The sequence below is a fragment of the Fundulus heteroclitus genome, chromosome 12 (genome assembly GCF_011125445.2).
Source record: "Fundulus heteroclitus isolate FHET01 chromosome 12, MU-UCD_Fhet_4.1, whole genome shotgun sequence".
NCBI classification, from domain to species: domain Eukaryota; kingdom Metazoa; phylum Chordata; class Actinopteri; order Cyprinodontiformes; family Fundulidae; genus Fundulus; species Fundulus heteroclitus.
In genome coordinates, this window is record NC_046372.1 from 23,857,276 (window position 1) to 23,925,986 (window position 68,711).

Genomic DNA, 68,711 nt, shown 5'->3' on the forward strand with positions numbered 1-68,711 from the left:
AAATCACCACCACCAAACTGATTAAACAGACGCCTTTTCTTTAGGCAACATTTCACTCAGTGAGCATGCTCAGCTCTGTTACCATGGAGACTAGTTATAATAACCCAGGTAAAGTGGAGTTGCAGGAAACCATGGACACCCACAACCTGAGTTCAGGTTCTCCTGGAGGACTGTGACCCCAGCTTTCTCATAATCTTTGATCAACTTCTGGTTGGACAACAGAGTGATGGCCTGGATGGGTTTGTGGCCAGGATCCTCCTTCTTGTACCACAGATACACTTTGTTGCCCCGATTCCCCTCGTTGAGATTTACAGGGGGGGTCAGTTGAAGGAAGCCCTCCTTTTGGTATCTCTCACAATCTTTGTCACTGGTGGAGACATGCAGGGTCACATAGCACCCGTCCTCCTTGATGGTGGGAAGGTACCAGAGGAAGACTGGCTTCCCTGAAGCGCCTCTGTTGGTGCTCTCATCTACTCGGATGTACCCATTTTCGAAATAATCTTGATCATTGTCAGAGTCATCAGTGACTTTCATCTCCTGGATGTAGGTCTTCTTCTCTCTCTTCACCCACAGGAAGGCCCAGGATCCTCCAGTGCCTCGGTTCAGATTGCAGGACATCCTCTCCCAGCCAAGGCCAAACTTTCTGGCTTCATCATCACGAGACACCTCAATCTTTGTGATGGGAACATGACTCTCTGTGGTACCTTTGAAATACCACAGGAGGACATCGTCTCCACATGTTCCAGTGTTGAGGTTTTTTTTAACCTTTTCGAACCCACTAGCATTCAGGCCCTCTGCCATGCTATCAGTGAAGGAGAACTGGATCCTGGTAATTGGACCACTGCTGCCCTCTTTGTACCAGAGATAAACCTCAGGGCTTCCATTCATGTTCAGATTGACATAGATCTGTTTGAAGCCCTGTGTTCTGAGATAAGTCGCTTCTGCATCGTTCAGAGATACGTCAAGCTCAGTGATGTATGTGGCCATGTTGGGTCTCTGCAGTAAAGAAAGCAGGACGCTTCATTAATGAACACGCAGTGAATAAACATCAGCTCACACATCTGGTTGCATTAGACTGAGACACAGAGTCATAAAACTGGCAGCTGATCAAAATGTGCTCAGATGGTCTCTACAGGCTGTCTGGAGCAGAAGAAGAAGAGATGGAGACTTACGTGTCTGCAGACTGTGATCGGCTGGTTGAAGTCTTCTGGGTGGATGAAGGCTGCTGTACCTGAGCTCCTCACCTGCTCTTTATATACCTGCTGGGAGCAGAGGCATGATGGGAAGGCTCCGCCTCTTAGGAGAGAATTTCTTCAGAAACAACTGATTAAGATGAGAAATAATTACCTGATCCACCCACCTACTGACAATACAGCTCTTCTCAAGAAACATAAGTGAATTTCTGACCCACCCAGGAACTAAAGTAATTTTTTGTTGTATATTTTTTACCTAAATAGATGTGAACCACAAATGGCAATTAAACCGTTTGGGGACAATATTCATATTCATGATCAATATATCCTAGATCAATATGAATATTGATCTGAAGACTAACAGACTCAGAAGAGTCTGTTAATAATTTAAAGGGAAATGTTTCATGTTGATCATCTTGTTAAACACCAGAGTTGGAATATTTCACCAAGTTTCTTTAAAGTCAATATATATTGTTGCCTCAGGAGGTGTAGGTTATGTAAGTCATTTAAACAGTGAAATGTTTCAAGCTGTTATTTCTAGTAGTTTATAGTTTACTGATCATGAAAACCAATTATTTAGTGTTTCAGAAATTCAAATATCACATAAAATCTTTAGAAATAAGATATTTTGAGCAGAAATGTCTCTAAAATGTCCTGCCAGATGTCTGCATTGACTGTAGAGAAAAGCCAGTGGATCAGAACCAGCAGAGGACATGGCAGCCCAAACCATCACTGATTGTGGAAACTTCACTCTGGCCTTCAAGCAAGGTGCATTCTGGGCCTCTCTACTCTCGTTAATACGTTTTCCCCTCTCCAATCAACATCTTAGTCAGTGTACGTTGTTCTTCTGAACAATGACTAGAAGGAGCCCATGCATAGCTGATAGTTTTGACAACATTTCTCCTGTATAAAATGGAATTCCATCAATAACTCAAATTTTCCCTACTTTGATCCCAAACTGAGGTATAATGATTCTGATCTAATCTAATCTAGCCTAATCTTATTCTAATCTATTCTAATCTGATTGGCTGTATTTTTTAATGATCTGTGTATAGTTGAACAAAATCATGATATTCGTTGATATAATCCTGTATTTTATTTGCATTTAAGTAAAGCACTTGTCCTTTTTCTTTCTTTCTAGTAATGAAAATTCAACATATGCCTCTGGAATTATCCCCGGTGGAATTGTGGCCAATGGGACTGTCTGACTTGTGTTTTTCTGTACACAAGTCAGACAGCTGCATACCTGACAACATTTCTTTCCTTGTATTCAATCAGATTAAAACCACCAAGTACATAAAACAGTTATTATGAACAACAACAGTTATGTTTAAAGCAATAAATTTCACATTCGGATTGAAATGTACTCGGATTAAAGAACAAATAAAGAATTAGAATTTACCAGTTATGTGGGGACACAATCAACTTTTCATGCTGTGTGTTTATATACACCTGGTTTTATTCAGAATAGAACCACTCTGACATGCACAGTTATCAATCCCTAAAAAACACAGAAAAAGAAGAAGTACTTCCATCTTTTCTGAGCAACCAAAATAGCAAACAGAGCAGTAGTGTTCAAGTTTGTCTTCCCAGTACCCAGGTTAGACTTGCACCAGGTTCTAATCATGGTTGAAATGTTACTGAATAAATAATAATTTTAAGATCTTTTTATGTTTCAAACAGAAAGGTTGTTTTGGGAGCACAGGCAATTTTGCTTCCCGACATACTTCCGTCACTCAACGCAGATATACTTAATTTTGACGTTAGAGGCACGACTTTCTAAAAAATCTAACAATTGGACAAATTCTAAGATGTTTTCCTAAAATGACGTCACTAAGAGCCTCTTTGAGGTGGGTGGATCAGGATGACAGATCAATGAGATTGTTCCTTGGAAGCCCATTAAACGGCTTCAGAGATCAAGATAAAATACAATAAATGGTGAAAGACCTTGTAACAAACAAAGAACATGCTGATTTCCACTTGTGGAGTTCAAAGGTTTTCTGCAGGGTTTACTTCTGGCCACAGAGATCTCCATGGAAGGAGGTTGATTTAGTGACTTCTGAACCATTTCTGGGGCTTGGATACTCATCCTGACCCAATAACCACACAATGCTTTAATGATAATAATAATAATAATAATAATAATAATAATAATAATAATAATACCAGAAATAATAATAATGGGTAGCACTGTTGCCTTGCAGCAAGAAGGTCCTACCCTTAATTTAAAAATTAAATTAATGTTTAATTTTTTAATGATTCTCCAGAAGAGCAACATGGCAGTAGGTGGGTGGAGCAGGTTAATATTTTTTATCTTAATCAGTTGCTTCTGGAGAAATTCTCTCTTAAGAGTTGCCGCTTTCCCATCATGCCTGAGCTCCCAGTACGTAAGGCAAATTTATTTGTATAGCACATATCAGCACCGAGACGATGCAAAGTGCTTTACATGATTAAAATATAGGAAAATAAAAAAGAAGGAAAGCAAGTAAGATTAAAATGTAGAAACAAAATGTGCTTCCCAAACTTTTTGCATCGCGTACCCCTTGGAGCATTTCATCTCCTTCCGCGTACCCCCCCCCCCCCCCCCCCCCCCCCACAAAAAAAAAAGAAACATTCAAAATGGGGATCAGAGTTTTATTAACTTGACTGCAGATACTAAATACATCTGCATTATAAAAGGGCATAGGTGGAGAAAGTACTCATACAATGTACTTAAGTAAAAGTACAAATACACAGACAAATATTTACTCAAGTAAAAGTCAAAGTACCACATTATTATTTCACTTAAGTAAAAGTAAGAAAGTACAAGCTTTTAAAACTACTTAAGTATTAAAAGTAAAAGTACTTGCCAACCATAATACCTAACGGCTTATATATTGTCATTAAGTGTACCTATCGTATTTAGTTTTAATAAATCAGTAATGTACCATTTTAATGAGCAATGCTGCAGATAAAGTATGTTTTTATTGTGTTTACCCCCTGTGACAGTTTAGATTTAGATATTTTATTCTATGCATCAGAATTCCAGGGATGACCTGCAGGGTTACATGTATAGTGGGGAGAACAAGTATTTGATACACTGTTGATTTTCCAGGTTTTCCCACTTGCAAAGCTTGAAGAAGACTGTAATTTTTATCATAGGTACTCTTCAACTGTGAGTGGTGGAATCTAAAACAAAAATCCAGAAAAATACAATGTATGATTTTTAAATAATTAATTTCCATTTTTTGTGTGAAATAAGTATTTGATCATCTATCAACCAGTAAGAATTTTGGCTCTCACAGACATGTTAGTTCTTCTTTAAGAAGCCCTCCTGTTCTCCACTCATTACCTGTATTTACTGCACCTGTTTGAACTCGTTACCTGTATAAAAGACACCTGTCCACACACTCAATCAATCAGACTCCAGCATCTCCACAATGCCCAAGACCAGAGAGCTGTGTAAGGACATCAGGGATAAAATTGTGGACCTGCACAAGGCTGGGATGGGCTACAGGACAATAGGCAAGCAGCTTGGTGAGAAGGCAACAACAGTTGGTGCAATTATTCGAAAATGGAAGAAATACAAAATAACAGAAAATCTCCCTCGGTCTGGGGCGCCATGCAGGATCTCACCTCGTGGAGCATCATTGATCTTGAGGAAGGTGAGGAATGAGCCCAGAAATACACGGCAGGACCTGGTCATTGACCTGAAAAGAGCTGGGACCACAGTCTCAAAGAAAACAATCAGTAACACTCTACGCCGTCAAGGATTAAAATCCTGCAGTGCACTCAAGGTGCCCTTCCTCAAGCCAACGCATGTCAAAGCCTGTCTGATGTTTGCAAATGACCATCTGAATGATCAAGAGGAGGAATGGGAGAAGGTCATGTGAGACAAAAATAAAACTTTTTGGTTTAAACTCCACTCGTCATGTTTGGAGGAAGAATAATGATCAGTACAACCACAAGAACACCATCCCAACCGTGAAGCATGGCGGTGGAAACATCATTCTTTGGGGATGCTTTTCTGCAAAGGGGACAGGACGACTGCACCATATTGTGGGAAGGATGGATGGGGCTATGTATTGTGAAATTTTGGCCAACAACCTCCTTCCCTCAGTAACCACACCCCCTCCACCGCCCCCTGATGACGGCACTCCACTCCCTCTGCGCCAGCAGAAACCCTGCGGCTCCTCCTGTCCTTCTCCAGGGACGTCACAGCTCTCCTCTAACCAATTTTATCAATGTCAAGCCCGAGCCCTACTCGAGCTCGTGCTATTCATTGAATTTAAGGTTGCTGCTTCGCGTACGAGGCCACTATTGTACGGCATTTGATTTTTCTTTTTTTCTGCATTTTTATTTTTTTTCCAAAATCTTTTCCCGTACCCCCTGTCATGACGCGAACAATAGTTTGGGAATAACATGGAAGAATAAAAACTAAAAGCAAACATCAAAAACAGTTGGACTACAAAGTCCATGTAATGATGTTTCAGTAAATCAGTTCAATTATAACAGTCGAAGGCGAAAGGTATATAAAGAGCAGGTGAGGAGCTCAGGTACAGCAGCCTCCATCCACCCAGAAGACTTCAAACAGCCGATCACAGTCTGCAGACACATAAGTCTCCATCTCTTCTTCTTCTGCTCCAGACAGCCTGTAGAGACCATCTTAATTTAAAAATTAAATTAATGTTAAATTTTTTAATGATTCTCCAGAAGAGCTACATGGCAGTAGGTGGGTGTAGCAGGTTAATATTTGTTATCCTTATCAGTTGCTTCTAGAGAAATTCTCTCTTAAGAGGTGCCGCTTTCCCATCATGCCTGAGCTCCCAGCAGGTAAGGCAAATGTATTTGTATAGCTGTTATAAGAATTATTATTCTGAAGTCACTATGGCCTCACACCACTCGGACGTGGGAGGCCTGGAGACCTGATGTCTGTGTATAAGATCCACTGTTTGCTGAGTGCAAGGCTGAATGCTGCATAGAATGATTATTGTCTATGATAGACTGTCTTTGTTATGTCTCTAGCCAAGGCCACGGTGCAGTATTAGGGGAAGCCGGAAAAGCGAGACAGACAGAGACAGGGCAGACGCAGACTGCAGCGGAACCGTGGGGTGCGATTACTTTCCATCTATGTGATCTCTGCTCTGTTTCTCAATAAAAGTGCTGGAACTATATCACCGCCGTCTCCTCATTTAGTAAAGATGGGAACTCAGTTACTATTGTTCAGAATTCCATCCACAACTTCCATAACAATAGCACCTTTCAGTACAGAGACGATGCAAAGTGCATTACATTAGTTAAACCAAAATGTAAAAAAAGAAACAAAATAGAACATGGGGGAATAAAAACTAAAAGCAAACATCAAAAACAGTTGGACTACAAAGTTGAACTAATGATGTTTCAGTAAATCCGTTCAATTATAACAGTCGAAGGCGAAAGGTATATAAAGACCAGGTGAGGAGCTCAGGTACAGCAGCCTTCATCCACCCAGAAGACTTCAACCAGCCGATCACAGTCTGCAGACACGTAAGTCTCCACCTCTTCTTCTTCTGCTCCAGACAGCCTGTAGAGACCACCTGAGCACATTTTGATCAGCTGCCAGTTTTATGACTCTGTGTCTCAATATAATGCAACCAGATCTGTGACCTGATGTTTATTCACTGCGTGTTCATTAATGAAGCGTCCTGCTTTCTTTACTGCAGAGATCCAACATGACCACATACATCACTGAGCTTGATGTATCTCTCACCGATAATCAGGAGCATCATTTCAAAGAAGACAGCTTAAAAAAGCTTGACGTCAATCTGAACATGAATGGAAGCACTGGGGTTAACCTCTGGTACAGAGAGGACAGCAGAGAAATACCAATGACCAGGATCCAGTTCTCCTTCACTGATAGCATGAAAGAGGACCTGAATGCTAGTGGGTTCACTAAGGTTGACAAAAACCTCAACACTGGAACATCTGGATACAGAGTCTTCAGAGTCATGTTCCCATCACAACGATTGAGGTGACCCATGATGATTAAGCCAGAAAGTTTGGCCTTGGCTGGGAGAGGATGTCCTGCAATCTGAACCGACGCACTGGAGAATCCTGGGCCTTCCTGTGGGTGAAGAGAGAGAAGAAGACCTACATCCAGGAGATGAAAGTCACCAATGACTATGACAAGGATGAAGAGTATTTCAAAAATGGGTACATCAGAATAGATGAGAGCACCAACAGAAGCACCTCAGGGAAGCCAGTCTTCCTCTGGTACCTTCCCACAACCAAGGGGGAGGGGTGCTATGTGTCCCTGAGAGTCTTCACCAATGAGGAAGAGCACAAGAGATACCTAAATCAGGGCTTCCTTCCAGTGATCCCCCCTGTAAATCTCAACAAGGGGAATCAGGCAACAAAGTGAATCTGTGGTTCAAGCAGGAGGACCTTTTTATGAAGAGTTTTCATGTTGTCCCTGTCCATGCGTGGGTTCTCTACAGGTATTCTAGCTTCCACAGTCAAAAACATGAACGTTAATTAGTCTCTAAATTGCCCTTGGTTGTGCCTCTGTGGTTGTTTGTCTTGTATGTCTCTGTGTTGCCCTGTGATAGACTGGTGATCTGTTCTGGTTGTACCCGTGAATATTGGGAAAAGTTAGCTACCATGTTCCAAAGAAAATGGAAAAAAAGCATCGCCCTGGCAATTATTCATAGAAAAATAACAACAAAGGCAGCATACAACTTTTACGTTGATTATCCATTTTTGCCCCTGAGACGACCAACACGGAGACGACAGTCAGTTAAAGATCTTTCACTGACTGGAACCGGGGCCAGGTAACTGGGAAGATTCTGGTCACCGACTGGAAAATAGGGAACAGGGAGTGAGCACCGACAGCAGGTCAGGAGGTGGTAAAGTGGAGCAGAGGCTGACCTACGGATAGGTGGCAGACTGAACTCCAGAGCAGGGTAGGAGCAGGCAGCGGCTGTGTCTGGCTGGCGTTCAGGGTAGATGGCCGACGGCTCGTTGGTAGTGAGCACAGGATGGCGGACAGGCGTCGGCTCGACAGGAGATGAAGCGGTGGTAGAGGCAAAGAGGCAAAGGTGAACTAAAATCAATAAGAGGTAAAAACAGTAGCTTTACAACATCAATAGTTACTGAGAAAACAGGATGTGCTATAAAGCAATGAGTTTTGTCTCCACCACCTCCAGAATCCACACCCAGTCCCATCATCCCTCACTGTGGATTCTGCCATGGAAAACACAACTTAGCTGGCTGTCTGCGTTTTAAAACAGAGTCACATGATGGTAAAGTTGAATTTTTCAGAAGTCACAGATATTGCTTTGGTTGCCTACTAAAAGGTCATTTAGGCAAAAATTGTAAGAGGAGACTAATGTGTCAAGTTTGTCGAATGAAACAAAATTGAGGCAGACATGGAACTCCTCGTTGGAACTGATGTTCCTCGAGCATTAGAGCCATGGAAAATAATAAACAGTCCTGACAATGGACCGTATGCAGTGGAATCGGTACTTGGATTGGTGGTAACTGGTCCACTTGGTGTTGATAGTACCAACAGAATATGCTGGGCCTATTGCCGTGTCCAGTAACACAATTTCTGTTACTGAATCAAAGGATATGCTCATCAGACAATATAACCAGGATTTCTCAGAGAACATGTATGAGGAGAAAATGAGATCTCTGTTGAGTATAAGTGTTTTATGGAGATTGCTACTGGCTCATTGTATATTAAAGATGGACACTACCACGTACCACTTCCTTTCAGAAATAAAGACAAAGTTATGCCTGAGAACCGTTTGTTTGTTAAAGCAGAGAAGTGCGAATTCCACCAGGATTCAGTTTCCTTTCTGGGACTCATCTTAGAGGGAGGACAAGTAAGATCCAACCCCGAAAACATTAAAGCAGTGGTAGAATGACCAACCCCTGATTCCTAGGCTTTGCTAACGTTCATAGACGCTTTAATAAAAACTACAGCCAGATCGCATCCCCTCTGCATGCTTTGACCTCCACCATGGTTCCCTTTGTCTAGAGTTCTGAGGCCGAACCCTCATTTGCCAAACTTAAGTCCAGGTTTTCACAGGCCCCCATACTTATTCACCCCGACCCAGCTAAACAATTCACGCTGGAGATAGATGCATCAGATACTGGTGTCGGTGCAGTATTATCTCAAATATTTGATTCCGATAACAAATTACATCCTTGTGTTTAGCTTTAGAGGAGTGGCAACACTGGTTAGAGAGGTCCGAGCAGCCCATAATAATCTGGACAGACCACAAGAACCTCGCCTATCTTCAATCTGCCCGATGTGTAAATCCCCGTCAAGCCCGCTGGTCTCCGTTCTTCTCCAGATTCAATATCTCCATAACCTATCGCCCTGGCTCCAGAAACATCAAGCCTGATGCTCTCTCTCGACAGTTCGCACCACAGGAACAGGAACGGGAATCCTCGCCAGCCAGCCATCTGGTCGCCCTCCAGTCACTCAGCCACCTGCCACCATCAGCGAGTTACGGTTACAGTGTCCCCGCGTCACTTACTCCTCCCGGATAGGTCTTCCCGACTAAATGGTAAGCGGTACAGCTTCTGGTATTTTCCCCTGGTTCGATCCTCAGTAATTCAATCTTCATTCTTCCCCACAGTCGATCCAGCACTGACGTTCAGACATCAACTGTTCTACACGCCGTGTGTTTCTCCGTTGTCTGAGCCTTTAATAAACATCTTAAAATTGTTTATGCCTCCGTCTGTATCTGCATGTGGGCCAAACACTTAAAAACCATGACAATAACTATAAAATGGTTAACCTCCTGAGACCCAAGCTTTTATTTGGAGTTATTTTTTTTTATTTCCAAGTTACACGGGATTAGTAGGACCTAATAGGTTTGAAAACTAAACTCTGTCATGATACAACAAATAGTTTTTGAAAAAAATGACGTCCTCATATGAGGACAATTAAATTATCTTTGCATTAATTTTTTTTATTTGCAATTTGGGATTAGAAGATCTCAATTACTATACACACAAAATTTCAGCTTTCTACAATCAGTAGTTTTTTTTTTAAAAAAAAAAGCTATGTGGCCAAATGAGGACATTGGATCTATATTCCCAAATGACACAATAAAGACACGATTGGGTGAAACATAAAAAAACAGTTGGGGCATAAAACAAAGAACTAATAAAAAGGGAGTATTTCAGGCAACTACGATGGCTATCCAACTGTATAGCAAAGTAACAGAAAACCTCTGCAAAAAAGCAATCTGCATATCTAAAACACCCCTACTGGTCATCGGTGAAACTTTCAAAGGTGCAAACAGATGTGTACCTCAGGCCCTGAACATGGTTCTGCAGCAAGCAATCTGTCCTTCCTGAACTGGTCTTTGTGAAAAAATGCTGCAAATCAGTTGTGTTCACTCTGCAAGCAGAGGAACACAACTGCCTTTAGTGCACTGCAAACATGATTTTCTGGGGCAGCCCTGCCCTCTGCAATGCATCGGACTTTTCAGGTTAGCCATCTCTGGGAGATGAGCAGCAGAACATGAGCAAACAGGTATATGTGGGATCAGAGTGACCCAAGATCCTTTCCTTGACTGTGCAGAATGTGCATTCTCTCACTGTGCACCTGCAACACGAGCATCTTTGTTCAGGACATCGTGCTTTTTGAGGAATACCTGAGCTACCAAAATGTGTAAAATGCAAAAATGATAGCCTTTCTTGGGGTGCCATTTTCCTAATAATCTTGGCATTACGGCAGCCATATGTTAACAAGAGCAAGATCAGCGAAGTACATCATCATGCGAATTGTCCACTTCTTGGTGCGACACACTTTCAGGTTGCTCTTCAGGTTGAAGAACCAATTACGTGACATTGCATGACTGATGGCAAGAATTCGCAAAGCATTTGACCAGAGCATCTTTGTTTGAGGATAATGTACACAAGATATCAAAATCAATGCACCAAAAAAGTCATAGATCTCATAAACATAAATATTGAGAGATCTCACAGTCTTAGCCAGTTACAGTGCATTTGTGCAGTCAGCAAGTAGTTTCATCAGCTCCAAGTCTATGTACTGCTCCACACAATCCTGTGGCTGCCAATCTGCTCGCTCATCTTTCAGTTTATCATCTGTACCCTGAAACTGAGCTAAGTTAGGAGTGAAAGGAGCAGACTTCCAGTGATCACCACGTTCAGCATTTCGAGGTTCCCTGGGTTCGGATTCTGATTCAGTGTCTTTGTTTACGCTTGCGTTTATGTACTTCTGTATGTGGTAGTTCACGCCTTTTCCCACTGTCAATATCATCACTGCTGAAGTGATTAGCTTCTGTTGAATCAGGCAGTAAATAATCATCAGAATCCTTTTCAGGAAAATTAGGTGGATTCAGAATCATCCAACGGTTGTTCTAAATCAGGGGTGTCAAACATACGGCCCGCGGGCCGGAACAATTTAGTCCGGCCCGGTGGCTAAATGCATTATCATTATAAAAATAAAAAAAAATCTTTTTTTTTCTTTTCTTTGCAGTGTCTTGTCTGGCAATGTGGCAATAAGAATTGTTGTCTTAATGCCAAAAAAGCTCATCAGATTTGACTTTCACAAGTGGAGTAGTACTGCTTTTGCCATAGTGCTCCGCTTGATTTATGAATGTGAATAGTTTTATTATGATTCATGCGGGGAATACCTGAAATCATATGGACACTACAATAGGAAAGTAGGAGAGGAAAGGAAGAACAAGAAGAAAAAAAAGGTGAAAGAAAGAGGAGATAAAAGGAAAAGAATGATAAAACAATTATTGAAAAAAACATATACTTCGTTTAATTGAAAATCTGCAGTTCCTATATTGTCCACGAGGGGCGCTGTGTTTTAATCAGCAGATGGTAGCACTGAGCTTCAGATGTGGAAAATTGATTTTAAATCGTTTCTTAATTTTTATCTGTTTGATGTATTTTGTCATGCAGGACAGTGTTTTTAAGTTGTAAAAAATGTGAACAAATGTTTTTCAACATTGTACAATCACTGGGATCAGTTCTTATTACCTGACTCCGCCAGATAGATTTGCTCCGCATATCCATCTGGAAACCTTCCGTTGAAGTAACTTTGGGAAGGGGCAAAAATACTGGTTAGCTGATTGGCCTATGTTGGTGATAGACGGGCCAAATGAACCAATCAGATTCGTTGTCGCTCGTAACAGAGCGACGACGAAAACACAACCACAAGCCAAGCTACTCTTGCTGCTGCAGGTAAAGGCTCGTTAGCTCAGCAAATAAATACTCTGTAATTCCGATAAAACTTGCTCGATAGCCACGCTAACGCTAGTTTCATCGGCTGAAACCGCCATGTTCTTTAGACTGAACTGACGCGCTTCCCGTTGCGTCACACCTCAACCCGCCTCAAAACCAACGCTGATTGGACGTTCGTTTGGTGAACGGCTCCAAATTTTCTTTAACGGAGAGTAGCCAGACTGATCTGCGAGTGAAACCTTGAAAGCTCGCGAGATCAGGATGGTCTCACGAGGCTACAGTTCTTATGCATAATGCACTTAAGTAAATGTTTAACTGAGTAAAAGTATTGTCGAAATTGCACATACTTTTCTTAAAAATGCTGAGGTTATTCATAATATATTGTGTAAAAGTGAAACTCATTTAATATAAAAATCAACAACAAGTCCACTTTTATTAATTCTATTTAATCTTGCAATGAGTTTACTCGTGTGGCCCTCTTGAGATAAGATTAAGCTGTATGCGGGTCTATATAAGTAATATGTTCATCCACAAATGGATAATTTGCTTCTCCATCTGATAAATCTTTAACATGAGAGTTGTCTACAATTGCCATTAGCAGTTTTTGACAATGTAAGTTTCCCTGTAATCAACCCTAAATTCAGATCAAAATCCATACCACAATTAGGTGGCTAATGTAACTTGCAAGATAATTATTTGGTTGAAAGATTTACTACTCGCAATAACTATTTACACTTGGGAATCATTATAAATATTTCCAGATTAATTCAATCAAAATATGTGACTAAATATAACTTCCTATAACCATTTATACTTGTAAACTCTTCTAAATATTTCCAGGTTTGTCCAGCTACATGGCACAATCAATGACGAAATATAGCCCTGATGTCCTCAGGTGTGTACTTCATCTTTACCAATGTTGTGCTTTGTTTCAGTTGAAAAAAAAAAAAAAGTCAAATTTGCATGCCTTATGAATCTAAAGACGTAATTGTGCATAGAAACACTGGTTTCAAACATGACATATAATTTAGATTATGTCCTTGGCCATTTTTCTTATGAGAGTTGTTGTAGACGATTTTTACTGGGTTCCCCGCCATCTTGCTTTCATTCAAATGAGTGTAATATTGTCATCTTACCACTAGAGGAAGCTGGTAGTGTCTACTATTGAGGCCAGTGGGTTAAAGTTGAAAAAACGTAAGTATCTGGGGTAGAGAGGTGTTATGGGAGTGCTGGGTGGAATTCTAAACAACAGTAACTGAGTTCCCATCTTTACTAAATGAGGAGACGGCGGTGATATAGTTCCAGCACTTTTATTGAGAAACAGAGCAGAGATCACATAGATGGAAAGTAATCGCACCCCACGGTTCCGCTGCAGTCTGTGTCTGCCCTGTCTCTGCCTGCCTCGCTTTTCGGGCTTCCCCTAATACTGCACCGTGGCCTTGGTTTGAGACATAACAAAGACAGTCTATCATAGACAATAATCTTTCTACGCAGCATTCAGCCTTGCACTCGGCAAACAGTGGAACTTATACACAGACATTAGGTCTCCAGGCCTCCTATGTCCGAGTGGTGTGCAGCCATAGTGACTTCACAATAATAATTCTTATAACATTCCTCTCTTTTTTTGATGATGGCGTCGTCAGCATCAAGACAAAACAAGATGACCCATCATATGAAAATATGAACAAAACACAGAGGAACCATTTCTGTAAACTCGTAAAGTGGGACCCAAAGGGTTCCCGTGTTGGAACCGGGCAGTGCTGGAACTTTTAGTACAGATCAACATGAATGCTTCATAGAGCTTTAACACACAACATCAAAGGTTTAGCTTTCATCTACAATTTAGGGTTCATCTAATTAGGTAAGGCCCTTTTTAGGTACCTATGCGCACATTATTTTAATCTTACATTAGACTAGGTAAACTAAACCTGTTCAGTAACTGCGGTCGAATCCGTCTACTCTACCCCAGCCTGAATACCGTCCTACTCCTTTTTCCACTCACCCCTACGATGGACAATAATCCACCACTCCAAACTTACAACACCAGGAGCAAAGGCAGGAGAGGTTCAGTGCGGGCAGGGGAACTCCAGAAAAAGCTACCCCCAGGGGGTAGTAAAAACTGTTAAGGCCCCCCTCCCAGGAAGATCTGCTCTCGGCCAATCAGAGCCTGAAAACCCTGTATTGAATCTAAGTGTTATCATTACCAGCTAATATTAAAGGATCTTTAGAGCCAATCCGATCCTGGTTCTTCCTATATCAAATCAAAAAGGTGCATAAACCATAGGTCTTTGTGTGTCTGAAGCAAACAGTTTCCATTTTTTCCATAAACCCATATTGATCAATATGATGTAATATTAAAGTGTAGATCTCATAACACAAAAAAAATCAAACATGTGAGTCAGTGGAACAGAGCAGTTAAACAAACAGTAACAAAATATGAGAAGAGTCCTAAACGTCAAGAACGCAAAGTTAAGGAAACCTTCAGGCTTTTCATGGCACAAGGCAGAAAATAATCTAATCGCGCTTAGGGTCTCTTCAGGCAACTCCTCCCGTTGAAGAATAAGGAATCAGAGTTCTCTGGCTTCTTCATCCCCAGTCCTCTTCTTGTTTCCTCCTCGCAGGCTGGACGATTGAGCAGGATGGTAATAAGCGTTCAGTTCTTAATTGGGCCATTAGCATTTTATTTTGCATTTCTCCCTAATAAAACAGTTTGTGAAGATGGTCTGCAGACACGAGTCCTTGTTTCTGTTGGGGAACAGAAACAAGGTGTAATTAGTGTTCTTATCAAAATCCCCATTCATGTGTCATTTATTAAAACATCCTCCAAGCACTTTCACATTCAAGATATTTCCGTGCACAATTATTTAGCTCTCAGAATTCTGCAATTTAATTATTAGTTAAAAGAGTAATCTTTAAGTTCAAATGTATCTGCAGTAAATTCATAGTAATTCTTAACAGAATGCTTTTATTGTGTGTCTTAACTGTTGTTGTCTGACAGTTGAAGTTCTCTGCAACACAATTTCATTAACATATTTGTTTCATGGCAACACAATTTCATCAACATATTTGTTTCATGTCATTTCCTGTTTTATTTCAAAAAGCCAACTGAGAAAAAGAAAGCCTTTCCATGTGAAAACCTTTTCCCTCTTTCTCTCTCTTTTTTTTAAAGAAAGCGAGGTGCTGTTCTGCACAGAAAAGACAAAATATTTATACCATGCTGTTACTGTTCACGGATGCCAAGGTTGTACAGAACAAAGCAGTGAGCAGAAGAGCTTTTTGAAAACGTTCTAACATTGTTGAACAACTAAAGCTACAAATCAGAATTAATTCCCACTTTAATCTTAAAATAAAGTAAACCATACATGTGATTGTTTGCCACTGACGATTAAGGACTTTGATTAAGAAGTTCTTGGATGAACGCGTCTGCATTCTCATTTATCTAGGCCCGGTAATCTGATCTATGTGTTTTGAGCGCCTGGTCAGGAAAGGTTAAGGTTCTCTGAAGCTTTCTGTTTTCAGCAACCCGGAAAACCCAGACCCTTTACAGTCAGTGTTAGGTGTCAGGTAACCTGTGGGACCACCTCGTCGACTCTCTGGTTCCACCAGCTGTGTCAAGTCCACAACAGCTCCAGACCACAGCAGCTCGTCCCTGGGTGCTGTGCCCCAGGGGTCTCCACACCCCCCTGTGTGGAACGTCACTCATTGTAAGGATCTCACCTTATGTCCCGTTCAAGATGTTCTTTACACAACAGGAGTTCCAAAGTGGAGTGTCTTTGCTGCTTTGATGTTCCTCAGAGAAAACCTTCATTCAATGATATATCTTCAAGCTGTTACCCTTTTATCATCACAGCCCCCCAGCAATCCTGACCAGATCCAAAATGTCCCCATAATTTAATCTAATTAAATTAATCTTACTAATATTTACTTACTAATATTTTCTGTATGTAAGATGATAACCATTAAATTTTCCTGATCTAAAAGCCCTCTGGGTTAACAGTTAGCTAAAACTCAGTGTTATGTTTTTTTTCCCTTAGGATGTTTAACTGGTTAAAAAGACTATTGAGTTATTTGTGTTCTAGTTGAAAGATATTAAATCTCCATAAATATTGTAACAATTGTACACTGATGCTTTAATCCTAAATTTACCCATGTTAGTTAGTAGGATGTGTCATTATGCTAATTTTATTGCAACCTTATCCATTTTAGCCAGTAACCTTTTCCTTGCGTTTTATTGATGCCTGCCAGAGTAACAGAAATCAGCTTACTCTAAGATGTTCATTAAATGAAATGCTATTTAAAAGTTCACATTACTCTACTTTTATAGTGACAACTAATTAATTCATTTATTTATTAAACTGTTGCTATAATACCAACTTAATTTATTAAGTTGCTCTATGATTCCATCAAGTTACTTCTTTAAAAGGTTTCACCTTTACATAATCCTAATGTGTTTCGTAATGTGTGTTTTGTTTTAATTGTGTACAACAAAATCTGAAGTGAAATGCATGAAGTCGTGTCTGCAGAACTCATCTGTGCTTTTTGTCGAAGGTTGTCCGATGCCTCAGTCATAGTCCTTCATTGTCCATTTTCAGTCCAATGTCTGAGTTCAGCAGCACAACATTCTCCTTCCCTTCATGCCCATCCTCCAGTCCTCACGCCTGAAAACAGAATGAAAGTCTGCCAGCATTTTTTGCCAAAGAAAACGCTCCACAGGTTGAAAAGAAATTACAGCAAAACAGTCACAAACATTTTAACTACAGAGTTCCCTCTAACATGACAAACATTAAAGAAACAAAAGGATAGAAAAAAATAAATAAAACTTTGTCTCTGACAAAATAAAACTCAAAACTGGATCAGGCTGAATGGTTCGGATCTTCGCGCTCCGAGACCAGGAGCTCCTCCACATCCCTTGAAAATCCATTCGGGGTACCAGAGGCCGGATAACCTCTCCAGGCTGGCCAAAGCAGCTCCTGTCCTCGGACTCCCCTGCTCATCAGTCGGAGATCTTGTTCGTTTACGCCAAATGTTATGGGAGTTCTGGGTGGAATTCTAAACAATAGTAACTGAGTTCCCATTTTACTAAATGAGGAGACGGCGGTGATATAGTTCCAGCACTTTTATTGAGAAACAGAGCAGAGATCACATAGATGGAAAATAATTGCACCCCACGGTTCCGCTGCAGTCTGTGTCTGCCCTGTCTCTGCCTGCCTCGCTTTTCCGGCTTCCCCTAATACTGCACCGTGGCCTTGGCTAGAGACATAACAAAGACAGTCTATCATAGACAATAATCTTTCTACGCAGCATTCAGCCTTGCACTCGGCAAACAGTGGAACTTATACACAGACATCTTGTCTCCAGGCCTCCTATGTCCGAGTGGTGTGAGGCCATAGTGACTTCAGAATAATAATTCTTATAACAAGAGGCAAAAATGCAATGTCCCCGGAGGTGGTTGCAGGGTCTCAGGACGCACACTGCACCTTATGAAAAAATTTAAGAAGGATAAGTTGTTCACAGAAGAATACACATCCTTCATGGAGGACATTTTGAAAAAGGACTATGCAGAAAAGGTTCCATTTCAGCAGCTTTGCAGGAAGGATGGACATGTCTGGTACATTCCACATCATGGTGTTTACCATAAGCGATAGCGCAAACTGAGGGTGTTGTTTGACTGTAAATCCTCGTTTCAAGGAACCTCTCTGAACAAGGAGCCCTCCAAGGTCCTGATTTAACAAACACCCTTAATGGGGTATTGTTAATGTTTCGCCAAGAACCCATTGCAGTAATGGCAGACATTGAAGCAATGTTTTATCAAGTCTATGCGGATGAAAAGGAAAGAGATTTCCTGAGGTCTCTGTGGTGGCCAGAAGATAACATTAACAAACCTCTTGAGGTTTACACAATGAAAGTTCACCTCTTTGGCTCTGTATCATCCCCAAGCATTGCTAATTTTGCTTTGCGTCAAACTGCTGCTGACAACCAGAAACATTATTCTGATGAAATTATCGAAACCATTAAAAGTAACTTTTATGTAGATGATTGCCTCCGATCAGCGGCAACAGTGAACCAGGCAATGAAGCTTGTCACAGATCTCACCAAAATATGCAGTGAGGGAGGTTTCACATTAAGGAAATGGGTCAGCAACAGCAATGAAGTGCTGGCAAGCATCCCTGAACATCACAGAGCTGGAGCATTTAAGGAACTAGATCTGGATAAAGAAAATCTGAAAGGACAAATAACAGTTGAGTCTGCACTTGGACTCCACTGGGATACTCTCAGTGATACCTTCAGCTTTAAAGTGACCATTAGGAGTCGACCTGCTACCAGAAGAGGTATACTCTCCACAGTGAGTTCAGTATACGACCCATTAGGATTTTTTCTCTCATCTTGAAAGCCAAACAATTACTCCAGAAACTCTGCAAATCCAAGTACGGATGGGATCATGTCATTCCCCAGGAATTTGCAAAGATGGCTCAAGGAGTTAAATCTGCTACATGACTTTCAAAGTGCAAGATGCACGAAGCCTGAAAACTTTGATCTCGTGGAAACTGCTGAACTGCATCACTTTTGTGATGCAAGTGAGTCAGGCTATGGCACAGTAAGCTACCTCAGATTATCAAATCACCAACCTCAAATTCATATCTGCTTCATATTTGGAAAAGCTACGGTGGCACCTTTAAAACAGATGATCATAACCAGACTGGAACTCACAGCAGCAATATTGGCTGTTAAGGTGGATCGAATGCTAAAGAAGGAGCTGCATTTACCACTTACAGATTAAACTTTCTGGACAGATAGTACCTCTGTGTTGAAATATATTCACAATCAAACTAAAAGATTTCACACTTTTGTATCCAACAGGATTGCCGTAATCCATGACCTCTCCCACACCAGCCAGTGGAGATACGTAAGTTCAAAAGTCAACCCAGCCGACGACGCATCAAGAGGGCTTTATGTGGAATCTTTCTTAAGATCAAAATGGCTGACTGGTCCTGAATATCTCAGGAGAGAAAACAGAACATGGCAGAAGCACACAGAAGGTCGGGAAGAAATACCAGCGAACGGTTGAGGTGAGAAAGGAGATCACAGTTAACAGTGTGATAATGGAGGATCAACATCCAATATGCAGGATAATCAAGTATCATTCATCATGAACCGACTTCAGAAGTATGTAGCCTGGATATTAAAAGTGAAAAGACATCTTCTACTGCTAAACCAGCAAAAAAAAGTCAAACTCACCTGTCTTCAGAAGTGATGAAAAAGCTGAAAAATCAACACATGCCCAAAACTTGTCAGTGGAGGACATGCAGAACGCAGAGAAAGCTATCATTTGTTTTGAACAAAAATGTTACTTTCACTGTGAATTTACTTGCTTGGAACAAGGCAAACCTCTCAGTTCAAGAAGTATCATCCTAAAACTGGATCCGATGCTCGATGGTGGCATCTTGCGAGTTGGTGGCAGGATAAACAAAAGCGCAATGTCAATCCACCAGCAAAATCCGATCATTCTGCCTAAAGGTTCACATTCTCATCTAACCTCATCTTACGACAAATTCATAACCAAGTTGGACATTCGGGAAGGAGCCACATGCTTTTCAAGCTAAGGCAGAAATTCTGGCTCCCTCATGCAAACTCCTTAGCCAGAAAAATCAAGAGCTGTGCATGCTGTAGACGCATGCAGGCAAAACCTGGTGAACAGAAGATGTCAGACCTTCCTGAGGAGTGTTTATTTCCAGACCTACCTCCTTTTAGTCATGTTGGCATTGGCTACTTCGGTCCTATTGAAGTAAAAAGGGGACGAGCTCAGGTGAAACAATGGGGAGTCATATTCACCTGTCTGGTTAGTCGAGCTGTCCACCTGGAGATGGCAAATTTCTTAACCACAGATTTGTGTATGAATGCTATACGCAGATTCATCTGCAGAAGAGGATCAGTGATGAGCATCAGAACAGACTGTGGGACAAACTTTGTGGGAGCACAAAAGGAATTGCAATAAGCATTAAGAGAGCTAAATCATCAGAAAATCCAAAAGACTCTTTTAGTAGAGGGAATAAAATGGATTTTTAACCCTCCTTTTGAGGTTCTCCACGGTGGAGCCTGGGAAAGACTAATACGTCTAATCAAAAAGACCCTCACATCAGTTCTAAAGGAACAAACACTGGACGATGAAACCCTGTCAACAGCGCTATGTGAAGTAAATGACAGGCCAATAACTTCAGTGTCAAATGACCCTAATGACTTAGAACCACTAACACCAAACCATTTACTCCAGCTGAAAGGAAAAGCAACCATACCACCAGGAGTCTTTGAGAAAACAGATCAATATTCAAGGAAAAGATGGAGACCAGCACAGTATCTTGCAGATCTTTTCTGGAGACGTTGGATAAGGGAGTATCTCCCACTCATGCAAGAACGAAGCAAGTGGAACAGCAAAAAGAGGAACTTCAGCCCTGGAGATCTGGCTGTTATTGTGGATAACTCGGCACCAAGGAGCGCATGGACAATGGGCCGTGTTATGAAGATTTTTCCGGATGCCAAAGGCTTTGTTAGAAGCGTTTTGGTTAAAACCAAAGCCAATGTCACCCAGCGACCAATGGATAAGCTCTGTCTTTTAATGGAGGCAGCTGGATGAAATAAGACTTTCTAACCTTTACTATGGACTGCTTTAAGCATTAGAAATGTTGAGAGGCTCTAGGTAACATTTATAGACAAAAGGATTAAATTTATGTAATGTTTTTGCTAGATACTAGGCTCCTGTGAATATTATCTTTGGAATTGTTATTTTTGCTAAGCCTGACAATTAGGGGCCGGGATTTTGGAGCCTATTAAGAATTAGATGAATTTATTTTTTGCTAGATTATTAATGTTACACATCTAAGGTTGTGTGAATGGTAGAGCTATTGTTTATTTTTTTATTTATTGGTTTTGCTTAGACCCTCCTCCTTGTCAGTCAGCCTCCTGCTGAGATTACCAAGTAGAAGCAGCTGCTGAGGTGGATCTGATTGTTTGGTGAAGGAGTGAGGAGTGCAACAGTTTTTCTACACACACATCACTTAACATTTATATTTGATTTTTTTTTTTTTTTGTAAGTCAACATTCTGGACAGATCACCAGTCTATCACAGGGCAACACAGAGACATACAGGACAAACAGCCACACAGGCACAACTAAGGGCAATTTAGAGACTAATTAACCTAACGTTCATGTTTTTGACTGTGGAAGCCAGATTACCTGTAGAAAACCCACGCATGGACAGGGACAACATGCAAACTCCTCGCAAAAAGACCCAAGGTTTGACCTGGGATTTGAACCCAGGACCTTCCTGCTGCAAGGCAGTAGTGCTACCAATTAAACTACAGTGTTGCTCCTAAACCTAAATCACATATTTGTATTACTGAGGATGTATTCAGCTATTGCAAAGATAACATTCTCTTCTCTGTTTATCTACTGTTAGTAACTCCTGATCTGAGGAGAAGTAATGTTGAATTAAATTAGACCGATTTTTAAGCTGCTGTCCTTTTGAGTCTTAGTGATGCTTATTTTTAACAACTCAATTTTCTTTGGACTGTTGTAGAAAACTTTGGCTGTAGATCCAATCTTAGCCCAGTAGCCACCTCTGATATAATATGGATCAGAACCAACCTTCAGAACTGGTTTAATCGGGCCTTAGTGCAGCTTCTAATACTGGTGACCACACTGTCCTGCCACAAAGGCTCAGACAGGCTGGACTTTCTGGAACCATCCTGAAATATTTCAGCTTTGTGAATTAATTACTTCAGCTCAAGCAGCTTCTACATCACTTTCGATTATATTATTTTATTACAGCTTAAGCCATCATTATTTATGGCAATGTTTATGATTTAAGGCTCTTGCTCCTTAAAATTTGTGATTATGTTATTTATGTTAGTATGGATGGACTTAACTTTTGTGTTTTATATATTTTGTTTCTAAAAATAAAATATTGATATATTTCCTGCATTCTCACAGTTCCTCATCATCCATAGTTGATTAATTTCACTCCATTTTAATTCTTTATTCTTTTATCGACCAACAACTACTTGTTTAATCTGGTCATACTGATTGTTTCATTGTTTGTGTCTCTAGAGGTTAAAGTCTTTCTGGTTTTAATATCAGTAAATCACTTTGTGTCCCACCTGACTGCATGAAAAGACCTTTATAAATAAAGTTTCATTGACTGACTGATTGACTGGTTCTTGTGGTTCTGCTCTCTCTGGGTTCCTCTCAGGCAGTCAGTGTGCTGCTGGGTTTCTGTCCTCTTGGCTGCTGTTTTTTCTCTGTTCTTTTCATTTTATTATAAACAGTAAAAATCAAAGAGACAAACATTCTTCAGATGCAAACAGAACTTTATTGAACCAAAGAAAATCCATCAACAGGGAGGATGTTGTATCTTAATCTTTGGGTCATGGTCGGGACATTTAGGAGGGAGAAGAAGAAAAACAAATCACCACCACCAAACTGATTAAACAGATGCCTTTTCTTTAGGCAACATTTCACTCAGTGAGCATGCTCAGCTCTGTTACCATGGAGACTAGTTATAATAACCCAGGAAAAGTGGAGTTGCAGGAAAGCATGGACACCCACAACCTGAGTTCAGGTTCTCCTGGAGGACTGTGACCCCAGCTTTCATATAATCTGGCAATCAACTTCTGGTTGGACAACAGAGTGATGGTCTGGATCGGCTTTGTGGCCAGGGTCCTCCTTCTTGTACCACAGATACACTTTGTTGCCCTGATTCCCCTCGTTGAGATTTACAGGGGGGGTCAGTTGAAGGAAGCCCTCCTTTTGGTATCTCTGACAATCTTTGTCATTGGTGGAGAGTTTCAGGGACACATAGCACCCCGTCCATCCTTGATGGTGGGAAGGTACCAGAGGAAGACTGGCTTCCCTGAGGTGCTTCTGTTGGTGCTCTCATCTACTCTGATGTACCCATTTTTCGAAGATAGCCTTGATCATTGTCACAGCCATCAGTGACTTTCATCTCCTGGATGTAGGTCTTCTTCTCTCTCTTCACCCACAGGAAGGCCCAGAATCCTCCAGTGCCTCGGTTCAGATTGCAGGACATCCTCTCCCAGCCAAGGCCAAACTTTCTGGCTTCATCATCACGAGACACCTCAATCTTTGTGATGGGAACATGACTCTCTGTGGTACCTTTGAAATACCACAGGAGGACATCGTCTCCACATGTTCCAGTGTTGAGGTTTTTTTTAACCTTTTCGAACCCACTAGCATTCAGGCCCTCTGCCATGCTATTAGTGAAGGAGAACTGGATCCTGGTAATTGGACCACTGCTGCCCTCTTTGTACCAGAGATAAACCTCAGGGCTTCCATTCATGTTCAGATTGACATAGATCTGTTTGAAGCCCTGTGTTCTGAGATAACTCGCTTCTGCATCGTTCAGAGATACGTCAAGCTCAGTGATGTATGTGGCCATGTTGGGTCTCTGCAGTAAAGAAAGCAGGACGCTTCATTAATGAACACGCAGTGAATAAACATCAGATCACACATCTGGTTGCATTAGACTGAGACACAGAGTCATAAAACTGGCAGCTGATCAAAATGTGCTCAGATGGTCTCTACAGGCTGTCTGGAGCAGAAGAAGAAGAGATGGAGACTTACGTGTCTGCAGACTGTGATCGGCTGGTTGAAGTCTTCTGGGTGGATGAAGGCTGCTGTACCTGAGCTCCTCACCTGCTCTTTATATACCTGCTGGGAGCAGAGGCATGATGGGAAAGCTCCGCCTCTTAGGAGAGAATTTCTTGAGAAACAACTGATTAAGATGAGAAATAATTACCTGATCCACCCACCTACTGACAATACAGCTCTTCTCAAGAAACATAAGTGAATTTCTGACCCACCCAGGAACTAAAGTCATTTTTTGTTGGATATTTATTTACCTAAATAGATGTGACAGCACCACAAATGGCAATTAAACCGTTTGGGGACAATATTCATATTCATGATCAATATATCCTAGATCAATATGAATATTGATCTGACTCAGAAGAGTCTGTTAATAATTTAAAGGGAAATGTTTGATGTTGATCATCTTGTTCAACACTAGAGTTGGAATATTTCACCATGTTTCAGGTACCGGTGTATTTAAATAATTACAAGTTTCTTTAAAGTCAATATATGTTGCCTCAACAAGTGTAAGTTATCTAAGTAAGTTAAACAGTGAAATATTTCAAGCTGTTATTTCTAGTAGTTTATAGTTTGCAGATCACCAGGTGCATACCTGAGAACATTTCTTTCCTTGTATTTAATCAGATTAAAGCCACCAAGTACATAAAACAGTTAACTTGAACAACAGCAGCTATGTTTAAAAGCACTAAATTTCACATTTGGATTGAAATGTACTCAGATTAAACAAAAAAAAATAAAAATTGGATTTTACCATTTATGTGGTGACTGTCATATTTATGTAAATGTGACTCTGAAGAACGCAATGACTGACAAAAAGGTAGATTTTAAAAGGTTTATTGTATGGTTGGAGATGGGTGGTTCTTTCTGTGGTTTGAAGGTCTCACGGGTTCTGCCAGAAAGATGGAGAAGGTGATGAACAACTTGAGCTTGGTTATTGAGAAGATGAGACTTGGTCGGGAACTCACTTAGGCGGTAGCTTGGGTTTGGTGCAGAGGAGAGGTACTGAGCATATGTCTGGGTTGTCGGTGCAAGTCCTGGTTTCTTCTCGGTGTTGTGATTGGCTGGAGGGTGGACAGGCAGGTGAGCGCAGGCAGGAGGGCAAACAGGGTTCTGTAGGTTCAGCTCGGTTCTTGAGGACTGATCCAGGTTGGCTTCTGATAATGTGACGAGGTTTCCAGGCTGAGGTCAGATGAACAGGTTTCTGGAGCAAGGAGGCAACAAGAACAAGGTTAGAACAGGTCTTCAGGAAATTACAAGAGATCATAGGGTTTTGGTCTGTACCACGCAAGAGCACAAACGAACTGACGCCCTCCTCCTGGTTCCAGCTCCTTCTAAAGGGTGGCAATTAGCTCTGATGAATCACACCTGCCCGTCCAACCCTGCAGAGAAGAGAGAGCAAGGAAAACAGCAACCCCCCCTTAACTAACTGGAGATGACAGGTTTGATCTGGGACACATCAAATGTAGGGTGGAGTCGGAGATGTGGAGGGAGTCTGAGGCGGACAGCTGTGGGACTGATGATGTGTTTGATTTTGAATGGGCCGAGGAATCTGGGGCCCGTCTTCCGGGAGGAGGCTTTTAATGGAAAATCTTTAGCAGAAAGACATACTTTTTGTCCGGGGGTGTAAGTGGGTGCAGGAATACGTTTACGGTCGGCGATGATCTTGTTTTAGGTGGAGGTGCGCTCAAGAGCTGCTCTGGTCTGATCCCATACTTTTCGGCAACGGAGGAGATGTGCTCTGACTGACGGGAGGATGGTTTCAGGGAAAGAAGCGGGAAGGAGAGATGGTTGAAATCCGAGTGAGGCTTCAAATGGAGAGATTCCGGTAGCAGAGGAGACATGAGCGTTGTGGGAATACTCTACCCAGGCTAACTGTTGGCTCCATGTGCGGGGGTTCTGTGAGCAGAGACAGCGGAGGGTGTTTTCCAGCTCTTGGTTGAGCCGCTCGCACTGTCCATTGGATTGGGGATGGTAAGCAGAAGATAGGGAGACCTTAGCGCCCAAACTGCTGCAGAAATCGTGCCAGACCCGGGAGATGAACTGTGGACCCCGATCTGACACGATTTCTGTGGGGAGGCCATGGAGCCTGAAGACGTGGTGGAATAGTAGCCGGGCTGTCTGATGGGCTGACGGGAGTTGAGATAGGGCAACCAGATGGCAAGCCTTGGCGAACCTGTCGATGATAGAGAGGATAACTGTCGTGTGGTTGGACGGAGGAAGACCGGTTACAAAATCTAGGACTACATGGGACCAGGGGCAGCTGGGTCTAGGCAGGGGCTGGAGGAGACCAGCAGGAGGTCTGCTAGAGGTCTTGTTCTTGGCACACGTCGCACAGGCTGATACAAATTCTGACACATCTTTGTTAAGAGACGGCCACCAAAAATACCTTCTAATGAAGGCCATGGTTTGGCTCGAACCGGGATGGCCCGAGAATCTGGAGGAGTGACCCCAGCGAATCACTTGGGAACGTACAGAGGTGGGTACGAATGTTCGATGCAGAGGTCCACCTCCAGGGTCTAGTTCACTTTCTTGAGCCTGCTTTATCAGTCTTTCAATGTCCCATGTGATGGAACCTACAACGCAGGATTCGGGGATGATGGGCTCAGGTTCTTCGGTTTCCTCAGAGGTCGTAAACAGACGGGACAGTGCATCAGGCTTGGTGTTCTTGGATCCGGGACGGTAGGTGATGGTAAAGTTGAAGCTAGAGAAAAACAGTGACCAGCGACTTTGACGGGAGTTTAATCGTTTGCAAGACAGGATGTATGCCAAGTTCTTGTGGTCGGTCCAGATGATTATAGGCTGTTCAGTTCCCTCCAACCAATGTCGCCACTCTTCAAGTGCTAGTTTTATGGCCAGAAGTTCCCGGTCCCCCACGTCGTAATTTCTCTCAGTGGGAGAAAAGCGTCTGGAAAAGAACGCACAGGGATGGAGTTTGTGGTCAGAGGCAGACATTTGAGAAAGGACTGCCCCAACACCAGAATCGGAGGCATCAACCTCTAGAGTAAATTGGGCAGCGGGATCGGAATACATGAGGATGGGAGCTTGAGAAAACCTTTCCTTGAGTAGCCGGAATGCTTGGTCGGCATCAGTTGACCATTGGAAACTCTCTTGGTGGAGGTGAGAGATGTGAGGGGTGAGGTGATGACGCTATAGTTCTTTATGAAGACTCGGTAGAAGTTTGCGAATCCCAGGAAGCGTTGGAGTTGTTTACGGTTCTACGGAGTGGGCCAGTTGACCACTGCCTCGACCTTACTGGGATCTGTCTTCACCTGTCCACCCTCAAAGATGAAACCAAGAAAATTGATGGTCTTTTGATGAAACTCACATTTCTCGCCTTTCACAAAGAGACGGTTCTCCAGGAGGCGCTGAAGGACTTGGCGGACGTGTTGCTGATGCTGCCGTGGGTCTTGGGAGAAAATCAGGATGTCATCCAAATAAACGAAAACAAATTGATTAATAAAGTCTCTAAGGATGTCATGTATAAGTGCTTGAAAAACAGGCCTGCACCTAGACCATGGAGTATGACTGTGACACATTCTTTTCATGATGTGTCTTTATATGCACCTGGTTTTATTCAGAATAGAACCACTCTGACATGTACAGTTATCACATTTCTCTAAAAAAAAGAAGAACTTGTGTCGTTACTGACCAACAAAAATAGCAAACAGAGCAAGAGTGCTCAAGTTTATCTTCCTAGTACCCAGGCTGGACTTGCACTAGGTTCTAATCACGGTTCAAACGTTACTTAATACATAATAATTTTAAGATCTTTTAATGGAATTGGACAAATTCTAAGATTTTTCCTAAAATGATGTCACTAAGAGTCTCTTTGAGGCCAGCTTTCTGATAACAGGTGGGTGGATCAGGATGATGGTTTAGTGAGATTGTTCCTTGAAAGCCTTGTATTCATAGGATGCCAAAGAAAACGGTCAAGAACAGGTTCTTGAGCAACTGCTTAACTCACATGTACTAAAGATTCACATAGTTTCCTGTAAACAAGTGCAGGAACAAGAGAACATGTAATAGGTGGTGAAAGACTTTGTAACAAACAAAGAACAAGCAGGTTTCCTCTTGTGGGATTCAAAGGTTTCCTGCAGGGTTTACTTCTGGCCACAGAGATCTCCAGGAAAGGAGGCTGATTTAGTGACTTCTGAACCATTTCTGGGTTCTAGTGGCTTGGATACTCACCCTGACCCGATAACCACACAAAGCTTAGTTCAGTTATCATCTGCTTCCCTAAAGTGTAATAATAATAATAATAATAATAATAATAATAATAATAATAATAATAATAATCTGATAAATGTTGTGCTTTTTGTTCATATTGGAGCCCCTGTGTAAAGATCCTTTTCAGCTGCTTTATTTAAAAAAACAGAATTTTGCTAAAATGGCAAACCTGGAAAACCAGGAAGTACAACCATGGAGTTAATCATCGTCCATAAAGATTGCAGCATAAAGACATAACAAAAACTAATTCAAGAATTTTCAGGAAATATTTAATCAAAATAAATAAAAAAGTCAAAGTGAACTAAAGATAATGGGAAAAGTCCAACTACAGTGAGCATATAGAACATTTAAAGGGCTTTTTCTCTCAGTAAGTCTGTCTTCCCGATCATGAAAACCAATGATTAAGTGTTTCATAAATTCAAATATCACATAAAATCTTTAAAAATAATATATTTTGAACAGAAATGTCTCTAAAATGTCCTGGCAGATGTCTGCATTGACTGTAGAGAAAAGCCAGTGAATCAGAACCAGCAGAGGACATGGCAGCCCAAACCATCACGGATTGTGGAAACTTCAATCTGGCCTTCCAGCAAGGTGCATTCTGGGCCTCTCTACTCTCGTTAATACGTTTTCCCCTCTCTAGTCAACATCTTAGTCAGAGTACGCTGTTCTTCTGAACAATGACTAGTAGGAGCCATTTTGGTCAGGTTTTCAGAGAAAATGCACTTTCAACATGTTCTGGCTCCACATGGCTTCTATTGGCTCATGATAGCAGTTGGTGGATCAGGTAATGATTGACAAGGTCATTTTCTTGTGACGGTTTCTTAGAAGAAGGTGGTTGTCTCAGCACGTCAGTCAAAAAGGTAAAAAAACAGGTTCTTGAGGAACACGACACCAAGTGGAGCCTCAAGCAGTTCAGGAGAGGCTCAGAATCCACGTTGCCTGAAGTCAAGTGAGAAGTTTCTACAGGCAGTGATGATTTGCGGTACCATTGTAATCTGCTGGTTCTGGTCTACCGGGTCTACATTCCTTTGTATTCTTCCCAGTTAACAGAGTCATCAGGTGGTCTCTGTCTCTGCAGTGTTTATCCTTAGATGTGCATCATTAGGGGAGAAGATAAGATGGTTGTAGGCGTTTTGTCCAGGCCACCATGCTACGAGGCTTTTGTTTCCTTTTGTCAATAAAATCGCTCAAAGGACCGGTTGCTTAGTTTGGAGAAGACTTTTACAGGTTCAGTTCATTAAAACGATTTTTATTTGGAATAAGCTACAGAGTATAATACATTTTCTGAACCCCCCATTTAACCTGAGAAGAGATTCAAGAAGACAGACTTACTGAAAGAAAAAGCCCTTTAAATGTTTTATTGTCTCACTGTAGTTGGACTTTTCCTATTATTTTCAGTTCACTTCGACTTTTATATTGGTTTTTATTAAATATTTCCTGAAGATTCTTGAATTAGTTTTTGTTTTGTCTTTATGCTGCAATCTTTAAGGAGGATGATTACCTCACTGATTATACTTCCTGCTTTCCCAGGTTTGCCATTTTAGCAAAATTCAGATATTTTAAATAAAGCAGCTGAAAAGGATCTTTACACAGGGGCTCCAATACGAACAAAAAGCACAACATTTATCAGATTTTTATTATTATTATTATTATTATTACACTTTAGGGAAGCAGATGATAACTGAACAAAGCATTGTGTGGTTATCGGGTCAGGGTGAGTATCCAAGCCTCTAGAACCCAGAAATGGTTCAGAAGTCACTAAATCAGCCTCCTTTCCTGGAGATCTCTGTGGCCAGAAGTAAACCCTGCAGGAAACCTTTGAATCCCACAAGAGGAAACCTGCATGTTCTTTGTTTGTTACAAAGTTTTTCACCACCTATTAAATGTTCTCTTGTTCCTGCACTTGTTTACAGGAAACTATGTGAATCTTTAGTACATGTGAGATAAGGCAGTTGGTCAAGAACCTGTTCTTGACCGTTTTCTTTGGCATCCTATGAATACAAGGCTTTCAAGGAACAATCTCACTAAACCATCATCCTGATCCACCCACCTGTTATCAGAAAGCTGGCCTCAAAGATGCTCTTAGTGACGTCATTTTAGGAAAAATCTTAGAATTTGTCCAATTCTTAGATTTTTCTGAAAGTCTTGCCCCCAACATCAAAATGAACTATTTCTGCGTTGAATGGGGGAAATATGTTGGGAAGCAAAATTGTCTGCGCTCCCAATACAACCTATTTGAAACATTAAAAGATCTTAAAATTATTATGTATTAAGTAACGTTTCAACCTTTGAATCCCACAAGAGGAAACCTGCTTGTTCTTTGCTTGTTACAAAGTTTTTCTGTCATGGTTTAGTTTTGATTCGGCTTTGGTTTACTATTATTCTCATTTTTTTCCCACCTTGTTTGGGTTTTAGTTATGTTTTGTCTTTATTCATTGTTAATTTTTAGTTTCCTCCTTCTCTTCCACTCAGCCTTCACTTCACTCTCCTTGCAGTCAGTCACACCTGTTGGTAATTAATCAATCAGACACATTTTACCTGCTAGCCTTCCTATTTAACCCTCCCTCTTCCTCGCTCTAGTGCTGGTCCGTCTTCTGTTGTCATTCACTCCATGCCAGTCCCCGTTTTGCCTTGAAAGATTTGTTTTTGCTCTCTTGTTTAAGGTTAGTGCTGCCAGTCTCTCTAAAGACTCTTCACTCTACTGTTTGTTCCTGGAGAAGTTCTGCTCTGTGTCCTGGTGTCTCCAGAGAACTGCTAACCTGACTAGCCGCCCTGGAGAAGTTCTGCTCTGTGTCCTGGGGTTGCTGCGGGGTCTGCTAGCCGAGCAGCATTGAGCTTTCCAGGCCTCCCGGTTATTATGGACTCTCGCTCCGGGCTGTCAGCTCCTGCCATCACCTGTTCTCCCGATCCCCTGCAGTTCTGTGTCTCCGGTTACATGTTCCACCACTCATCATCCCTACAATAAAGACTCAACTTTAGTCCCGTGTGTGTGATTCTGAGTCCATCAGTAAACAAATCATGACACTTTCACCACCTATTAAATGTTCTCTTGATCTCTGCACCTGTTTACAGGGAACTACGTGAATCTTTAATACATGTGAGATTAAGCAGTTACTCAAGAACCTGTTCTTGACATATTTCTTTGTATTTCTAAAATAAATACAAGGCTTCCAAGGAACAATCTCACTAAACCATCATCCTGATCCACCCACCTGCTGTCAGAAAGCTGGCCTCAAAGATGCTCTTAGTGACGTCATTTTAGGAAAAATTTTAGAATTTGTCCAATTCTTAGATTTTTCTGAAAGTCTTGCCCCCAACATCAAAATCAACTATTTCTGTGTTCAATGGGGGAAATATGTTGGGAAGCAAAATTGTCTGCGCTCCCAATACAACCTATTTGAAACATTAAAAGATCTTAAAATTATTATGTATTAAGTAACGTTTCAACCGTGATTAGAACCTGGTGCAAGTCCAGCCTGGGTACTGGGAAGATAAACTTGAGCACTCTTGCTCTGTTTGCTATTTTTGTTGCTCAGTAAAGACAGAAGTACTTCTTATTCTGTGTTTTTTAGAGAAATGTGATAACTGTACATGTCAGAGTGGTTGTATTCTGAATAAAACCAGGTGCATATAAACACACATCATGAAAAGTTGATTGTGTCACCATATAAATGGTAAAATCCAATTTGTTTCTTGTTCTTTAATTTGAGTACATTTCAATCCAAATGTGAAATTTAGTCCTTTTAAAAATAACTATTGTTCATGTTAACTGTTTTATGTACTTGTTGGTTTTAATCTTATTAAATACAAGGAAAGAAATGTTTTCAGCACCTGGTGATCTGTGTGCTGGGCGGTTGGGTGGTGCAGGATAAGTAACTCACTGGTTATACTTCCTAGCTTTCCAGATTTGCCATTTTAGCTAAATTCAGTTATTTTAAATAAAGCAGCTGAAAAGGATCTTTACACAGGGGCTCCAAATACGAACAAAAAGCACAACATTTATCAGATTATTATTATTATTATTATTACACTTTAGGGAAGCAGATGATAACTGAACAAAGCTTTGTGTGGTTATTGGGTCAGGGTGAGTATCCAAGCCACTAGAACCCAGAAATGGTTCAGAAGTCACTAAATCAGCCCTGGAGATCTCTGTGACCAGAAGTAAACCCTGCAGGAAACCTTTGAATCCCACAAGAGGAAACCTGCTTGTTCTTTGCTTGTTACAAAGTTTTTCTGTCATGGTTTAGTTTTGATTCGGCTTTGGTTTACTATTATTCTAATTTTTTTCCACCTTGTTTGGGTTTTAGTTATGTTTTGTCTTTATTCATTGTTAATTTTTAGTTTCCTCCTTCTCTTCCACTCAGCCTTCACTTCACTCTCCTTGCAGTCAGTCCAGAAGTAAACCCTGCAGGAAACCTTTGAATCCCACAAGAGGAAACCTGCATGTTCTTTGTTTGTTACAAAGTCTTTCACCACCTATTAAATGTTCTCTTGTTCCTGCACTTGTTTACAGGAAACTATGTGAATCTTTGGTACATGTGAGATTAAGCAGTTGGTCAAGAACCTGTTCTTGACCGTTTTCTTTGGCATCCTATGAATACAAGGCTTTCAAGGAACAATCTCACTAAACCATCATCCTGATCCACCCACCTGTTATCAGAAAGCTGGCCTCAAAGAGACTCTTAGTGACGTCATTCTAGGAAAAATCTTAGAATTTGTCCAATTCTTAGATTTTTCTGAAAGTCTTGCCCCCAACATCAAAATGAACTATTTCTGCGTTGAATAGGGGAAATATGTTGGGAAGCAAAATTGTCTGCGCTCCCAATACAACCTATTTGAAACATTAAAAGATCTTAAAATTATTATGTATTAAGTAACGTTTCAACCGTGATTAGAACCTGGTGCAAGTCCAGCCTGGGTACTAGGAAGATAAACTTGAGCACTCTTGCTCTGTTTGCTATTTTTGTTGCTCAGTAACGACAGAAGTTCTTCTGTGTTTTTTGGAGAAATGTGATAACTGTATCATATTATAGTGCATATAATCACACATCATGAAAAGTTGATTGTGTCACCATATAAACGGTAAAATCCAATTCGTTTTTTGTTCATTAACATCTTAGATGTTAGATTTCCCCCATGTTGTTGTAATCTTCCTTCAACAGATAAGGGCAGCGCCTTGTGGACAGTATTGACCTTAGCAGCACGGCCTCAGTGAACCGTTTCCCCTCTGAAATGTTTGTGATGTTTATGTAATGGTGATGGTACTGAAACAGCAATTTCCCTCTGGGATTATTAAAGTATGTCTGATTCTGATTCTGAGAATTTGTCCAATTCTTAGAATTTTCTGAAAGTTGTGCCGCCAATGTCAAAATTAAGTTTTTCTGCGTTGAATGGGGGAAATATGCCGAGAAGCAAAATTGTCTGCGCTCCCAATACAACCTATTTGAAACATTAAAAGATCTTAAAATTATTATGTATTCAGTAACGTTCCAACCGTGATTAGAACCTGGTCCAAGTCCAGCCTGGGTACCGGGAAGACAAACTTAAACACTACTGCTCTGTTTGCTATTTTTGTTGCTCAGTAAAGACAAAAGTTCTTCTGTTTCTGTGGTTTTTAGGGAAATGTGATAACTGTACATGTCAGAGTGGTTCTATTCTGAATAAAACCAGGTGTATATAAACACAAATCATGAAAAGTTGAATGTGTCACCACATAAATGGTAAAATAAAATTAGTTTTTTTTTTTTTCTTTAATTCGAGTACATTTCAATCCGAATGAGAAATTTAGTGCTTTTAAAAATAACTGTTGTTGTTCATGTTAACTGTTTTATGTTGGGGAGACCGGGGCTAGTTGTCACACGGGTAAGTTGTCACATTGCAATTATCTTCTCCATCAGAGGGTGCAACCAAAAAGTTGAATACTAGTTTTCTTCCTTTGCATGGTCAGGTCTCACGGACTGAGTGAGAAGAGGACAAGACATTGTAAGTTGAGATGAGCACCAATTGACCATTTTCCACTACCAAAAGTAAAAAATATGCACTCTATATTTTTTAAATAACCTTCATTCAGATAAAAAAATTCTAGCAGTTATACATATGGACTTGTTAAAGTAGATATTAAGGCATCCAGTCATACCTCAGTTATTGTTCTGATTTAGCCTAACATTAAGATAGAGCTAGCATTAGCAAACATGGTTATTTGGGGCAACTTGTCACATGTAACAACTTACCCCTAAATTATAATTTTCAAAAATAATTTAAATCAATACATCCTAATAAAAATGTTACATTATTTTTACAGAAAAAAGAGCAATTTAAAAGAGAGGACAAAGTGAGAAGATAGTCAGGAGTTATAAAAGATAAACAGAGCATGGCCGTGCAGCACCTGACGTGATGCTGAGGGCAGTCAGGCAGGTGACCCTAGGTCACAAGTCGAACAGGAGTACAGCGAAGGACTTTAATGTCAATTACTGTACTTTGGCGTGATACTGTAAAACATTCACACCAGCGGAAATTCAGGGTCAGACAGCTATCAATCAATGTTTTATAATATTTCATTTTATTTCATGTTATGTCATATGATGCATGTGCTCCTGGCAATTCAGTCTACACAAGCTATGCCAAAACTGCAACTCAAATGAGGAGTCTGACTCGTGAGATTTTCTTCTGTTCTTTTGTTTGTATTCAAAGTTTAAGTGTCAGTTTCGTAATGCATGTTGTATATTATTTCATTTTATTTCATAAGTAGTAAAAGTGAGTTATTGTCATTTATTCACTTAACATTAAAAATGACAACAAAATTCATTTTGCCCTTATTTTATTGGTTGCGAAACCCCGTGTGACATCTTACCCCATATAATGTGACAACTTACCCGTTGGAGGGGCAACTTGTCACATGGTGACAATCTCCATTAGATCGCTTATAACTCTGCACAGGAATAAGATATGAAATATACCCGAATACAAAATGTATACCTGAGACTTTGGTCTTTCATCTGGTACATATGTTTTTTGAGTGTAAAAAGTGTGACAACTAGCCCCGGTCTCCCCTACTTTGTGGTTTTAATCTGATTAAATACAAGGAAAGAAATGTTGACAGGTATGCAGCTGGTGATCTGTGTGCTGGGCGGTTGGGTGGTGCAGTCTCACCTCTCTCCAGCAGGGGGCGACAGGTGGACGGCGGCACAGGTGTCACCAGGGAAAGAGGACACAAAACTAGGCAGTTACAGGCATAGACCACTGACATCATATACGTAGACGCCCCATTGTACGCTGCCGGCCGCTAGGCCGACGTGCCTACAGGGCGGCCATCTTGGGTCAGACCACAGATCAGACATCTGCTGTCAAAATGAATAGGAGGCAGCTCAGATCTCATTTTAATCATATGTTCACAATGCTCGTGACCTTTCAGACAGATTACACATATTTATTCAGAATCAAAACTATTTAAACTGAAGTCAAACTGTATGAAAAATGTACACGCACTCACATATTAATCTAATATACACGCAAATTATACACACATAAATCTCTCTCTCTTTCTTCCAATATATATATATATATATATATATATATATATATATATATATATATATATATATATATATATATATATATATATATATATATAAGTGAGAGCAGAGGTGCCCATAACAGCATTTCAAAATAATAGCAAAAACTGTATAATATTTTAACCCCCTCCCCGAACACACACACACACACACAAATCATGTCTATCCAGTAATTTAGGACCATTTTGTTTGTTTTTGGTTTTTAATGTACTTTTCTCTTCCATCCCTGCTACCTATTAGCACATATTGTGTTTATGCCGGAAAACTGTAACTGTAAAGCATGAGGATTATCAATCATAAAGTCTTACTCATGGAAGGTAATTCCCCAGGATCTGGTTCCTAGTGTCCTTTTATTTGCGCGCCCATAAGCGGAGTAAAAGTCAGGCTTCCTGGGACGTAGCTCTAGAAGTTTGCTTACTTTCAATACAAAATGTAAATTATTTATTAAGTTAGACAATCATTTAATTAAATCAATTGGTCCCATGTAGCCCCTAAAGGGGTGACGTTTTCAGTCAGCTGATTTATCTGGAAATCGGGTGAGAATTCACCGGATTCAGAGTGTCTGAAAACATAAAGTAAATTTTCCTGAATTGACGCATATTCTGTCTGACTGCAGCTTGGTCTGACCTAAGATGGCTGCTCTGTCGGCACGCCTCTCAACCAAGAACTTGGCGTCACCCGTCAAAGGAAGAATTTTAAACTGATCTAAATAGATATATTTTCCGACTTCTTTTGAAGTTCAAAACTTAAATCATAACAGAATCATAACATTTTGATTGATGGACAATTGGATTAAATACATATTCCTATGACACATTTGTTGTGCCAGTTCAGACGTGACAGAAAGCGGTAACGGACTACGTTACCCATGATGCAATGTGGTCAAAATGGCCACCAACTCATGTGGTCAAAATGGCCACCAACTCCCATCACGCAACACGGCAAAATGGCCGCCGATCAAGGAAACAGCATCAATTCGGGACGTAACGGACTGCGTTACCCATGATGCAATGTGGTCAAAATGGCCACCAACTCCCATCACGCAACACGGCAAAATGGCCGCCGATCAAGATAAGGTTGCTATGGTGATGGCTATAAAAGCCGATCACACACAATGAGCTTCCTTCTTCCCTGGCTGTTAGCCAACCCGAGAAGACACAGCTGATTCCGTTGGTGTGATTCCACGCCACGTGTTCGATTGCTCGCTGGACCAAGATTTTTCGACGCAACGGTTATTCCCTGCTTTATAACAGGAGGTCGACTTAAATAAGTACTTTTAAATTCCCTCTGATCAAAAGACTGAGAGACGCCATATCTCCCAGTGATCGAAGAGGACCCCGCTTTGTCTGGCCAACAAAGCGACCGAACCCGGAGGAAGAAACGAAGGAGTTTTTTTTTCCCCCCGTGCCGCTGCAGCCTGCGGACAACTGCGCTCGTCAAGACGCGTCCAGAAAGCCGCACACTCGGAGCGCTCCGGACCAGCCCCGAGGCAACTCAAAGTAACGGGGTCTCCCCTTTTATTTCTGTTTCACCAACAGGGTGTTTAGGAGTGCCTGGGCAGGCGTTAGAACTTTGTAGGTGTTGGTTAATGCTTTTATTCCACGACGAAGTTGGAATTATTTTGCTGAACATTTTCTTTGTATGTGCATGCCTTTTACAATTGATTTGCTGTGTTGATTTGTGATTCATCAATAACCCCGCCGTGGGTCACTGTTTCAGTTTCTTTTCCATTTTCTTCCCCGCTTCCCCCCTCTCTCTCTCCGCTTCTCATCAGTTTAATTTCTTTGTCCGAGCTCAAGTCGCGGGCTTTGCTTTAAACTCCCAGTTAGCTCCCCCCCCTCTCGAAGCGAGGCATTATCCTATCAGCGTAAGCGTGGTTACGTCATTAGGACCTCCCCTCATACGTCATCGTAGCAGCCATCTTGGGAGGGTGACGTATATCTGAACTGTAGGTAGCTTAGCTGAACTAGCTTTTGTGTAAGACATCAAAGCGTCCAGTGAGATTCCCGAAGCTGTTCTGTCTGTCAATGCTGATACGTCAAATGCCGATGTTTCGAGGGCGGTGTTAAACAACTTTGAGTTAAGTTAAGATCTGCTAACCGCTCATTTTAATCCATTGTTTATTTTTGTTTTGTTCTTTATTTCCACATATATATTTTGCATGTTTTAGTTTAGTAATGAGTAAGAATTCCAAAGTTGTTTGAATCAGAGAATTACTGTAACAGGGAATTGCTTTTGGTTCAATAAAACCACGACTGCGGAATAGACATTGTTTTGTGTTCAGTCCAATTCACAGTTACATGGTTATTCAGAAATCAGAGCTAACCTCCTTTGGAGTTAACATCTGACATTAATACAGAGACAATATCATTGGATGGTGATAAGGAATAAGGATTTAAACTCTAATTGCAGTTACATTGGGGTTCTCACAGCCTGCTGGATAAACCTGGTCGGTTAACAGTCCGACCTGATCATTTATTCCAGCATAAATGAGTTCATAACAGCAAGTTAACTAATGCATTAGTGGTATAAATACTTATAAGCTTATAGCTAACATCACCACCATTTGAACTATATTTGTTATAGCGAAATTTTGAGTTGAATGATTTATTATTTAAATTATAATACCAAATTATAATTAATAATAATAATAATAAGCATATTCAACCAGCTTATGGCATAGCACATTCTAGCTTGATGAAATGAGATTACACATATTGTAATAACAATAATAATAATAATAATCTTCTAAACTAATCTTAAAACTTTCCTTTTTAATAAAGCTTATAGTCAGAGTGGCTCATGTTACCCTGAGCTATCTCTATAGTTATGCTGCTATAGGCCTAGGCTGCTGGAGGACATCAGGGTCTAATTTTCTCACTCTACTGAGTTCTACTGTTCTCCAGTCTACTGTTCTCTAGTTTTGCATTGCATTGCATTGAAATGACTGTTGTCATTTCAGCTTTTAACTTTTTGTTCTCTCTTTTTTCTCTTCATAGAAGGTACACCTGGTCTGACGTTCTGTTAGCTGTGACATCATCCAGGAAAGACAGATCACCCGCTATTACCATCTAATGTAGAACAGATTACTGGATCAATGTGTGCTTCTGTGCTTTTTTGTCTCTCTTGTTGTGTCTCTGCTCTGTCTTCTGTAACCCCAGTCGGTCGAGGCAGATGACCGTTCATCCTCCATGCTTGCTCAGTATGAGGGATTGCTGCAAAGCCATGGACAATGCAGACGACTCTCCCTGTAGCTAACACATGGTGACAATAACATCGTCTTCGATCTTGAACAGGCTTAAACTTCTTTTACTTGTATATTAAATACTACTGGAGGACAATTAAAACCAAAAGTTTAAACGTTTTTATTACCAAACGTATCAAATTTAAGCAGAGTATTTTCCTCTGGATTAACATCTGTAGCTCGTTCCCACAAACTGGATTGACTTGTCGACCAATAAAATTTCCACATGGACCAAAAATCTGACCTGGGAGATGATGATTCTTATCTTTATGGCACTTGGAGTTCTTTAGTTTGTTATATTCTACCTCCACATACCCAGTGGGATTAAGATCTTGTTAGTTTCTTGACCAAAAGGGGAATTTAAAATATGTTTAAACCTAGCTGCCATTTATCCCATTGTGGGATGACGCTCCACCATGCTGTAAAAATCACAGATCATCACCAAATAGTTCCAGGATTGTTAGAAAACGGTGTAATTAGATTTTATTCTGAGCTATAAACACAGAAGAAGCCCATGTTGTGCATACTTTACACATTGTAACCCAAACTGGGTAACAGGAACAAACACAAGAAACATATTCATACAGAAATCTGATTGATTAATTGATTGATTGATTGGAAATGTTTATTTGAACATAAGATAATTAAAATACATAAACAAAAATACACAAGTGTAAAACAAGAAAACAAAATATGAAAAGAATATACATAAAAATTTATGTCCGAAGGGAGTGGAAAGAACCTGTTCATAACAGCCTTGCTACTAGCCAAGTTAAACATAACTACAGCTAGTTTAAAGGTGTATTGCCACATTATTTTACATTTTTAAAATGTATACTTCAGTAACTCACTCTTGTTGCATACAAATATACAAATATTACCACGTCCTGCTGCCGTGTTAGTTATTATGTAGCAGATTTACTCTTTGTTTTTGCTTAATTTGTTAGTAAATAAAGCCCTTCATGTATATTAATAATAACAACAGAAGCACGACACTGCGCGTATGTAGCACGGGGTAAACCAGGAAGCGTCCAATGGCTGTTAGGATCTCCTAGCGAGCAAACTGTGGAAACCATGAAGAAAGGGCGAAGATGCAGTAAAAAAGGTTAGGAAAAATAAAACGTAAAAAAGTTAAAATATATGATCCCAAAAGGGAAAAGACTGGAATGTGGCTGGGAATCCAGTCTGAACATTGGAGTTCACTGAAGCGGACTCTAAACCTGCCGAGGCTCAGATGTGACGCAGAGTTGATTGATGTGAGTAAATGTTCCTGTTAATACTGTGATAATAGAAATAGCAATGTGCTTCTTAGCCTCTACAGTCTTAGATACAAACAACATTATAAACAGAGCAACTGTTTGAGTGGTTCTCACCTTGGTTCTGTGTCTCTGTTTCAGTTTATGAATGGAAAATTAATTTATTAGTGATGTTCTAATATTAATCGGCATATGGGTTTAGTATAGTTCTGCGGTACTGCCAATAGATGGCGCTACGTCTGTTTATATCTGCTCATCGCGCCCTGTGCTGGGTTCTATTTAACCTCAAACAGAACTATTAAGGTAAGTTTAATTATATATCAACACACTAGACGGCTGCTTGGTGTAATTAACCTATTTTATCATAATAAACTGGATTTTGGTATTTTCTATAAGCATAGAAAGAACATGGCTGTAAAACTTTAAATATAACGCTTTTTTGTTGTATTATCTCAGTTAAATAGGGCTGATATTCACAGGACTATACCTGACAGACCGAGCTTTATTTGATTAAACATTAAATAACTTTAAAGCATGTATTTGCTGAAAACAACTGAAAAAAAAGAAAAGGAGTGGTTTAGGTATAGAGTTTTGTCCACTAAGTGAAATCACGGATCTGGGTGAGTGCTTGAACATGCAGTGGGCAAAGTACAAAAGAGTAGGTATGTGCAGACCTGCTTGTGTTACAGGTCTGATTCCAGCGTGACTCTCATTGTTATTCTCATTGTTTCTTTTTCTTCTTTGTTTTCTTTCAAGCTCCTCCTTTAGTGTGTTTCACATCTTCTTGCTTTTCCTTCAAGATTCTCTTAATTTTATTTTTGTTATACCTCCTGTAGCTCCCCGTTGGTGTAGAAGCTGCCTTCGTTTTCCTTCACCATGGTGTTGATCTTTCTGATCAGCTCTCTGACTTGTAATTGATTCCATTTAGCCCGATTATTGAACACATGGTATCTCCCTCCACAGTCTCTGATCAGCTGCTTACACGGTTCCTCACAATCCTTTTCAACATACTCTTGGAGGGACTTCTCCTCATACTCCAGATCATCTCCTCTAGTGAAAAGAATGATAGAAAAGTTTTCTGATTTTTTTCCAAAAACTTTCTTGATGTGTTTTAATGTCTCCTTCTCCTCTTCTGTAAATCTGCCAACTGGAATCACCACCAGGAAGACGTGTGGACCTGGCGCCAGAAGACTGATGCATTTCACCAGCTCTTGGTTTACCTCTTTATGGGAAAGACTGTTGCCAAATAAACCAGGAGTGTCGACGACAACAACAGGGCGACCATCGACCATACCCTGTTCTTTTTGACAGCATTTAGTTACGGATTTTTGACTAGATCCAAAAGTGAACGCCTTTCTTCCCAGGATGGTGTTTCCAGATGAACTCTTCCCACTCCCAGTTTTACCGATCAGGACAATCCTGAGACACTCTGGAGTGTTTTTCTCCTCGCCTGCAACATTAAAACATTTGGGTTCACATTAAATATCAATGAAGTCTAAAGATGGAAGCCAAGGACATGAAATCAGATTCTGAGAAATGTTAACCTGATACTTACGAGCAATCTTTTCCTTCTTAAACTCTTCTACCTCTTTCTGGAGTTGAATGACTCTCTCTGTTTGGGTATTTGCAAACATCACTGTTGTATAGCTGTGTTTTATCACTTCCACCCTCTCCAACAGCTCTGGGATCTGCTGTCTGTCCTTGATGTTGAGAACAACATATCTTCCTCCACAGCTCTGACAGAGTTCCTGGATGTCCTTGTTCTTCTCTACAAAGTTACCAAAATCTGGATCTGTAGGTTCTGACTCCACAGTAAACAGAATCATGGTGAAGTCTTTGACCCGAGGGCTGAACGTGTCGTGGATGGTCTGTAACTCTCCCTTGTCTTCATCAGTGAGGGGACCCACAGGTAGGACCAGCATGAAGGCGTGGACCCCCTCAGGATCACAGAGGGAGACGCACCTGAATGATTCCTCCATCACTTCCCGCTCTGATCGTCCGTACAAGGCAGGCAGCTCCACCACAGAAACCCAACGTCCGCTGACCTCTCCCTGGTTTTTAACGCTCTCTGATATCTTGGAGGCTGAATGAAGCTCAGTCTGACCCAAGATGGCCTTGGCTGCTGAGGTCTTCCCTGCTCCACTCCTCCCACACAGAACCAGGTTTAAAAGAGGCAGTACTGTTCCAGATTTGGGACTTTTCACTGTAACGAAACAGACAGATTCTATAATTATCAAATAGAAAAATGTGACTTATCAGTTAAAGAAATAACTGATCGTCTGATTTAACAATACAACCCCAATTCCAATGAAGTTGGGACATTTTGTCAAATGTAAAAACAGAATAGAATGATTTTCAAATCATGTTCTGTCATGTTCAATTCAATTCAATTTTATTTATATAGCGCCAAATCATGAAACATGTCATCTCAAGGCACTTTACAAAATCAAGTTCAATCATATTATACAGATTGGGTCAGATTATACAGATTGGTCAAAAACGTCCTATATAAGGAAACCAGTTGATTGCATCAAAGTCCCGACAAGCAGCATTCACTCCTGGGGAACCGTAGAGCCACAGGGAGAGTCGTCTGCATTGTACATGGCTTTGCTGCAATCCCTCATACTGAGCAAGCATGAAGCGACAGTGGGAAGAAAAACTCCCCATTAACGGGAAGGAAAACCTCCGGCAGAACCGGGCTCAGTATGAACGGTCATCTGCCTCGACCGACTGGGGCCACAGAAGACAGAACAGAGACACAACAAGAGAGACAAACAAGCACAGAAGCACACATTGATCCAGTAATCTGTTCTACATTAGATGGTAGTAGCGGGTGAGCCGTCTTCTCTGGATGATGTCACAGTTAACAGAACGCCAGACCAGGTGTACCTACTATGAAGAAAAAGAGAGAGAGCAAAAAGTTAAAAGCTGAAATGACGACAGTCATTTCAATGTAATACAATGCAAAACTGGGGAACAGTAGACTGAAGAACAGTAGAAATCAGTAGAGTGAGAAAATTAGACCCTGATGTCCTCCAGCAGCCTAGGCCTATCACAGCACAACTATAGAGATAGCTCAGGGTATGAGCCACTCTAACTATAAGCTTTGTCAAAAAGGAAAGTTTTAACATTAGTCTTAAAAATAGATAGGGTGTCTGCCTCACGGACCAAAACTGGGAGTTGGTTCCACAGGAGAGGAGCCTGATAGCTAAAGGATCTGCCTCCCATTCTACTTTTAGAGACTCTAGGAACCACCAGCAGACCTGCAGTCTGAGAGCGAAGTGCTCTGTTAGGAACATACGGGGTAATCAGAGCTCTGATATATGATGGAGCTTGATTATTAAGGGCTTTATACGTTAGAAGGAGAATTTTAAATTTTATTCTTGATTTAACAGGAAGCCAATGAAGGGAAGCTAAAATTGGAGAAATATGATCCCTCTTGTTGATTTTCATCAGAACTCTTGCCGCAGCATTTTGAATCAGCTGAAGACTTCGAACTGCATTTTGTGGACTTCCTGATAGTAAAGAATTACAATAGTCCAGCCTTGAAGTAACAAATGCATGGACCAGTTTTTCAGCATCACTCCTGGACAGAATGTTTCTAATTTTGGCGATATTCCGGAGGTGAAAAAAGGAAACTCTGGAAATCTGTTTAATATGGGACTTAAATGGCATGTCTTGGTCGAAAACAACACCAAGATTTTTAACTTTATTACCAGAGGCCAAGTTAATGCCATCCAGATTAAGTGATTGATTAAGAACTTTATTTTTTGAAGACTCTGGCCCAAAGATTACAACTTCTGTCTTGTCAGAATTTAAATGCAGGAAATTTAAAATCATCCAGCTTTTGATGTCATCAAGACATGACTGCAGTCGAAGTAACTGATTGGATTCATCAGGATTTATGGATAAATATATCTGAGTGTCATCAGCATAACTGTGGAAATTAATCCCATGCTGTCTGATAATTTTGCCAATCGGAAGCATATATATAGTAAATAGAATTGGTCCAAGGACTGAACCCTGTGGTACTCCACAAGTGACCCTAGAGTTTGAGGAAGATTTATTATTAACATGAACAAACTGGAATCTGTCCGACAGATAAGATTTAGCCTAATGCTTTTCCCTTAATCCCTACAGTATGCTCAAGTCTTTGTAGGAGAATATTGTGATCAACTGTATGAAATGCAGCACTGAGATCTAACAGGACAAGTATAGACACAAGTCCATTATCTGAGGCCATGAGAATATCATTGGTGACCTTCACCAGAGCTGTTTCAGTGCTATGATGAGCTCTGAAGCCTGACTGAAACTCCTCAAGTAGGTCATTGCTTTGTAAATGTTCAAATAGTTGATTAGCAACTACTTTCTCAAGAATTTTAGATAAGAAAAGAAGATTAGATATAGGTCTGTAATTTACTAACTCATCTTGATCAAGAGATGGTTTCTTAAGTAAAGGTTTAATAACAGCTACTTTAAAAGCCTGTGGTACATATCCATTTACCAAGGATAGATTAATCATGTCTAAAATAGGACCACTGATCAGAGGGAATACCTCCTTAAACAACTTGGTTGGGATTGGGTCTAACATACAGGTAGAAGTTTTAGATGAAGCTAAAATTTTAGATAGCTCAGAAAGCTCCACTGCTTTTAAACAGTTCAGACACTGCGCAGGTTCTAAGGATTCCTCCAATGCTGCCTTACTTACTGAGGACGAGGTAATCATGTTTGGGAGGATGCCAATTATTTTATTTTTAATGGAATCAATTTTATTTATGAAGAATCCCATAAAATCATTACTGCTAAGAGCTAAGGGAATGGATGGATCAACAGAGCTGTGGCTCTGGGTAAGTTTGGCAACTGTACTGAAGAGAAATCTAGGATTATTCTTATTCTCCTCAATTAATGATGAAAAATATGCTGCTCTAACTCTGCGAAGGGTCTTGTTATACAACAATAGACTGTTCTTCCAGATTAGGTAGGATTCGTCTTGGTGTGTAGAGCGCCATTTTCTCTCCAATTTCCTAACATTGTGCTTCAAGGAACGTAGCTCTGAATTAAACCAAGGAGCCAGCTTCCTGTGAATAATCACCTTCTTTTTCAAGGGAGCTACATTGTCTAATGCAGAACGCAATGACGAAGTCATACCGTTTACAAAGACATCTATTTGTGAATTGGAAGAAACAACATTGCTGCCATCTACAGGGCATTTCTGCAATACGGAGGATATTAAAAAGGGGACAGACTCTTTAAGTTTTGATACAGCATTATCCGATAAAGATCTACTATAATGGAACCCTCTTTTGGGGGTGGAGAACTCAGTTAGATTAAACTCAAATGTTATTAAAAAATGATCAGATAGGACAGGGTTGTAAGGAAATACTGTTAATTCTTCACAATCAATGCCATATGTCAGCACAAGGTCTAAAGTATGGAGCCAAGAGTGCGTCGGTTTATGCACATTTTGAGCAAAACCAATTGAATCTAGGATAGTTTTAAAGGCTACACTAAGGTTATCACATTCTGTGTCAATGTGGATGTTAAAATCACCCACTATAATAGCCTTATCAGTATTTAACACCAAATCAGATAAGAAATCTGACAACTCATCCAAAAACTGAGTGTAAGGGCCTGGTGGACGATACAAAACAACAAACAGAAGAGGTTTTATTGCTTTGCAGTTTGGATGAGGGAAACTGAGGGTTAAATGTTCAAAAGAACTGTAGTTATTAATTGGCCTGGGACTAATTAATAAATCAGACTGAAAGATGGTTGCCACTCCTCCTCCTCTTCCCACAGATCTGGGAATGTGGAAATTTGAATAATTGGGGGGAGTTGACTCATTTATACTAACGTAGTCCTCTTGTAGCCAGGTTTCTGTGAGACAAAACAAATCAATCTGTTTATCAGAAATCAATTCGTTAACTAACAAAGTCTTTGGAAGGAGAGACCTTATATTTAATAGACCACATTTAATTGTTTTATTTTTAGGTTCAAGGTGAAACGTATTGATTTTTATTAGGTTTTTATGATTTGTTCTTTTTAGATAAGTTTTTGATCTGTTAAGTTTTGGCCGTGGGAAAGACACCGTCTCAATAGGATAATGGATGGGTAACAGTACAGAAGTTGCAGAGAGGTGTGTTAAACTATGGCTCTGCTTCCTGGTCTGGACTCTGGGTTGTCAGCATTTAGGAGGACTAATAAATCCGGCCAGATTTCTAGAAAGAAGAGCTGCACCATCCAAAGTAGGATGGATGCCGTCTCTCCGGATCAGACCAGGTTTTCCCCAGAAAGTTCTCCAGTTATCAATGTAGCCCACGTCGTTTTCAGGACACCACCTAGACAACCAGCTGTTGAATGATGACATGCGGCTAAACATGTCATCACTGGTCAAATCAGGCAGGGGACCAGAGAAAATTACGGAGTCCGACATTGCTTTAGCAAACTCACACACCGAAGCAACACCAACTTTAGTGACCTCCGATCGGCATGATCGGGTGTCATTACCGCCAGTGTGAATAACAATTTTACTGTATTTACGCTTATCCTTAGCCAGCAGTTTTAGGTAAGATTCTATGTCGCCCGTTCTGGCCCCTGGCAGGCATTTAACTATGGTCCCTGGTGTCTCTAGTGCCACGTTTCTGACTATTGAGCTCCCAATAATCAGGGTCGGCTTCTCAGCGGGTGTGTCGCTGAGTGGGGAAAATTTGTTTGAAACGCAGACGGGTTGGTGGTGAACTGGGGGCTGAAATCTAGAGCTATGCTTCCTACGAACTGTCACCCAGCCGGCCTGCTTACCCTGCTGCTCGGGTGCTTCTGGAGGACCACTAAGTGAACTAACGCTAGGTCTATGTGGCTCCGCGCTAGCAGAGGGGCGGCTATCAGCTGGTCTTTCCATAGCACGGAGCCGGGACTCTAATTCTGACACCCTCGCCTCCAAAGCTACAAAAACACTACATTTATTACAAGTACCATTATCACTAAAGGAGGCAGAGGAATAGCTAAACATCTGACACAGAGAGCAGGAGATAAGGGGAGACTTCACAGCTGTGATTCTGTTTCTGTTCTTGACTTTACTCTCTGCACTCTGGTTTGTTAAGGCAATTTCTTCTTATATATATATATATATATATATATATATATATATATATATATATATATATATATATATATATATATATATATGACACGCTGGAGGGACTATGTCTCCCGGCTGGCCTGGGAACACCTTGGGATTCCCCCGGAGGAGCTGGCCCAAGTGGCCGGGGAGAGGGACGTCTGGGCCTCCCTAAGCTGCTACCCCCGCGACCCGACCCCGGATAAGCGGAAGAAGATGGATGGATGGATGGATGGATGGATGGATGGATGGATGGATAGATAGATAGCTAAGAAGATTCCTGACTTGTTGTTATGTTCAGTTTTCTATTCAAAGTCTTTGAATTAAATTTTTTTTTGCTTTTCAATATATTAGTTTAATTCTAATGCTTTACGAATTTTACCCAACTTTTACTCTTCTCGGGAGGTTTCTAGTAAGTAAAATTTTTCCTCTAATTCCTTAATCTTTTTGTTGTCTAACTTTTTTTTATGAGATTAGAATGAAATTATTTTACCTCTCATCACTGCTTTCTGCCTCCCAGAGGATAGACGCTGATGTCCCTGGTAGATCATTGTACTCTAAGTATGAAGCCTCCTCCATGGCTCTGGTATGGGGCTAAAATAGTAGCTTTAACATTTGCAAATGTGTGTGGAGAGTTGTGTGTCTGTATCTCGATTTGTGCGTGTGCAGTGGGATTTGTAAATGTGTGAGAAGATTTGAGTGTCTGTACAACAATCTGCAAATGTGTAAAACTACTTGTGTGTAATCCGTTTTGCAAATGTGTAAAAAATCCACAAATCTGTATTCAGATCTGCAAATGTGTACAGAGATTTGCAAATGTGTAAAAAATCCACAAACCTGTATTCAGATCTGCAAATGTGTACAGAGATTTGCAAATGAGTAAAAAATCCACAAATCTGTATTCAGATCTGCAAATGTGTACAGAGATTCGCAAATGTGTAAAAAATCCACAAATCTGTATTCAGATCTGCAAATGTGTACTGAGATTCGCAAATGTGTAGATCAATCTGTAAGCACACACAGAGACACTTGTGTCTGAAGTGTTTTTGCTTCAAGACCCAGAAATACAGACAAATCATTGGTTACAAGTCAAGCGGTTTTTCGGTTGGCTCTCTTTACACACGTGATTTTTGCTACTGTTCTGCCGCGTGAGATGCACAAATGCGTGGAAGGATTTGTATGCGTATCTTTTCGATTTGTGTCCCCTTGCGCAGACTCACAGGCTCAAAGGCTCACATACTGCCCTGAGCGCAGGCTCACAGGCACACAGGCTGCCTCTTCCGGCTGTGGGAGGTCACGTGACTTTCAAGGATTTTACCAAAGCGTTTTGATTCCAGACGGCTGATAAGGCAACTTGTTATAACTATATAACTTTCTCCCTTTAACGGCAAAGGTTTCTTGTTTTAATGAGAGACTTATCTTGCTAAAACCAGATAATTGTCTCATCATAACAACGCAACATACCCCGGCATCAGCTCGCGGGATATTTGAGTGTCATGGAGAAGAGGAGAGACGGAGGGGCGCCTTTTATTTCTTTTTAAAAAGTCGTCATTTGTCGGAGGAATGTATTTCTGCACTGAGGAGTGACAAGGTAAGTCGTGCATATACAGCAAGTCCTCTACTTGAAATTTTATCAATTCGGCAGTTATTTATATTTAACAACTATGCTATGGAAACACAAGTTGCAGCCCTGTAGTACAGTCTCTGGCTCCGTTTACACGGTGAAAACAGGTTTGCGTTGCCTTTGTACTCTCCATTTACACACTACAAGGTTTAACTGTTGCTTAGGGGGGGCTTTCAGCTATAGCTGTGGGTTTATTTACAACAGTTTGCAGCCGAAACAGTCCTCCGCGGTGCCAGCCGCTGTTTTCTTCTTCTGGGAAATTTGACCCGGAGCTTCAAAAATCACAGCGCTACTAGTGGTGCGTCATGGGAATTACACCGTTTAAGTACTCTGTAAACAGGGCCTGTGACTGCAAAAGTTCTTCATGGATGTTAATGAGATAGGCTGACAAAAAGATATAGAGATACGGATAAGCAGCTTAATTTTTTTTAAAACATGTCATGCATACAATCATAAATTCTGCTGTAAAGATTAATAATCGTGTGCTTAAAAGAGTCTTTTTAGTTTATTTCTTTTTTATATTAACCATAATTTCATTGTGCTTGTAGACATATCAGCTATAGCAAGCATGGATGATGAGAGCTTGGCCATCTATATTCCCACCTATGCTGACAGAATTGCCACCTGGAGATTTTGCTTCGAGTTCCAAGGGAAAGGTGAAAGAGGTGTCCTTCGACAGACATTGCTTGAAAAACTCTTTTCATGCAAATCTTCATGGAAAAAGTCCAATTTGATCTAAAATGTTTTTGGTTACAGGTAATACCACTATGTAATATATTTCAAAAGAAAGTTTACCATTTGACTCAAAATGGTCATGTTTTCAGGAACATATGGAAGTGAGCCACAATAGAGTCAGTTAGCTTTTGTTTTTGCTGACAAAGATATAGAGCAAAAATACTGATTAAAAAGATTACTCCAACAACATTGTTGTTGGAGTAAGTTTTGAAGTCAAATTATTGCTGTTGCTATAAAGCTTCTTTAAGGTAAAAATTCTGAAGCATGTGTTTAAACTGTACTGATTTTCCTTTTCTTTCCATAGAGCATTATTTTTCTTTTATATTCTTCAAAGTTGATTGTAAAATTGATAAATGCTTTGAGTGCAATAGTGCCCAGATTTCTAACAAAGACTTTTGTCTGTTGTATGTAAAATGATTTTCTCATGCTCATTTTTGAGATCCATGTATTGATCTTTTTAATACTCATAGATCATGTTCTAGTTTGGTCATCTTCTGGAGGTAGAAAACTTCCTTTCAAAAGGATCTTTCAGAGCACTTGGTAAAGGTACTTTTAATGTATGTTCTTCTGTGAGTTGATGTAACATTGCAGTATAATGTTATGTTTCTAAGGAAAGAATGAGTTGGTTTGATCACAAACATAACACTTCATTTTGTAATGGGTTTTTACCAAAGATTCATTAAAGGTTTTCATATATCATTCGACCATATCGTCATTGTGAAACAGTACATAACTTGGGTCTCAGTGTTCAGTAACAGAGAACTATAAGTCTTGCTGTTATAAATATAAAAAGTATGTCTTGAATATGAGGAGCAGTGGAGGGGTTTACAGAACATATCATTTAAACATTTTGTCCTACATGACAGATTACAAGGCAAATGTGAAGTTAGATTTCTTGTTATTGTCCTAATATATGTAGCAGCATATATTTGCTGTCAAACACAACAAGAATCACAGAAAATATAAAACCTAGCAGCAAAATTCAAAAAGTTATGTACATCATGATGAAACCTTTAAGTACATGGGAATCGAAGAAAACAGAGGTCTGTTTTTTCCCCCTCCATCTGTATTTCTTTGACTGCCTGTCCTTTATGGGTTGTGGGGTCTGCAGCTGCCTAATTCTGACTGTCGGAAAGTGACAGGTTCATTCTGGACAGGCTCACAAGGTCATTTGCTCCACAAACTCTTTTTTTACAAGAAAATATCACACGTGTCACAGGTTTGTGCGTATATAAGCTCTTAAAAATAAGCATAACTCAATTGTTTCATCATGTGTGGACGGTGCATGAAGAAAGTTCTCTGTCATCAGAAGGTATGATACTTCGAACTGTCTCATCACGTGTGAACGGTCCTCTGAAGACGTTGGACTGTGCAAGTTTCCGCCGCTTGCTCAGAAACCTGTTTGAGATTGTCTTGTTCACCAAAAAGCCGTGGAAGGGTATACATCATGTAGGACCGGCAACTTGGAGCAATAGTATCTCTAATCTTACGAATTATGTTCCATAAGTGAACCACTTTAAGAGTTCTTCCTGAAAGACAAGAAAATAAACAAGTTCTTAAAGTACATACTCCATATTTAAAAGCATATATCATAAAGTATTTATCTTTTACATTCAAACATACCTCAGTGATATTTAAACAGGTGAGCAGAATTGGCTGCTTATCCAAGAAGTCACCAGTAAAGTAATCTGTATTTTTCAGTTTTTGAAAAAGGTTCATCCAGTACTGTGCACAACGTTTCCTTAAGAAATCCCACCAGCTGTTGATGTGCTGGCTGTGGGTGCTGGATCCCACAATGAAGTAGTTTTCAGGATGGCTGTCATCAAGATGCAAAAATCTTTGAATGTCTTTCATTGTACCATTCTATGTCTCCATGTCGATATGAATTCTGGCTGTGGTACCCCCTCTGTTACTGCTGGAAGAAAATATCCAGCAGTAACTTTTGGACAGCACCATCCATGTATTCAGCTTTAGAGATGCCAACCTGTAAACACAGCAGAGATTTTGTTATCGTTCTTTCAAGTTTTTTATTTTAAACAAAAGGTAAAAATAACAATGTATTATTTCTAAAAATTGAGCACGTTAGTTCTGCTAAATGTGAGAATCTAAATATTCCAAATTCAAAGTTTTCAAGTATTTAAATTTTGTGTCAGATCAAATGGACAGGCATTCTAAGATGCAAAAGAGAACATTCATGATTTTCTGGCTGTATTTTTAATGTAGCTATCTTAATCCTGGTCCTCCTACCTAAATGTTTTTGTTTATGGGAATTTTAAAAAGTACTTTTACAGAATTCCCATCAGAAGAAGAATAGCTACTGTTTAAAATTGTGATTAAAGGTTAGACTGGATCAATGTTTAATTGCTCAAACCTGCAGTCACAGGCCCTGTTTAGAGTACTTAAACGGTGTAATTCCCATGACGCACCACTAGTAGTGCTGTGATTTTTGAAGCTCCGGGTCAAATTTCCCAGAAGAAGAAAACAGCGGCTGGCGGAGGACTGTTTCGGCTGCAAACTGTTGTAAATAAACCCACAGCTATAGCTGAAAGTCCCCCTTAAGCAACAGTTAAACCTTGTAGTGTGTAAATGGAGAGTACAAAGGCAACGCAAACCTGTTTTCACCGTGTAAACGGAGCCAGAGACTGTACTACAGGGCTGCAACTTGTGTTTCCATAGCATAGTTGTTGTTAACTATAAATAATAACTGCAAAAAATAGATCAAATTCCCATCAGAAGGAGAATAGCTACTGTTTAAAATTGTGATTAAAGGTTAGACTGGATCAATGTTTAATTGCTCAAACCTAGACTACAATGCAACAATGTTGTTGATTAAGATTTGTTTTCTTTTCTGGGTAAGTTTAAAAAGACATCATAAAAAACAAATGCAACAACTAATAAACTGAGAACAGTTGGGCCTTGCTGCCAGGTGCTTTTATTGATAAATTCTGATATTAACTTTTGAATTTGCAGCAATAATAATCGATTATCAGTTTTTGCTTTTCTCCTTATTAAAGCATAAAGCAGTAGTTGACTGGGTTTATTAATGGATCTGATATAAATAGCTGTCCTTTACTGGCTTGTGAATAGTCACATTAGAAAGCTCTGTATTCATCACTTTGTTTTGACACAATAAAATATGGATAAATGTAGCTTTATCTAGCCTCACTTTTATTGTGTAGAATACACATACTTTTAATTAGCCTTACGAGTGTCGAATTAAAATTTATTTTAATTACATTTAATTCAAATACATAAAGGCATAGATACATTAGCAGTCACAGGTCCTGTTTACAGAGTACTTAAACGGTGTAATTCCCATGACGCACCACTAGTAGTGCTGTGATTTTTGAAGCTCCGGGTCAAATTTCCCAGAAGAAGAAAACAGCGGCTGGCACCGCGGAGGACTGTTTCGGCTGCAAACTGTTGTAAATAAACCCACAGCTATAGCTGAAAGCCCCCCCTAAGCAACAGTTAAACCTTGTAGTGTGTAAATGGAGAGTACAAAGGCAACGCAAACCTGTTTTCACCGTGTAAACGGAGCCAGAGACTGTACTACAGGGCTGCAACTTGTGTTTCCATAGCATAGTTGTTAAATATAAATAACTGCCGAATTGATAAAATTTCAAGTAGAGGACTTGCTGTATATGCACGACTTACCTTGTCACTCCTCAGTGCAGAAATACATTCCTCCGACAAATGACGACTTTTTAAAAAGAAATAAAAGGCGCCCCTCCGTCTCTCCTCTTCTCCATGACACTCAAATATCCCGCGAGCTGATGCCGGGGTATGTTGCGTTGTTATGATGAGACAATTATCTGGTTTTAGCAAGATAAGTCTCTCATTAAAACAAGAAACCTTTGCCGTTAAAGGGAGAAAGTTATATAGTTATAACAAGTTGCCTTATCAGCCGTCTGGAATCAAAACGCTTTGGTAAAATCCTTGAAAGTCACGTGACCTCCCACAGCCGGAAGAGGCAGCCTGTGTGCCTGTGAGCCTGCGCTCAGGGCAGTATGTGAGCCTTTGAGCCTGTGAGTCTGCGCAAGGGGACACAAATCGAAAAGATACGCATACAAATCCTTCCACGCATTTGTGCATCTCACGCGGCAGAACAGTAGCAAAAATCACGTGTGTAAAGAGAGCCAACCGAAAAACCGCTTGACTTGTAACCAATGATTTGTCTGTATTTCTGGGTCTTGAAGCAAAAACACTTCAGACACAAGTGTCTCTGTGTGTGCTTACAGATTGATCTACACATTTGCGAATCTCAGTACACATTTGCAGATCTGAATACAGATTTGTGGATTTTTTACACATTTGCAAATCTCTGTACACATTTGCAGATCTGAATACAGATTTGTGGATTTTTTACACATTTGCAAATCTCTGTACACATTTGCAGATCTGAATACAGGTTTGTGGATTTTTTACACATTTGCAAATCTCTGTACACATTTGCAGATCTGAATACAGATTTGTGGATTTTTTACACATTTGCAAAATGGATTACACACAAGTAGTTTTACACATTTGCAGATTGTTGTACAGACACTCAAATCTTCTCACACATTTACAAATCCCACTGCACACGCACAAATCGAGATACAGACACACAACTCTCCACACACATTTGCAAATGTTAAAGCTACTATTTTAGCCCCATACTCTGGTGCCAGATTCTCGATAACCTTTGTGCGAGTAGACCACCCTGCATTCCTAGCCTGCCTCTGTCTCAGTGACCTTGTTGGTTTTTTGCGTTCCTGCCTGTTTGCCTCGCCCCTGTCAGACACTCCAGTGGTTCTCGTTATATTGAAAAAGACCTGTGGTTGTTGCCTGTCTCTGCCTCTCTGCCAAGCCCGTCTCCACTTTTGCCTTCTGGATATTGGACTTTGGACTGGAAGCTGGAAGCTCTGCCTGTTTGTGTATGTCCCTGGTCTGTATTCATCAAATCCTCCACTGAAGCTCTCGTGGATACTGTGTTCTACACCTCAGATCCAAGACAAGAGCTTTCATACTAGTTCCTGAGGGTTCCTGGCTACACAATTCTTTGATTGTTTCCCGCTTTTGCTCCCCGTGCTTTTCTCCTCTGCTTGCTTGCTTGGATTTTTCATAACCTTTAACTTTTATCTCCTAGCTAAAACTACAGAAAAGGACAAAGCTATTTTAGATCAGGATTTCAATATTTTATTAATTTGTTTCCTGTTTGGACTCTGAGAAAGACCAGGCGATGCCAGCTAATCAACACAAGATGCCTCCCTTCACCCGAAATGGAAACAAAAATTAATTAACTTGAAGTAAATTTGGAAGTAAACAGATTAAGGAATGACATAACTCTCCCCATGATTCCAAACATTACAACCAGCCCAGCAGCTCCAACTAACAGATCACCAATGGAAATGGGATTAAACCCACCCAATGCCCACCTTGGAACACCCTGGCCTTAAGTCCAAACAATCAAGAAAGAACCCCATAACTAGACAAAGAGAATGGCCGATTTCACAGACAAATGCTCCAGTTGTCCCAGGGAAAAGAAAACAACGTGCCATTATCAGAAGTGAACCAGCTAGAAATGTGGGAATTCCACTCCATAACAGATTTGCGGCGCTTCAACCTAGCATTCAGGAAAATCATCCTTCTCCTGACAACAATCAAAGGTATGACAACAATATTTGTGCTAAATGGTCTTCTTCTAAGCCTCCACAGAAAAAGCGAACTGCAAACGTTAATATTATGCAACACACCTGTAAAGGGGATTGAACACTTCTGTAACGAGAACAAGACAGTTGTGATGATGTATGACTGTAACCCATCCATCCATTTTCCCTCGCAATTCCTGTTGCAATGGGTGCTGGTGCCAATCTCCAGCATTCAATGGGCAAGAGGCGGAGTACACCCTGGACAGGTTACCAGTCTATTGCAGCACAGAGACAGACACGACAAACAACCATTCATGCACACCTAAGGAGAATTTAGAGAGACCAATTAACCTAACAGTCATGTTTTTGGACTGTGGGAGGAAGCCGGAGTACCCAGAGAGAACCCACGCATGCACAGGGAGAACATGCAGACTCCATGCAGAAAGACCCAAGGTCGGACTCGAACCCAGGCTGTTGCAAGGCAGCAGAACTACCCAAAGATTGGGTTTCTCTAAACAGACCAGGTGCAAAACGGCTCATTTCCAACATGTTTTTCTCTGTGAACCATACACCATCAGCTCTGTCCTTGAATAAGGGACAACAAGTGCATAAACAGACGATAAGCCCTGTGCAGCCTGCAACAGCCAAGATAAGGATTGCCAAGAAGATGATGTAGGACGTGACTTCACCACCCCAGCAGAACTCACCCTAGACCTTAACAGGCTAAAAAGTCCATGAACTAACCCCAGCAACAAATTCAAAACATAAGACCCCCCCCCCCCCCCCCCCCCAGACTGCACCCACTAAACCCAGAAGTTTTTAAGATTGGTTTACAAGTAATATCTTGTCCGTTCAGACACCCTGATAAGCGACCTCCTAGCCTATCTTCTATACCACAGACATATATACACAGACGCCTCATTGGGCGCAGGTTTGCACGTCAACGTCACCCGCCATATTGTATGTGGCTGAAAGTAGTGAACGTCAATCAGAGAAGATGCTTCATCCCTAAATATATTTTAAGTATTTAGATAGAAAGATATAGATGGAGCTTATATTTACTTGCAAAGAAATATATGTATATTAATTGACAGAGATTGGCAGAACAGAGAGCTATTAATTGAGGTTTTTAGATATAGATGTGCATATATAGATTCTGAAGTATTAGAAATGAATAGGTCTGTGTTTATATACAACTATATGTCCAGATTATATTTATATATCTATATATCTATATATATCTATATATATCTATATATATCTATATATATATATATATATATATCTATATATATATATATATATATATATATATATATATATATATATATATAGAAATATATATATATATATATAGAAATAAAAGATATATAGAAATATATGTATAGAAATATATGTGCATGTGCTATGAATATAAAATCAATTGGTTGAATATAAACATTGTGGTCTTCATTATTTCATAAATCCGTGTCACATGTGAACCTTTTAAGATCTGGTATAGTCACAGATTAGGAACAGACTTTTTAGAGTATTACAGAGATAAAATTACTAATATGAGAAAAAATGTCATAGGAAAATAAAGTAAAAAAAAGCGGTAATATTATGATAAAAATGCCATATTATGAGAATGAAGGGGGAACATTTCTAGAATAGTCACAGTTTGCAGAACTATCTTAGTCCTGGAGTAATAGGGCCAGGTTAGATTATTTTAATTATTTTTTATTATTTACGAGTATAAAGTCAGGAGAATGAGGCCAAAGGGATATGAAAATAAACTAGTAATATTAAAAAAATAAAAATATTACGAATATAAAGTATATTCTGAGATTAAAGTCCCTCTGATACTGTTTAAGTGTTTGAGTCTAACAGCAGATTTGCCACATTCAACATGGCGGACGCTCTGACGCATTCGCAGCATAGGCAGAACCCGCCCAACGAGGTGTCTACGTATATAATGTCTACGTTCTACACATATGGATGATGAACATGCCTGTTCTCAGATCACTTTGCTGTGATGTACAGTGGGCCCTAGTGGTAAATATATCAGACGCATTGACCTCCAACACACACTAAGGCCCCTGATGGGAAATAACTGCAATATATCTGTGATGATACGTGGCAGAAAGAACAAAGTCGGTCAGAAAGACATTATTAACCACTAAGTCATACAAACTGGCTTCATTAAACATTAGATCTTTGTCAGGAAAATTTTTAATCAATAACTTTATTACTGACAATAATCTTGATGTTATATTTTTAAAAGAAATATTGTTATATGAATTTAATGAAGCAGCTATTCTGATAGAGTCGACTCCTCCAAACTACAATTATCTTTGTGAGAGCAGACAGCAAAGGAACGGTGGAGGAGTGGATCGATTTTTAATGATTCACTAAAATATAAAAAAGTGTTGCTGGGACAATTTGACTCTTTTGAACATTTGGCTCTCCAGGTAAAGGGCCCGGTACGAACTATGTTTCTGAATGTCTACAGGCCTCTTAAGTCCACATCAAACTTTTTTAATGGTCTTAATGACCTCCTGTCTGTCATATTTGTCAATTATGATTGTTGAATTATTGTGGGAGACTTCAACTTTCACGTTGACAACCCTGAAGACAGAAGTGCAAAAGAACTGTGTGACACACTTAGAAACTTTGGTTTAACTCAACATGTTAAACAGCCAACACACAAACAGGGACATATTTTAGACTTGATCATCACTAAAGGTCTAAACATTTCACAGGTCAATGTAAATGATGTTGCTTTATCTGATAATTTTTCTGTTACCTTTGAATGCATAATTCCCAGTGACTCATTTAGCCAAAGGGACACCGTAAGAAAACGCACCTTTAATGCCACGGAAACTTTTATTCAAGCTTACTTTGCTACTTCAACCTTGGGCTGCAACTCAGTAGATGAACTAGTAGATAACTTTCATTCTAAAGCCTCGGACATCATTGCTCCAGTTAAAGTGAAAGTTGTTTCTGTGACAAAGGAATCTCCATGGAAAATTGCTCTAGCAGTTAGAAGTGAAAAAAGGGAGTGTCAAAAAGCTGAACGCAGGTGGAGAAAGACTAGAATCCAGGTTCACTATGACATCTATAGAGACTTTACAGACTGTGTGTAGTTTCTGTTTTAACTTACCTGTACTTCAGCTGTGCAGCTTGTTTTTAAGGGATTATATAATAACTAAATTCCTACAAATAAATAATTTATTGGGTTTTTTCTACATAGTGGGAGCTGGGGAAAAATTACATGTATTTACTCATTTACTCGTTCATCATAAATCGTGGAAATTCAAATACGATACAGAACAGGGTTGCACTAACCACTAATTCTACTGCCTCAGTTGGACATTTATATTTTTTTTATCTTTCTTTAGCAACATTTTCATGGTAAGATGAACTGCACAGAGAATCTGGTGATCAATAGGATAGAAGTGAAGTCGTTTGGCTGAGTCCATTTCTTGAGAGCAATGAATCAACATCAGATCTTTACAGGTGGTAACAAAAGACATTTTTATAATTTACCAACAAAGTAATACTGATAAAAATGTTGATTGTGATCCCCAGAAAGTGATTTGGAAAAGGTAATAGCTGCTTTCAAACCAGATCAGATTCAGTATAAGTAAACTTACAATCAGGTGGCAGGAATTCAAAACTTCTGGTTCTTCTGACAGGTAGGAAACCTATAAGGGAAAATGAAACAAAATTCTAAAATGTCATTACAGACATGAAAAATTAACAGTTATGGAAAAAATTATCTCCTTTCTTGTATTGTTGTCACCAAAAGGTGTTTCTAGCTCCCTATTCTTTTTAAAAGCAAAAGTTAATTTCAGACATTACTACTACTACTACTACTACTACTACATCAATACATACAGTAAAAACAAATACTACTCTAATGAAAATTCACCTATTTTCAAATGGGCAACTTTTTTCACCATTTCTGGTGTTTTTTTAAACGTGATCCTAATAATCATTACAATAACAACCCTTCCCTAGTGGATCCTTAGTTAACCGATAGTTTATTATTATTTGCAGCCCTTACTGGTATACCCTTACATAAAACTGAACTCACCTCTATTAGGCATGATGCCACCGGATTATGTCACAGAAGCAGACCGTTTTTAACTGCACAGAAAGGAAAGAGGTTAGTCTTTGTTATTGAATTCTAAAATTGCACTGCTCTATTGAGCTGCATTGGTTCGAATTTTTATTCTGCAATAGACTGGGAAAACATTTATCCAAAATTTGAAAAAAACAAAACAAACAAAAAAAACAGCATCTCCAGTGTGTATAATTTAATGTGATATGCAAAAGCTTAGGCTGGGATACGTTTTTTCTGATATTCTTGTTTGTGAAATATTTATCTGTAATTGCAAAGGAATCTGATCACAGATCTGACCACCTGCCACAGCGCTTGCCAAACATTTCAATTCAATTAATTTTTATTTATATAGCGCCAATTCATGAAACATGTCATCTCAAGGCTCTTTACAAAGTCAGATTCCATCATATTATACAGATTGGTCAAAACAGCAGAGGCCACACCGTAAATAAATAAGAAAGGGTACAAGTTTAGCTTTAGAAACTAAACTTAAAAAATCAGGGATTTAGCAGCTTTAAATTACTACATGACGCTTACATTTAGCCAAATTAGAGCAATCGGAAGGTTTCTATAAACAGGGAAATAGGAAATGACAATTGGCTAAACTGCCCGATGTAGATCCACAGAAGGCAACAACAAAAAAACTAAATAAGTTCCAACGTGTGAAGTCTCCAACATTTGTTAGCCGGTCAAATATTTATTCAGTAGTTAATAAAATACTTTATAAATTAGCTACTTACTGTATTTGACTGCCTGTGATAGACTGATAACCTGTCCAGAGTGGACCCCGCCTCTCACCCATTAACCACTGAAGATACCAGAACTCCTCAGGACCCCACAAGAGATAAGCGGGACACCGCGTGATCACTGGGTAATGAAAGTGAAAGTTACACGCAGTCAGAATCCAGTCTGTACAGAATTTCTAATAATTTGTTGTGTCAATGCTGCTTTTTTATAGTTGATTCTGTGGTTCCCATTTATTTATTTATTTTAGCATATTTGAGTTTTTTAAAATTAGATTCCAAAGATAAAGCTAGGCTAATTTAATTATGGTTTTATTAACCTCCATGTAAAGATAATATCAAACAGCAGTGGCGTAGGAATGGGGGAGGGGGGGGGGGGCAAGGGGGGCAAGTGCCCCCTCAGTTTTTGGACAGGGGGGGGGGCAAAAGGTATGTTTTGCACCCCCCACTTTTGAGATAAAATTTCATTTGAACTTTTTCCATTATTTTGATAAATACAACCATAAGAAAGCTATCAATATCAACAAGAAGCATTTGGCTACCTAATTAATTGATAGTGTTACTGTCATTGAATTCAATTCTTATTGTTAATTAATTTGTTTTCTCTTAATTCAGTTTTTAATTACTTGAAGTCTACTGGTTATTTCATTATCTTTTTAATGTTCAAATTCATTATTATTTTGTTTAATATGGGTTAAGCTTCAGTACTCTTAGTATGTGTAAATTGTTTACATCTTGTATGACTATGTACTGTTTACTGGGACCTAGTTAATAAGTAACGTGTGGGCATCTTCTCGGTATCCAACTTTTATGAGTTTGTCCACTTAATGACCTCTTGGCTCATGCGCTATATATGCATTATTATAAATAATGCTTATTTGTTGTCTTTGTATGTCTCTAAAATTTAAAATTAGTATTAATTTAAATTTAAATGCTTAATACCATGTCTATCTTTGTTTAAGGGGTTAAAAAAATATTTTGGCATGAAAACGAATATTTATTTAGAAGGGGACAGATGGGGCATTGGGACTTGCTCTACAGCCGATACCACACAGTGACGTCACAAACTGGGAGGTGGCAGTACTGTTCCTCACCAAGATGGCGGCCCCCATAAAAAGACCTTCAAATGAAAACTGAATGTACATTGAATGTACACTGAATGAACATTCAGTAATGAAAATTACTCTTAATTAAAAAAGCTTATCATTTATTGAACAGTATGTAATAAATGTATATTTAAACATTGTTCTTTGTCTTTGAGATAATACCAAATTTATTCTGTCAATATCTGTTGTTTTCCCTTATCATCCAAAATTGAGTTATATATCAAAATTATGGAAATTGTATAATCTGCATTATGATATGTTTTACAAAATCATAATACTAAAATATTTGTATTTTATAAAATTAATTGAAACCACCTGTCCATGTACTCTTTGAACTTAGTTCCTTTGGGGGCTCAATAGAGGGTATAGTTATACCCTAGTTGAGGTTTGGTTACTTCCCCTTGAAGTAGAGTTAGAATTGGACCATGTATTAATTTGAATTATTAATGTCTTAAGTATTAATTAATTTTCTTAGAATTAATGAAGATGAAGCGACGGTCTATTGAAGATTTCTTCAAGCAGTATAATAAGAAGTCAGCACCACAAGATTCAGATGAAGAGAAAGAAGAGGAGGAAAATGAAGAAGCCAGCCCTTTGGCTGTCGGAAAATATGATCATAGAATCTGCAAACAAAGGAGGGAAATCCCTGAGTCATTATCAATCTACTAAGATGACATAAGTTTTATAAAACTTACCCATGAGTTGGCCATGCTGAAAACACTCTGTGAGGTGGGAGAACCTGGTGGTCCTAGTAAAGTGACAACAGTGTCAACTATAGTCCAAGGCATCCAGTCATTGACAGACAATCCAGTAGGAGTCTCAATGGTGTCCAAGTTGAAAAAACTCATCAAGATCTATCTGACCGTCCCTGTCACAACAGCTACTGAGAAGAATCTCCGTTCAACAATGCGGCAGGACAGGCTTAATAATTGTTTGATTCTGCATGCCCATAAAGACTTGACATGAACTTGATTTGAAAAAAGTAGCCATAGACTTTGCCAGCAAGAATGACCGTCGCCTCAGGTTTTTTGGCATACCGGGTCGTCTACTTAAGAATGTTGATATTGCTGTTTGCTGTAGTTCAGTATTAACCATTTTGCAGACCATTTATCTGTACTCCAGTTTTTATGTCACAAAACATTAAAGGTTTCTTCAATGCTGCTGATAATTTTGCCTTTCTGGTCATTTTTACATTTTATGCACAACCTTAAGTTTAATGACCTGTGGTTGCCGATGCCTCTTGGGGTGTAGTTCTTTGTTTGGTAAATACCTCCTAAATGTTAAGATAATGATGTGCCTCAAAAAATAACTCTTAAGCCTACAGTGCTGATGTAGATGTAGATGTACTGATTGCTTCTTTAATCAGCATGCTCATTAAACATGTTAAATACGGGTGCATTTCACTTTTCCTTGCCTATGGACCCAAAAGATTTTTTGGTTTGCTCCGCTCGCCCCACCCCCCACATTTTAAAACCTTCCTATGCCCCTGAACAGGAATTATAGTTGTGAAGCTCTAGGGCGAGCAACCGTCTCAGGGGATAATTTTCATATTATCTTTACGTTTCCACACTCCGCGTTATTATTTTGTTTCATTTTTATATTTCTTTTTGTTGATTTGACATAGCGTCATCAGAAAGAGTATGGCTCCCTCTTGTGGTTAAACATAGAAATGGTTTTCATTCTCCATATAAAAATTAATACTTTGATTCACGTGTCAAAGAAAAACGTTTTCTTTGGCAGAGCTAAACTGATCAAAATAAATATATTTTTCAAACATCTTTTGAAGTTCAACACTTAAACGCAATAAGAATAAAATCAGAACAGGATCACAAGAACAAGATCACACATTCTGTAGTAATAATAAAGTTTGATGATAATAATAATAATAATAATAATAATAATAATAATAATAATAATAATAATAATAATGATGGTGATAAAGGGCTGCACAGTGGAACAGTGGGTAGCACTCTTGCCTTGCAGCAAGAAGGTCCTGGGTTTGAGTCCACCTTGGGTGTTTCTGTATGTGTGAATGGTTGTTTGTCCTGTCTCTGTGTTTTCCTGCAGTAGACTGTTGACCTGTCCAGGGTGCACCCCGCCTATCGCCCATTGACAGCTTGAGATAGGCACCAGCACCCCTCAGGAACCCACAAGGGATAAGGGGGTCTGAAAATGGATGGATAATAATAACAATGCTCAGTTCTCAAATTCTGGGTCATTGCAACCAGACTTTCAGTTTTTTCGGGGGGGGGGGGGGGGGGTGGCAGACTAAATAGGGCAATCAGTGTCAGACTTACCAAAGGCCAAAGAGTACAATTCTAGATTTCCTCTGTGATTTAGGAAACAATTGTAGCATCTGGTCAGTGGACCTGAGGGAAGGAGTTGGGGGATAGGGGTGTGGGACACTGGACAAATATGCTGCCTCTAGGCCTTTAAGAGTCTTAAAAACAAACAAAAGAACTTCAAAACGTATCCTGAAAGGAAATAGGCAGCCAATACGAGGAGCCTAGCATGGCAGTTATTTGCTTTGGTCTGTTTGTAGCTGTTAAAAATTGTGCTGCTGCATTATGGACTGTCTTAGTTGTGACAAAGTGTCCTGGATAATTCCTGTAGGAGAATTACAATAATCCAGCCAGGATGTTATAAAAGCAGGGTTTGCTGATTCCAGGTTACGCCTGGAAATGATCATTTTATTCTTAGTGAGTGTAATGCTGGTGTACATGGTGAACCAGATATTCAAACCAACACAGCTAGCTACGTTTAAAAAGTTTGACAATGTGGAAAGTGGTAGAAGAATGACCGGAGGAAGCAGGCTGAGACTGACTTGAACTTGAGAGCTGGCAGTGGAAGACTTTAACTGATGAATACAGGCAGAAACAGACTGACCCAGAGTGGCAAGCAGAACCATTGATTTGAAGCTGCAGGCAGAATCTAAACTATACAGGAGCTAAAGATGGAATCAGAGAAGATCAGAAGTTGTTTCTCCCAGCGTGAGCAGAGCAAACCACAGTATCCAACAGGAATCCTTCTTCCAGGGAGTGAACCCAAGCACTAGCAAGCAGGCTAGCGAGGTGCAGGGCAAGGACTGGTCCCAGGGATTGTAAATGGCTACTAAATGGTAAAATCCTCCTTCTTATTCATGGGTCCTACAGTGACACCTAGTGGCCAATTTATGCTTTTATTTTGAAGAATTTACTAAGCATGATGTTTGATCCTGAAGGAACCCGAAGAAAATTGTTAAAATAGCGCCCTTGGAAAGCAGAATGAGGTATGAAAAAGCACAATTGTGATTTGTCATAAGAAATGTCATTATTTATTTAAGAAGCAGTAAAACGTCAGGTTTGTTTAAAAACAAAACTGTGCATGCTGATGAGTTAAGGACACAATGTATTCCTTTTGTATGTGTGAACATTGATATGTTAATTTTCTACAAGAATTAAGCATGTCCAACAATTGTGTATCCTTGTATTTCATGCTACAGTTTTCACGGTGTCTATGACAACAAAAGTCAAGATTAAACTGCACCCGTTTGGAACTCCCTGCATCTGGCTGTTAATTCCAAGAGGCTACAGAGACAACACAGGGGGAAAAAACCAAAGCGAGGCCGCTGGAGCAAAAAACACATGCAGGTGGCAAAACAAGACTTTCTGGCAGGAAGTAGATGAGTGAGTCAGGTATAAGTAGGGAGAGTGACAGGTGAGCGGATTTAGCTAAGTGGTTGTGGCAGCAGGTGGAACCAATTAAGGTGGCTGGGAGGTGACTGAGCTGATATGATGATGACTGGAGATGAATGGCTGAGAAGTGGCAATAATAATCAGTCTACAATGTCTAGACAAAACAAAGCAAAAACCTGAATTCTGACTGAGACATGATGTGAAAAATAAAAATGTTAGTGCAGAGTTAGTGTAGTTATCAAACTAAAGTGCAGGATCTTTTTTAACCTCTAAGTTGGCAAAAACAGGTCTCAAATGAGGGATCAAGGTGAAGAGTTCAAAGGGCACTGATGGAGGATTTGGCACTGAGAAAAATCTGTTATGTTTTACATTAATTAAAATAAAAAAAAATAGGGCCTTTCATGATTATATGTCATTAAGACAAAAAAAAGGCCAAAAACAATGTACGTCATACTGACTGAGGGGGAAATATATTTTCATAAGGTTAAGGTGTAAGAGATGATCTGATAAACAATACATTTTGGTGATTAATACATGAAAATCATTCCTGATGCAGTGTAAATGGGATATTTAGTACTTTGGATTTATTCATGTTAGAGAGTCTAAAAGAGATTCCTTTAGATTCCTTAAATCTAAAGTTTCTAATTGGAATTGCAACTTTAACCCGGTTTAATACACAGGGACAAATGAGGCTCACAATTGAGGGTTAGAAGACAAATTCTAATTTAGCCATAAGAAAAGTAGAACAAAGAGTTGACCAAAATGTGTTAAATTTTGTTTTGTTGCATATGAATTTATTAACTTAAAGGAATTGATGTTATAACATGAACACAAGGAAGGTTCTGGGTTCAAATCCAACCCTGGGTCTGTCTGCATGGAGCTTGCATGTTGTCCCTGTGCATGCGTGGGTTCTCTCCAGGCACTCAGCACAAGTATTTTTACCTTTTTACATTCTTCTATTAATCCGTATTTAAATTATTAAATTTTTCTATCGATTCTGTTTTGCTACACTTTACTATTTGTCGTTTGCGCATTACAATATGTAAAGGTTGTCTTTTAGTGTTTTTCACTTTTAGTGAAAAGGGGGAGATTGTAGGGGTTCAGAATGTTCTTAAATGTTCGGGGGCGTTTTGGTGTTTGGAACATAAGGATAACTGAACTCTGTTGATATAAACTTGGCTCTGTATTTCATCAACACTGGAAACTGTAGTTAGAGGTTAGAGAGGCCTATTAAGGGAGGAAGGAGACACCAGAGCCTGGTTTAACCTTTTGTTGCTGCCAAAGACCTGAGCATCTTCCTTACAAGATTAAGAGTGATTAAATGATTAGCTAATCTCTGATACACAGTGTGAGAGAGTTCCACCTAGGAAAGAAAGAAGACATTTGTTGGGATACATGACGCACACACATACACACCCACATGAGAGAACAAGCCTATAAGAGGGAGTCAAAGCATGTAATGTGCGCATTCTTGTGGGTTTCTGCTCAATGAAGATGTGACTGTAAGTCTCAAATAAATAATCCCTCCGGTGGTCTTTAAGAGAAGAAGCTGCTCTGTCTCGTATTTGTCTCTTTTCTTTAAGGTTCAGTCCTCTCCCACACTCTGTAGAAGTTCTTTTGCGGTTTAGTGGGAGGTCCAGAACTTTTCAGATTCTTTAGGAAGAAGAGCCATTATTGGGCCTTCTTCACCAGGTGGGAGGTGTTCACATTCCAGGAGAGGTCAGAGAAGAAGTGAATGCCAAGGAATCTAATGCTGTCCACACGCTCAAGGTGTCAAGGAGAGCCGGGTCATTGCTCAGCCACCGGTCGCTGCGGTGGTAGTCCGTGATGTTTTTGACGCCTCTCCACATGTCGCGTGTATTGTTGCTGCTGAAATGGTCCTTGATGCGCTGCTTGAATCTGTACTTTGCCTCCTGGATGCCTGTTTAAAGTTTGCTTCTAGCCCTGCTGGGGACCAGTTTGTCTCCAGATCTGCGTGCTACATCCTGGGCCTTCAGCAGGAACCGTACCAAGTTGCAGTGTTGTAGTACTCGAGTCCGAGACTCGAACTCGAGTCCGAGTCATTAGCTAAATTTAGAGACTCGTGATTGACTTGGACTTGAGCACTGATGACTCAAACTTGGACTCGGACTCCTACATTCAGATCATTCTGACTCGGAAATTGAGAAAAAGACTCGACTTTTTTTTATATTATTAGGCTATAATTTTAATATGTCAGAATATTATTTGGTGTATGATTTTAATATCTAAATTATTAGTGCAATGTGGTAGAGTGTGGACTTTTTTTTTAGTTTAAAAACATGTAGGCTATGCTTACTTTAGTGCGGAACTTGGACTCGACTTGATCAATAGTGACTCGACTCGGACTCGACTCGGATGAGTAGTGGACTTGACTCGGACTTGAACACTGGTGACTCGAACCTGGACTCGGACTCGAGGCATAGTGACTTGACTACAACACTGCCAAGTTGTCCACCCAAGGTTTCTGGTTAGGAATCAGTCTGATTGATTTTATCCATAGAACAGCATCCGAGCACAAGTAGATATAAGAGAGCACAAATGATGTGTAGCTTTCTATGTCAGTGCCTTATTTAAATACATCCCAGTCAGTGATTTCAAAAGAGTCCTATAGAGCTAAGCAGTCCTCTTCTGTCCGAACCTGAACAGTTTTTATTACTGATCTGGTTCTGCAGATCAGTGGCTTGAAGCCAGGAATCAGCTCTACAGAGATGTGATCTGATGAACCGAAGTGAGGAGCTACAGCGGTTTTGTATGCTCCTGGGGTGTTATAGTATACTTGATCTAATGTAATATACTCTCTATATTGAAAGAGTATCTTGCTTAATCAGGATCATTTTTCCACGACACAATGCTGGAACCTGAGGCTGAACGGCCAACCAGAAAGGGATGGAGAAGACACCAGAGCCTTTAAGTCTCACCTGACTCCTGCGTGTGTTCTGCATGTGGGTCAAAGCTGTTAATTACATGACACAGTGTTGTCACAAGGTTTTTGTCCAACCCATGTCCAGTAACTGTACGTCTGTTGAGTTTTATGTGACTCTACCATGTTTTCAGTTCCTATAATGATTTGCATGCAAAGTAACCCTGATCAAATGTTGGCTCTCATGCTCTCATTTGTAGTGTTTTATTGAATGGCATGGAATAAATTATAGTTGGTCCCATTGTGTCTTGTGAGTACATACTTGTGGAGGCAGACACAATTAACATTACCCCTGTAATGGATAAAACATAAATGAACATAAAAACCCACAACATTTGTCATTATGTTAATTATTGTAATATTAAGAGTGTGCTGTTAACACAGCAGTTTTATTTAACTTTGCCGTAGTCCCACCACTAATTTACCGAAAACCAGAGAATGATTGGTAAAACCTACTGGTAAAATCTGCCATGTTTTAAACACAAAAATGTTGTTTAAAACAATAAACCGGTCAAGATAAGCTAGTGAATGCATCCTCCTCCATACGTCCACCGGGCCATGAGACCAGACCAGCTGCTGCAGAGCGGGCTGAGCTGCTACATGCGGCACTGCATGATTACGATCTAAAAAATCCTCCTCTGTACAATTAAACTCCATTCCTGGAAAAAATTTTAAACTC

The 68,711-nt window shown here is 39.9% G+C and overlaps 2 protein-coding genes and 1 long non-coding RNA gene across 3 annotated transcripts in view; all 3 read right to left on the reverse strand.

The window, feature by feature from the left end:
* LOC118564911 overlaps nt 1-1,289 on the reverse strand; it is a 1,402-nt gene extending 113 nt beyond the window's left edge. The window contains exons 1-2 of the mRNA XM_036144316.1: nt 1,173-1,289; nt 1-996 (exon numbers count right to left, since the gene is read on the reverse strand). The exon at nt 1-996 is cut by the window's left edge and continues 113 nt beyond it. Of these exons, the coding sequence (XP_036000209.1) occupies nt 91-987 (897 nt within the window). The 5' untranslated portion in view covers nt 988-996; nt 1,173-1,289 and the 3' untranslated portion in view covers nt 1-90. The remainder of the gene's footprint in view (nt 997-1,172) is intronic.
* Nucleotides 1,290-40,370: 39,081 nt separating this feature from the next.
* LOC105917973 (GTPase IMAP family member 8) lies at nt 40,371-60,385 on the reverse strand. The gene is made up of 5 exons (XM_036144315.1): nt 60,309-60,385; nt 59,539-59,591; nt 59,096-59,146; nt 41,907-42,554; nt 40,371-41,801 (listed from the first exon to the last, which is right to left on the reverse strand). The coding sequence occupies exons 2-5, from the start codon at nt 59,549-59,551 to the stop codon at nt 41,173-41,175; spliced, it is 1,341 nt and encodes a 446-aa protein (XP_036000208.1). The 5' UTR covers nt 59,552-59,591; nt 60,309-60,385; the 3' UTR covers nt 40,371-41,172.
* Nucleotides 50,474-51,635, reverse strand: LOC118564914. The gene is made up of 2 exons (XR_004932084.1): nt 51,451-51,635; nt 50,474-51,356 (listed from the first exon to the last, which is right to left on the reverse strand). It is a non-coding gene; the product is annotated as an uncharacterized LOC118564914 (long non-coding RNA).
* Nucleotides 60,386-68,711: the final 8,326 nt, after the last annotated feature.

Bases quoted from the DNA above. Each gene is read 5' to 3' on its own strand.
- LOC105917973 (XM_036144315.1), bottom strand. The intron at 42,555-59,095 runs GTAAGTTTACTT...GTTTCGTTACAG, and splicing joins TGAATTCCTGCCACCTGATT to TGAAAAGTCCCAAATCTGGA. The intron at 41,802-41,906 runs GTAAGTATCAGG...TTAATGTTGCAG, and splicing joins TAAGAAGGAAAAGATTGCTC to GCGAGGAGAAAAACACTCCA.